At 36.1% G+C, this 66619-nt stretch overlaps 3 protein-coding genes across 4 annotated transcripts; 1 reads left to right on the forward strand and 2 right to left on the reverse strand.

The window, feature by feature from the left end:
- Nucleotides 1–5940: 5940 nt before the first annotated feature.
- Nucleotides 5941–6342, forward strand: LOC111409469 (uncharacterized mitochondrial protein AtMg00810-like). Its single transcript, XM_023039515.1, has one exon. The coding sequence runs from the start codon at nucleotides 5941–5943 to the stop codon at nucleotides 6340–6342; it is 402 nt and encodes a 133-aa protein (XP_022895283.1).
- Nucleotides 6343–8031: 1689 nt separating this feature from the next.
- LOC111409638 (protein SHOOT GRAVITROPISM 5-like) lies at nucleotides 8032–10515 on the reverse strand. 2 transcript variants are annotated; one of them, XM_023039665.1, is made up of 3 exons: nucleotides 10288–10371; nucleotides 9820–10112; nucleotides 8032–8720 (listed from the first exon to the last, which is right to left on the reverse strand). In XM_023039665.1, exons 2-3 carry the CDS (start codon nucleotides 10110–10112, stop codon nucleotides 8153–8155), a joined length of 861 nt encoding a protein of 286 aa, XP_022895433.1. In that variant the 5' UTR covers nucleotides 10288–10371; the 3' UTR covers nucleotides 8032–8152. The 2 variants fall into 2 exon arrangements, with proteins under 2 accessions (XP_022895433.1, XP_022895432.1); XM_023039664.1 differs by having other exon boundaries at nucleotides 8034–8720; nucleotides 9820–10219; nucleotides 10288–10515.
- A 46916-nt stretch (nucleotides 10516–57431) lies between these two features.
- LOC111409033 (calmodulin) lies at nucleotides 57432–60710 on the reverse strand. The gene is made up of 4 exons (XM_023038931.1): nucleotides 60503–60710; nucleotides 58768–58925; nucleotides 57848–57928; nucleotides 57432–57722 (listed from the first exon to the last, which is right to left on the reverse strand). Exons 1-4 carry the CDS (start codon nucleotides 60576–60578, stop codon nucleotides 57588–57590), a joined length of 450 nt encoding a protein of 149 aa, XP_022894699.1. The 5' UTR covers nucleotides 60579–60710; the 3' UTR covers nucleotides 57432–57587.
- Between the last annotated feature and the right edge of the window lie 5909 nt (nucleotides 60711–66619).

A 66619-nucleotide genomic window follows, 5' to 3' on the forward strand; every position in this document is an offset into this window, starting at 1 on the left:
ACCCCCTGAATTTCTTAGTGGATTATATCAAAACCTATAAAGAAAGAAAGACTTGAGACTGGTTGGTTCCTCACACAGACCAAGTATGCACTCGATCTACTCCATCGCATAGTGACGATGTGCAAGATAGCGATTATCTTGCAAACTAACTACAACAGATGATTCACAAGAGAATAAGAAAGAAAAAGCCTTAGAACATAGAGAAATTCTCTGAAATTAACTTAATTTTATTATCAATGTAGAATGGTGAAAATTAACCCACAAGTCGAGTTAAATAGCTGCAAAAATACGAAATTATCGAAAAATTACCAAAAATGGAAAAATCCTAACGATCACAGCAAAATAAAATATGAAATAAAAGAAGTAAGTTATCAAAAATTTGAATTAATCCGGATTCTCTAACATCTAGAAAAAAAACGAAATATTACCATAAATAGTAAAAAAATAACTAAATATTGAATTTCAGAAAGGAAAATAGTGGATTTTGGGCTCAAAATTGGTGCCTGCTTAGCATAGCTAGATGACCACGATGTGCGCATTGAAGAGATCTTTCCGGATTGGGTTCATAATAGCGATTCTGATAACCGTAGCCAAAATTATGGTCAAATTACCAAAAAGTGCCAAAATTGCCCCAATTAAGAAAAGATTGCATTTATTTTCCATCTTTGTGCCGATCTACCATCTCATGGTATATCAGCACCATCAACGAGCTATCTGATAGATCAGCATCACTTGACTTGGATCCTCCTGCATCAGTTGCCCCGGGTTGGAAAGAACTCGCCCTCGAGTTCACTTTAGCTTCATCAGTCTTCACAAAACATGGACTTAGGTGTTTCACATTAAAGACATCGAAAGTCTTCAAATGGCTGGGAAGACGCAACCTATAAGTGTTATCATTGATATTTTGGAGCACTTCACACTGTCCAATCTTCTGCTCCTTAAGCTTATTATACTCCCCAACTAGAAAATGATCACTGTTAATACTACCCAAACAAAATCACCAACATTAAAGAGCACCTGACGATAATAACTATCTGCCTGAGCCTTGTACTTGAAATTACTCTCCTAAATGGACAACATTACCTGTTCATGGATACCACGAAGATGTTTAGGCACCTCATCAGACTTGTGATTGAAATGCCCCACACGTGGGATATGAGCTAAGTCAAGCACTCCGGATGGTTTACGACCACAGACAACCTCAAATGGGCTCAATCCTGTGGTTCTATTCTTCGATCGGTTATTGGAAAATTTTGCTTGAAGTAATGCCAAATCCCACCGTTTCGGTTTAGTCCCTACCAAACTTCTCAAAAGATTTCCCAAACTTTGATTTACCACCTCTATTTGACCATCTCTTTAAAGGTGGTAGGCGCTACTAAAATTCAACTTCGTCCCCAGTTTTTCCCACAAGCTCCTCCAGAAAATGACTCATGAACTTGGTGTTACAGTCAGAAGTGATTGATTGGAGAACACCATGTAAACACACAATTTCCCTGAAGTAAAGATGAGCAATCCGAGTAGCATCCATCATCTTTCAGCAAGCCACAAAATGAGCCATCTTTGAAAACCTATCAACCACAACAATAATGGAATCCATCGCCCGTTGTGTATGGGGTGAGCCCAATATAAAATTCATGCTCACATCAAACCAAAGAGCCTCAGGTAAAGGTAATAACGTGTACAGTCCAGCATTAATAAGAGCTTTTTTGGACTTCTGACATATATAATACAGTTCCAAATAATACGCCACGTCACTGCTCAATTTGGGCCAATAGTAATCAGAAGAGACTAGAGCCAATGTCTTATCTCGCCAAAAATGTCCCTCGTTATGAAGTTCACTAATTATTTGCTACCTTAGTGAACAGTCTAGAATGCACAACTGTAATCCATGAAACAGATAACCATTATGCAAAACAAAATCATGTTGGTGATTATCAGTTACCTTCTGAATTATCTTCCCAAAGGAAGGATCTGCAGCATACATATCAGGAGATGCTTCAAAGCCAACAACTCTGGTGCTCATGGTGGTGAGGAGTAATGTACGACGGCTCAATGCGTCTACTACTCGATCAAACTCCCTGCTTGATGTATTTGTGTAAATGTAAACTACTGCAAGTACGCCACCAACTTTGTATGTCACCTACTCAGCTTGTACTGACCATTGATGTACTTCAAGGCCTCATGATCATTTACAAGGATGAACTCCCTCTGTACTAGGTAATGACGCCAATGCTTCAAAGTCTAAACTATGGCATAGAACTCCAGATCATAGGTCAAATAACTTTTTTTTCAATCCTGACAGCTTCTCACTGAAAAATGCTACTGGAAGCCCTTCCTGACTCAGAACACTACCAATGCTATGTCTAGACACATCACAGTTTACCTCGAACATTTTCTCAAAATCTGGAAGTGCTAAGGCTAGGGCCTCTGTCATCTTCTGCTTAACCAATTGAAAGCTAGCATCTGCCTCCTCAGTCCACTAAAAATCATGCCCTTTAAGGCACTCTGTGATAGGAGCAATTAGAGTGCTAAAATTTTTGATGAACCAACGGTAGAAGGATGCCAATCCATGGAAAACTTTAGACATCGTGCAAACTTTTTGGCTTCGGTCAATTCAAGACTGCCTCAATTTTGGATTGATCTACATGAACACCATCAGTAGACACAACAAAACCCAAAAAAGTTACAGAAGTTGTGAAGAAAAAGTACTTATTTTTATTGATGAATAAGCGCTCCATCCTCATTACATCAAAAATAGCACAAAGATGATCTAAATGTGACTCCCACGGTGGATTATAAATAAGTATGTCGTCAAAGTAGACTACCACAACCTTTACCATGAAAGGTTGTAAAATTGATGCATAAACCTCATAAAAGTGATGGGCACATTGGATAGTCCAAAGGGTGTGACCATCCACTCGTACAATCCATGCTGCGTCTTAAACACCGTCTTCCACTCATCTCTAGGTCTAATTCTGATTTGATGGTATCTGCTTTTAAGGTCAATTTTGGATAAGACCTTAGAACCGGACAACTAATCTAACATGTCATCCAGACGAGGAATTGGAAACCTGTATTTCATTGTAATCTTGTTAATTGCTCTACTGTCAACACACATCCGGTACGGCCAATCCATCTTTGGTACTAGTAGAGCAGGAAATGCACATGGACTCATACTCTCACGAATGTATCCCCTCTCCAATAATTTTACGACTTGTCACTACAATTCTTCAGCTTCCTTCGAACTGAGACGATATACTGGTTGGTTTGGTAGACTCGACCTTGAAATAAGGTCGGTCTAATGTTGAATATCCCTCATAAGTGGTAACCCCAGAGGGAAATCCTATTACATCAAGTCAGAAAACTCCATTAGCAACTATTGCACTTCTGTTGGTAAATTCGAATCCTCCTTCACTTCACTGTTCTCACGGGGTAGTAGCTAAAGCATATATCACTTCTTCATTCTCAACCTCTACTAAGAATCTGGACATAGAAAGCAGGTTGTTATTATTAATTACTAGGATAGGGGTGGTTTCTTCCTTACGAGTTGCCAAAACAATTTTCTTCCCTTTGATGTTAAAGGAATAATTATTTTTCCTTCGATCATGAATAACGTTGTGATCATGCTGCCAAGGTCATCTGAACAATACATTACACACATCCATAGATACAACATCACACCAAGCATTATCAAAATATTTTTTTTAATCGAAAAAGACACAAGACGTCGTTTCTCTATTGTTACCTCACTGCCTTTATTCAACCATGAAAATTTGTATGGCCTAGGATGATGATCTGTCTTCAGCTGCAGTTTCCGAATAGCTTCTTTAGACACTACATTCTCACAACTGCCACTATCAATGATTAACTTGCAGATTTATCGGCAACTATACGAGTTGTGTGGAAAACATTGGTCCTCAACCAATCGTCCCTTGCATCGCCCTTGGGAGTCAGCAAACTCTTGCAAACGACTAGAATCTTCTGGCCATCTCCATATAGCACATCCTCATCTTCACTTTTATCATATACAAGCTCGCCAACCTCTTCGATATCCTCTATCATATCATCTTCAATCCGAAGATTTTTATTCTTCTGACCAGCTGGCTTTTTGCAATCAATCGCCTTATGTCCCTATTTACCACATTTAAAGCACTTAATGCCTGAGTTAGGATTGTCCCACAGGGGCTGATAGGTAGTAGAAGATGCTTGAGGTCGAAATGGCTTACTACTTTCACTTCTAACCACTAGCTTTCTATTTTGCTGCCTTTCCATAGCAAGTGCACGTTGGTATGCTTCAGACACTGTCCACAATGAATGGAAGCTTAGAACATCCTGCTAGGGCTACCTTAATACTCCCACATACCGTGCAACTATCTGTTCTTCCATTTCAGATAAATTGTTTCGAGCTACCAATTGATAGAACTCCTCCGTATAATCATCAACAGATCTCGTACCATGCCTTAGTGAATGGAGCCGCTGAAATGAAGACTGAGTGTAGCCAAAAGGAAGAAAGTGCCCTTTCATCATTTTCTCTCCCAATCAGTGATCTTAGACTTGCCTTGCTGCTCTCGCGAATGCCTCAATTGTTCCCACCACTCTTCTCTTAAGTTTGATGGTGACCAATTTTACCTTGACACGATCTGGAACCTTCTTGTACTAAAAAATTATCTCCACTTCATTCAGTCAATCAATAAAATCTTTAGCTTGTAATGTACCAAAGAACTCGAGTAGATCCACTCTAAAGCCGAGGTCCACATGACGATCCTTCCGTCCACGATGCTCCCAAATTCGAGCACGATTATGATACGGGTTTTTGAAACTGGTATCGAAATCGTGACCCTCCACATCATGATTACTGAATTCCTGTTCTGCCAGATGTTGGGTTAACTCCTAACTTGTCTCTGTAAATCCCCAATCGAAACTTTTCCTCGACGACCACGTCCACCAACTATTGAAGCTGATGGAAATTCACCCCATGAAGATGCTGATGCTATGATACCAACTAACGTCGGGCAGAATAGCTATTATCCTTCAAGCTAACTATAACAGATGATTCAAAAGAGAATACGAAAGAAAATGCCTTTGAGCATAGAGAAATTCTCTAAAATTAACTTAATTTTACTATCAACGCTAAATGGCAAAAATCAACCCATAAACTGGGTTAAATAGTTGCAAAAATATGAAATTATCAAAAAATTACCAAAAATGGCAAAATCCCAACGATTACACCAAAATAAAATATGAGATAAAAGAAGTAAGTTTCCAAAAATTTGGCTCAATCCGGATTCTCTAACATCTAGAAAAAAGGAAACGAAATATTACCATAAATAATAAAAAATAACTAAAATAAGCAGGCATCACATGCTTGGTATGATAAGCTTTACAGCTTTCTAATCAGCAAACTCGAAGCGATAGCTTCTAGCTAGTTCAATGGATAAGATGGCTGCGCTCCAGCTCACTCAAGAATGGGACCTGATCCAGAGAGAGCAAAGACTGACTGTTCATCTTTCATAAGGTGGGCAGGGCTATTCCTTGCTCCAAGAGTACCTTGGGACACGCGCTACAAAAGGCTTAGGAAGCGGACTTGTCTAATGAGGGACTTCGTAAATTAGTACGCATGACCTACTAAAAATTGAATTTTAGAAAGGAAAATAGTGGATTTTGGGCTCAAAATTGATGCCCACCAAGCATAACTAGGTTACCACGACGTGCGCACTGAAGAGAGCTTTTCGGATTGGGGTCATAATAGTGATTCTGATAACTGTAGCCAAAATTATGGTCAAATTACCAAAAATGTGGCAAAATTGCCCCAATTAAGGAAAAATTGCATTTATTTTTCATCTTTGCACCAATCCACCACCTCATGATATCTCAACACCATCAACGAGCTATCTGATAGATCAATGTCACTGGACTCAGATCCTTCTACATCACACAGGCATGGATATTCAATATGAACCGGTTTCTACTCCTCTGATGGTTGGTCAATGTCTTTCTAGTATGTCTAACCCCACAGCTTATCGCTCACTAGTTGGGACTCTCCAATATTTGGTGATTACGCGAGCAGATCTTTCTCACAGTGTAAACATGGTTTGCCAATTTATACATGCACCCACAAAAGATCATTATTGTGCTGCTAAACGCATTTTGCGTTATGTGAAAGGTACTCTCACCTACGGCTTGAATATTTATGCCAATAGCTCTCTTTCTTTAATAGGCTACTTCGACGTCGACTGGGAAGGCTGTCCGAACACTCGTTCTACCCCTGACTTTGTAGTTTTCTTTGGTCTTAATTTGATCTCTTCGAGTACAAAGAAACAACCATTTCTCGCTCAAGTGTAGAATCAGAATATCGCTCATTTGCCACTACAACAGCTGAAGTGGCTTGGTTACGCAACCTGCTTGATGATCTTAAGATTTCAATTTTTTAGTCCAGTCGCCATCTTATGTGACAACAAGAATAAAATTTTTTATGTCAACAAATTAAGTTTCTGAGCCTCGTTCCAAACATATTGCCGTTGATTAGAGTAATGCTATTCATAGTCGCTCACTGCAATAGTCGTCTTACGCGGTATCCTACCTGTTGCCTTGTGATTTGATGTACTAATATGGTAATTTTTTCTTGCCTCATATATCAAATTACTAACCGTCACGTTTATGTTATATAGGACGACTGCAATAATAAATAACTGTAAATAGTATTATTCCGTTTATCATTATATTCGTGAACAAGTGGCTGCTGGTGTAATCAAGGTTCAATTTGTTCCCCCAAATCTGCAAATTGCTGATGTGTTCCCAAAGAGCTTGTCGCGCTCACATTATAATTTCCTACTATCCAAGCTCGCTATTTCTCCTTCATACTTAGTCAGCTTGTGGGGGGACATTAAGAGTATTGATGAAGTATTGCCAACAAACACATTAAATCTCTCTGTGAATGATATCAAATCCTATAAAGAAGAAAAGACTTGAGACCGCAGCATATCAGACAGCTCATTGTACATTTTTATCTCTTTCTCTATTGTTTTGATATAAATATACGTACAACCTCATGCTACCATTAAGCTGAGAAAAGTCAGAATATTATTTTTATCCTTTGCTAGGTTTCTAAAACCTTATCATGCACAAACAGAAATATGGCTGCAAATGCTTTAGATGGAAAATAATGAATTGAGTTTGTTTGAGAAGGACGACTCCGGCATCAACCATTAAAACTGTGGCACGGAAAAACATGTTAAATATCTTCTTCGTGACCATTTATATAGCTCTGCAGAACTGCACTTGTAAAAGGGACTACTACTTTTATATATAATCATGAGAAAAAAGCTGGAGATCCCAGGATAAAATCCCGGGATTCAGTCCAGCCACGTCGGCCCCCGATGTAAAAGGGGCGGGCCCCGCATGTGTGAAGATCCAGGGCCGAGGTGCCGCCACCTCGACCCTGGAACGGTACCCGGGATCTGAAGCATCACTCATAATCATGATTCTCCCTCTCTTTTTCCTATACGTGTGTGCTTGTGTGTCTAATATGTTTTGCAATAATTTTGTGGCAGTTCAACTCTTTAATTCCTGCCTGAGAAGGGGTACCACAGTTTCTGATCACCTCAGTCCTCAGCCAAAAGATTACATATTGTCCAAATAGATAATCTAACACCAACATATGTTGAGGCTGGACAGATGATACGTTTATATTTGAATAAAATAATTAGTAATTTATAGGAGGAATGGACCACGTAATCTGCAGATAATAAATGGTTAATAATTATGCATGTGTAATTGAAATTAACGATTGACTTTGACCAAAAATTATAAGTTACTAATAGTAATAATTATTATAACCAAATAAAGGCTAAAATCATTCCTACAAAGTTGACATTATTAAGGAGGAGCTAAATTCATGTTTCAAGTACTATTTAGTTATAGTATTATTTACCAGATATTTAGATGATTAATAATTCGGCCAATGCTTCTTGTAGCCGGCCTTGAATAGGTTACATGAGGAGGGTTGCACTATCGAACTAGGTTAATGGATAATATAAAAGCTTATGGACAACGCTATATATACATCAAAACTTATAGAATGTCATATGGCATTCTATCATTACATTCATTTGACAATAATAGAGAAAATTCATTTGACAATAATAGAGAAAATTCAACATTGAGTAAAACAAGTTTCTATCACTCCCCTTTCGTTTTGCAACTTATGCCTGCAAGAATGGCAAGTGATTTCCAAGACGATGTCATTTATTTGCATTGTTGCATGCTGCTTTAGGGCCTGGGCTTTCTCTAATTCTGCACGTGCTAGATGCATTATTCGCTTAGCATTAGCAAATTCCTTCTCCGCCATTTCAATCTGTCTCTTCGCCAGTTGCCTCGCCTCTTGAGCATAAGCATTTTCGGTCATGGCCATTCTTAACTGTTCATCTTCTCTACTGTCCATTTCATTTTGCTCGTTGATTTCTGATGAGCCAATGGAGAGTTGCAACTGTGTTGAATGGTCTTGACCTGCCACTTTTGTCCAATTCGAAACACTTGATTTTGCTGATAGCTGGAGGTCTAGACTTAAGCCCGGCCAAGAATTCTTATAGCCCACATTGCTTAAAAAATTGACGTCAGTGGATGGCCTCTGGGACAAGCAGGCCGTAGGCTGCAAGGTGCGGGATTCTGGTAAAAGTCGCCCAATACTGCAAGCATCTTGGTGTTCAATGAAACTCTCCACCCTAAAAGAAAAAAATTGAAGGGCATTAATTCATAAGTAACCCCAGTGATTTTGTTGATGAAGATGGGTACTATAAACAAGAAAAAAAAGAAATGTCATTATTAGTATGTTGACTATAAAATAAGAACCAAACTAATATTATCGTAAGAATTATATTAACTAACCATCCCTAATAATTCCTCCTATGCATTTTGCAGTTGGTCCAAGCTTTCAAGGAGGAGAGAGTTACCTAGGCAGGTCGGCTTTATACATAAAAACTTCATTAGCTTATTATATGAATGGAAAGTCAAATTGGGGACGATATTGAAATTTCTCGATAATCCTTAGAAGTGACGTTGAATAGATGTCAGGCGATTTAGTTTCGCCTCTAAAAACTCATTCGACTGAACTAGCCGCAACAAGGAAAGATAGGGTCGTTACATGTTATCCTAGTACACATTTATTCTATGTAAACTATACATATATAATCAAACAAATCTACTCAATAATTAAGGAAAAGAAAAAAGATCACTCAATGCACTACATAGTGTGTGAAATGGTATTCTTAAAGAATTTAAAACAATGGTCCATCAAGTTGAGATTTACTGTCCATTTTTATTGTCTAATTTGTTGTCCATCCAACAAATTAACATATCATTGAAAATTAAAGCTGTCATGAATCTTAATTTTTTAAACTTAATATCAATTTTAAATTTTCATGATTTGTCAATTTGTAATTGAATGGACAGCAAATTAGAAAGTAGATCTCAACGACCCATTGGCTGATCATTGGGAAACGTGATCTATTGTTTACCAAGTAAAGTATGGTTCTCACATCTGTCAAAACAAAACCTAGTTTATTATCACTTGCATATTTCCTGACCATTTTTTCTCGATTAACTAAATTTAGTATATATGCAAGAGAACATTTGTTAATCTCCGCAATTACCAATGGAACTAAACATTCTGCACTGAACACAAGAAAATCTTCAAAATCAACCCATGATATTTGTTTTGTTGAATAAGAGTTCGTGTATAGACTTGTCAAGACAAAACTTTTCATCGTTATATTGAAAACTATGAGAGATTAAGAGATTAAGGAAGTAAGAGAAGTTAGGCACCTGGAGAAGACTCGGCCACAATCACAAGAATGGCCTCTAGTTCCACAGGTTTTGAGATGAGCCTTAAAATCTGACTGAACGGCATACCCTTTTGAACATTTATGACAAATCCACTGTTTATGATTACAGTGTTTTCTTCTAAAGTGTTTCTTGATTCCCACGAGATCACCTAAAGCGTGGCATGGATCATGGTGCAGGCAACTGGGTTCTGGGCACACGAAAACACGCTTCTTCACCATTGGTGTGTCTCTTTTGAGCAATTTCCATGGCACTTTGTGACTTCTTCTGTGCATCTGCAAGTTTTGATTCCTTTGAAACCCTTGACTGCAGAACTCACAAACGTATCGATCCGATTCTAACAAGGTTTTGGGCGATAGATATACAACTTCTGCTTCTGGATCTAATATACAATGTATGTTTTAATGAATCAATACGAAACAAGAAACGAAAGCAAGCAAAGAAATGTACCTGGAGTTCCTGCTGGTCGACGCTTTTGTTTACTGCTGCTTCCCTCTTCTGAACAAAGATTGTTGCTTGACATTCTAGAGATTTTGCAGATCACTTGGACTTGATAATTTAATTGAGAGAGTGGGGTTGGACAGTTGAGGGGACAACAGAATATACAGATACAACGATGGTGGATGAAAAATAATGAAAAAGGCTTGCTCTTTCTTTTGGCCGTGTGATCAGCTTTCTTAGTCCTCACCTTCCTAGGGAATTTATATGTAGTCACACTTTAGTAAGCCCTGTTTGGTATAGATAATAATAATAATAATAATAATAATAATAATAATAATAATAATTGAATGATTAAAATTAATTATTAACTTAAATTAAACTTTTAACAAGATTTTAAGTTACGCCAGACAAAGGTTAAACCTCTTTAACATATTGGATAGTCGAGTTAGGGGTGTAGATGGGAGTCATACTTTTATAAGTTTAAAAGGGCTTGGCACTTTTTAAATAATAGGATTTAGGCATGGTCAATATGAGAAGGTGGACTTGTGGGTCTTGGCTCTTTAGAATCATTTTGCCAACATGAGCATTTTTTTTTAATCATTTTACTATGTTTTTACAAATCGTACTTAATTTTATTTTTATTTTTTGATGACGGGGGAATCCGCAGTCGCTATCCTTCGGGTGCACACTAGGTAAACCCTTTGGCTAACGCAAAAGACTGTAAATCACACCAATAAGGTAAACCACACTAAGCAAGCTGTATGCAACAGGTTTGACTGAGAAAGTGTTGGTAAGAGGAATGGAACTCGTGACCAAAGACATTCACGCTCACCTACTCCACTCCACCTCGGTCACCCCATGAGGAGCTTAAATCGTACTTAATTTGAATTAGATTAAAAAAAAATCTTAATGAGGACATTGATTCGAACATCAGAGAGGCTCGTTATTGATGAAATTTCTTGTCAGTTCTTTTTTAAAAAAATAATTAAGGATTTCCAAGTACATAGAAAACTAAATTGATATTGATGTTTAACCAATCCACAATGAATATGATTGATTTTCATTGTCCGTTTCCATTAACAAATTATTCAAAGAATAATGTTACGTGTATACTAAGTGTACACACGAATTTACATCCCCTCACATTCAAGAGGTCCATGCTATACGTGGGCCCCCTTCATACCATTATGAATATGTAGCATTATGCTTATTCAAAATAAAAAAAATAAAAAAGAAGAAGAATGAGGAGGAAAGAAAAGAAAAAATGGGGTTGCAATTTGAATCGCTCGATTTTTTTTTACACCTTTTAATGCAGTGAATGGGATAAGCCCAGAAAGTGTAGGGTAGGCCTGGGACAGATGTTGTTCTTGACCTAACCACAGATGCTTTTAGTTTAATACCTTGAAGGAACAGTTTGGCCCAAGAAAAACGATCTATCACCACAAAAAAACAAAACCCGTTCACAAAGATTCACGGCTTTCACTAAATTTTCATGCATAAATAAAGCCAACTGCATATGTATACGTACGCTTTCTGCTCTAATTTTTGTCACTTCCATACAGAGGGTGACAATTATAGTATAATATTTGTCTATAGAATTGTTCTCCTACTTTCATAGGATAAAAACTTTTATCATTGATGTGGTAAGAAAACCTTAGTTATAGTTCTCTGAATTTATGATCTATTTCAGAGAATCATAAATAAGGTTTTATTGCCACGTCAGCAGTGAAAAGTATCAAGACTGTACTAGTTTAATTTAACATTTTCAATTACAAAGATACACTCCCACCTCTTCAAGTACATTCTTGGTCACTAGCTACTCATTTTGTTGGGATACCTAGTAGGCTAGAACTATAAAAGATGTAGCTCCTTTAAGAATTAGTAATACAATACCAAATGGGTACAATGAGAATCACATTAATAAGGATCAAGATTTATCACTCTTAGATAGTGATATTTGTGGGGTTATCAATTCTAAAAATTCACTGAAAGTTGAGTTATGATCTGATTTTTTTTTTTTTTTTTAAAACTCAATAAACCGATAACTTTAGTAACAAAGAGCATGATTGTAAGAATTGAAAACAATGGATAAATATTTTCATGTACCATTTGTCAGCATATACATTTTATATGGGTAAAGAATCATCTAATCTCGTTAAATGAAGAGTTTCAAACTCCTCTTTCGGATAAAGCTATCTCTAAAAAAGAGGCGATCCAATCGCACATTTCAGTACGACTACCTTGTTACAACTTCACTTATGTGTCAATAATTACTCTCAATCAAATGCACTGATTGAATTTCCTTTCCTTTAATTCTCATTCTCTCGACCATGTTTGCACAAATTTCATGAAAACAGCACATCGTCAAAGAGTCACAACTTCGACTTCAGATGCCTCTTTAAATTTCCCTTAGGAATGTTCCCTTTTAATTTTCTTGAACTTTGTGTTGGATTTTTGTTGGCTTTGTCTTTTAATCGATCTTCTCGCCATTTGAACTTCCTGTGAAAGTTTTTGAAGACCAATTCCAGTAGTCATTCTAAGGGAAATCATTTTTTTATTGAATCTAAGACTTTGAATTTATTCTGATAGTGATTGTGTTTCCTCTGTTCAGAGTGCAGCAACGCACCTGTTATTATACCATTGAGAACATAGGCCGTTGCTCATGAGGTTCATATAGGTATGTTATTTTTAATTATTATTATTTTGGTTCATTGTTTACAATAATTTTGTCTCAATACTTGATCAACATTAATATATGCTTATGATTTATATTGCTTTCGAGAGAATAATACTATTCATAGTGAAAACTATCGATACTTGTCCTACGTGACAAGCATATGACAATTTATTATGTGATGCATTATCATATTAACGCATCAAATAACAAATTATCAAGTGTATGCCGCGTAGAATGACTATCGACAGTTTTAAATATGAATAGATGTTAGTTATAAAGTAGTACATGATAATAAACAACATATAATTATATAATAGATAGAGATATACTATTATGCTCTTTGAAATCATGAATGATAATCTTTGTGAATTAATGCATGCTTATGTCCATAATTTAGTTGGAAATAATTAAATTCATGTATAAGATTGATTGACATTGAAAAATGATATTGATTAAAATTAAACATCGATGTTCAACCTTGCAAGAATTGGCAATTGATGAGTAATTGCAGATTGAAATTGGATTACACGGTGAATTTGTGGTTCTGGTACTTTGCTTGATTGGATTTCATACGCTTTCAATCGCTTATACTAGTTGGTAATTGGTAACAACAAAACTCATTAGCATCATCTTAAATCAATCTATTTTTAAGTTAAAGTTAGTTTAAATTAAAATGGGATCAATAATCAATCTTCGTGGTATAATACTTTATTCATTATTATATTACTTATTTGAAGATACATCCTCTAACATTATAAATTCTCGAGACTTTGCGATTGTGACGATCTTAATGGAATTCATGACCTTATACAACATCTTAATCGCCAGTTTGAAATAAAAGATTCTGGATAATTAGCTATCTTTGAGATTTGAAGTCGCTACTCAGTCTTATAGGTATTGTGTGTCTTAAGCCAAACATGCTTTAGAGCTTATTTTTCGAGCAGGTTTAACCAGCGAAGAATACCTTTCTACCTCTTTAGATGAATGCTAAACACAGACTAATGGGACTCATCTTTCCAATCCTACCTTTTTATAATCAGCTTTTTGCTAGATTGGTATATCTCACTGTCATATGCCTGACATTGTGTACGTAGTACATATGGTTTTTCAGTTTATGGTAGTACATCTGTCTACTCAATATGCCATGGTTCTTCACATTCTCCAATATGTGAAGATCGCTCTTTTCTAACAATTACAATGCATTTTCTCTAGCTCTCGAAAAAGACATTATATGAACTGGATTAAAGGGGTCATTTCATCTCACTCATCTTTGTAATTTCATACTGTGACTCTAATTGGTCGAATGATCCTACAAAGAGATGCTCTATTGCGGAATTTTTATTATATTTTTTTCCCCTTTGGGCGATTCTCCTATTTCTTAATTGGAATGCCATTGAATTGCTCATAATGACATCTTTCAAGAACGTAAGAAACATATGAGATAGATCATCACTATGTGAGTCAACACATTCGTAAGTACATTGCAACTTGCTTCCATTTCATCAATCAACCACCCTACTTATATCTTCACTAAAGTTCTTTCGCTCGAATGTGTTTGAGATTAGGGATGGCAGCGGGGTAGGTTCAGAATGTGGTGGGGGCTTGCCCCGTTTATTATTATTATTATTATTATTATTATTATTATTATTATTATTATTATATAATTTCAAAATTTCAAATTATGCTGAGAATAAAATACAAATTCAACATGAGTTTTTAACAGATGAATTGTTTAGAAATAAAATTATTTTTAATTTTTTTTCTCTTCACGGGACGGGAGCGGGCTTTTTTTTGCCATCGCTATTCGAGATCTTATTTCCTAACTCAAGATTGTCTCTACTACTTTGTCTCGAGTTTGAGGGGATACTAAGATTCAAGAGATATTTTGCCATAATTCCTAAGCATATTATTTACCATATTTATAAACATCTAGGATGTATTCATCCAATGGAATATATAAACAAATTTATTCTTCTTCACATTTTATAATTTTGAATCGAGTTTTTTTTTTAGAGGGACGACTCCGGCATCGGCAATTAAAACTGCGGCACTGAAAAACATGCCATTAATAAATTCTTCATTAACATTTATATGGTTTTGCAGAACTGCACTGAAAAAAGGGAACTACTGCTGTTGTGTATTGCAATAATTTCATGGCAGTCCCATTCTTTAATGCCCGCCTGCCAGAGAAGGGGTCACCCTTCATTTCTTACCACCTTAGCCAACAGATATCTTCAAATACTCCAAATAGAGAATCTAACACCAACAAAAAAATGAGTGTAGACCCGATAATAAATAAAAGTACCAACTATATGTATATGTAGAATTGATCTCTTGTTCTTAGTGAACAAGATAAAAACTTTTCATTGTTGATGTGAGAAATTTTTATCCTGTCCATTAGGGGCAAAAGATCGAACAGGACTGATATGTCTCTTGTTGAGCTCTCCATTATTTCAAATTTTAATGGATGGAATTGTTGGAAGAATTTTGTGAATAGAGACGCCAAAAATAAGTATAAAGATAGGGACAAAGCCGAGGCAAGAGTTGGACTCTTTATCCTTAAGTCGAATTTGCCCCGCAACGGTGCCTACGGATTTCGGCAATCGACTCCCAAGATACAACGGCTACACTTATGTTTGTAGCACTCCAAAATACAAGTACAACGAACCAAATTTAGGTTTATGTACTCCAATGATGAAATGAAAGAAAATCAAAATAAATGAATGATTTTGATTTTGGATAGAAGAGAGGATGAGAGACGTTTTGCATATCAAACTGTGAGGAATAGGACACCCAAAGGGTCCTATTTATAGACCATGAAGGGGTATGGACGAAATGGTTGAGACCAAACCATGCACCATTTCCAAACAATGCACCTTTATGAAAAGGTGTCTATTCACTAATGGTTGAGGTCTTTTTCGTAATTTCTCATTCATCCGATATTGGTTTTCGAAACGCCAAATATACCCTTCAATACATGCAGAGAAATCAAAATTCTCTTTCGGGGGCAGGTCGATCCCCGTTTGTGCGCCCCGAAGCGGCGAAGTGGCAAACAATTTTGCCTAAACGGATTGAGTCGAGCTTTTGAGTATTTGGCCGAATTCGATACGAACTTTAATCGATTTTCAATTCTCAATTTATTTAACCAATATCCAACAATCCCCCACATGAATGGAAATTCCTCGATATGCGCAACACAAAGCGAATGCAATGAAAATGAAATGCAGACTCTAACAAACGGAGTACACACGACAAGTCGTAGCATCAAGATAGGTAGCTTGTGGCCTTGAACCTTCTTTAGTTGAATACAATCGGATTTACTAGGCTAGTTGGTGAACGCGATGTCTTGAACCATCCAGCCGTTCGTGTAAAACCAAACAACTGTACCAACACCATGACTCATCTAACCTATTCGGTTCTCATGGTTGAGTCCATTTTGGCCCTGGACAACTCTTGGTTTCATAAGTGCTCTAAGAGAATTAAGCCTCGAATTCTCGTAGAAACGGCCCCATTTCACACTTATATAGGTGATCTCATACCTTTCTATCTCAAGGTTATGAATCATTAAAAGTATATATGTATACTTATCCTGATCCACATTTTACATAGCACTTTAAATTTTAGGAATGGGAATAAGTGCTTTATTCCGAATCATTTATGACTTAGTTGTCCCATTGAACCAAGATCTTGGGATCTCCAATCTACAAGGTTGGGTTTCCGTCATAGTAATTCTATTCAATAGGCTTTAGGCCCATTCCCCTCGAAAGATGAAACAGATTATTAGCAATTCTGTAACTTTGAAAATTCAATATCTCAATAAAATACAAGGAGTTATGCTATGGGTACATTATGGACACCATAATGCCCACCCGGCGCCCCTCCAATAGGGGGTGCCATGTGTGCATTATGGACACCGTCATGATGTCCTACACCAAGAATTATTCAAAATACAAAGCTAACTGGCCTACACTTGATTTCATCACTTACATAGGTAAGGCCATTTCTGGTATTTCCTATGAATGTGGCAAAGACATGCCAGATTTTGTTGGACAAGTGGCATAATTGCTTGTGTAGCCAGTTGTGTTGGCTTATTGGACCACACAATCCAAAATAAGAGATTCTTTCAACAATTATGCTCTTCGGACGAGGATTACTGACAGAATGGGGTCGCAAGGCAGGGCAGGGCGAAGTTGGGTGTTGTATTTTTATTTTTTTTTTAAAAAGTTGTCTAATCGTGTATTGACATGTGTTCTCTTTTTCGAGGGTCATGTATGGCTCGGTTGCTAATTTTTGTGATATAACTTGACTGTTTGTTTGATTTTTTTGAAGATTTGAGAGCTTTAATTTTACTCGTTATGTTTACAATATACGAATCCACTTATACACTAAAGCTAGTTACAGTCTGAAGAATAACTTAGATTGTCATGAAAGATCAAAACTATGCTTGAAATCACTTAAGAAAGTCTCGTATATCGTTATTTGTTCGTGTGATAATAGACCACTCACTTTGAAATCTGTATGTAAACTAGTGTAGAAATACATATACTAACACTATAGTTTTAATACTGGCGAGGCTCGACAATAGCAATCTATACCGTTAAAATTAATTGCACGTGACAAGATTGCTTCTTGTTGATATTGATTTTTATTTAATTCTTATTTTAGTTTAAATCATTTTTTTACCGGTTGTAAAAGTGAGAAGGCTGAGATTAAGTTTTGAATAGTTCAAACTGGCCCTTTTATTGCTGGAAATGTACGGTAAGCAAAGTTTGGTAATAGAATCAAGACAGTTTCAAAAGGCTTATCTCTCACCTATTTACTTTTCACCCCTCATATAATTTTTCATGCACTTATTCTGGTATATATACGCATGAGATTTGTACATTTTATGAGCTAAAACTACATACAACAAATGGTATCAGAACATTTTTTAGTTGCAGCACAGATTTGTGTGAAAGGAATTAAAAGAAAAAAAGATGGCTAATATGTTATTTTGCTTTCCGTGTGAAAATCTCTCTTTCCATGCATTCCAATGAACCTAATCCAAATCCCAAACCATCTGTCTCGACATTCATCGACGTCAGCTTGAGCCAACAATTGGACATAACCCAATGTGGCCGCCTCACACCACAACGAATGGGCGCAATCTCCAAAAGAACCCTAACTTGTGACGGTCCTAGGTTTGGACCCTTTTACCCTCACCTTCTTCAGTGATACAAATAAGTCAGGGCCACCATCATTTGACTTGCAAGCCTTGGACGACCTAACCCATGCCTCAAGGGTTGAGCCCAATGCCTCGGGGTTCGTACCCATCATACACAAATCTCGAGGCAAATGGCTTACCCTCACATGGTGGGACACTCAGTTTTGAGCCACAACCATTGACTTAGCAAACCATGGGCAACCTTATTTCGAAGTGCAACATGTAAGTCATGACTCGGCCACAACCCCAATTCTTGTTGTACATTGTTCAAAAGTCAATCGAGTGTGGAATGAATAGTGGAATCAAAGGCCTAAATTTTGGCCTATGCGACTGCATAAGCCAAAATGGCTTGCGATCGCATAGCCATTTACAGAAATTAGGGGGCGTGTCGTTGGGGGTTCTATGCGACCACATAAGTAAAACCATAGAATGAATTTTTAGCCGTTAATGGTCGTCGTTATTTGAATTGGCTTTTCACTTGATTTTGGCACCATTTCATGGAGACTTATATATATATATATATATATATATATGTTTGATTGATGTTCATAATAACATAAGAAACATCAAGATTATGATTAAAATTTCATTCTACAAGAATAGAAAAATATATCTCCCTATCATATTCAAAATCCTATCTTGCATTCTTGAGTTGTCAAGGGTAACACTAGTTTTTAAGTGTTGAATCCTTTGCAAGGCTTGATTAATCTCGCAAACCATTTGCCAAAACCCTATAAGCACTAAATTTCAATCGTGGGGGGCAAATATCATTTGAGGACAACGATATCGTGTTCAAGTCTTCTTCTTCATTTTCTTTTTCTTCCTTTCATTATTGTCCTTGATTTCTTGGTTGTGTATTTTGCTTCTTCTCCACTCTCTCCTCGCGAAATCATAAATCCAACAATCTCAAATGATATTGTCAATGGAGAACAAAACAATCATGGAGATAATCAAGTTGATGAATTAAGACATCATTCACTTGGACCGTTTTGATGGCACAAACTTTACAAGATAGTAAGACAAATTAAATTTTCTACTCAAGACGTTGAAGGTATTCTACATACTAGATTCGGAATTAGGACCGCTACTGGAACCAACAAATAAAGAGACGGATGCCCTAAAAGCAGACAGACAAAAGCACAAAGAGGATAAAATCATATGCCATGGCCATATACTCAATACATCATCCGATCAATTGTATGATATTTACACCAAGACGTCCTCGGCAAAAGAAATCTAGAACGCTTTGGAAAGTAAGTACAAAGTCGTAGAAGAAGGTACTAAGAAATTCTTAATTTTTAAGTATTTTGACTTTAAATTTCTTGGGAATATTCTCCTTCTTCTCCAAATCCATGAATTGCAAGTCCTTGTCAACAAGTTGAAGGCAGTAAAAATTGAGATCCCAGAAACTTTCCAAGTGGGAGAAATTATTGCTAAACTCCCAGGGACTTGGAAAAGGTATCTGAACGAATACTGCATAGTTAAGAAGATTACTCTTTGGAACAATTACAAAAACATCTTTGCATTGAGGAAGAGTCTAAGGCAAGAGATAAGAATGATAATTCTTATGAAGGCACTTCCAAGACCAATGATGTAGAGAAAATCAAACTTTTAAGCAAATCCAACAAGAGAAAGCCTTCAAAAAACTTTAATAATTTCAAGAAGAAGTCGAAAAGTGGTTGTTTCATATGTGAAAAACCTAGATATTACGCAAAAGAATGTCGACATCGGAAAAGAATAAGCTTCGAAGGAAAGGTAAAATCCATCAAAGAAGACAATATCGTGGCCATCATAAGCGAGATCAATGCTATCAAGGGAAAGGTTCCCGGTTGGTAGTTACATGTGTCATATGATAAATCATTGTTCAAAACTTATTATGAAGTTGATGGAGATCAAGATTCAAATGGGCAACAAAGTTCGATCTAAGGTGGTTGGGAAAAGAAATGTAGAAATCATATTCGCTTTCAACAAGACCGTTACCCTAACAAATGTACTACATATTCCTGATATAAATAGAAAATTGGTCAATGGAATCTCTTAGGTAAACCGGGCATAAAAAATTGTTTATCAATCCAGTAAACTTGTATTATCACTAAGTGGAAAATTTGTTGAAAAATGCTATTCTTATGAAAGAAATGTCAAATTATGTACTGTTGATTTACGTTATGGCATGCTAGATTAGGTTACATAGGTAAAAACATTATGAAAATAATGTTAAAATGTGACTAAATTTCATACAATGAAAATGATGTATTTAAATACAAATCATAGGTAGAATCTAAGATGACTAAAAAGTAAGGATCTTGAACAAATGGATATCATTTTAGGATCAAAGTTGTTAAAACTAGTTGGGTTATAATTTAAATCAACTACATTATATTGAGAATGTGATAAATATGTTCAAATATTTGAATATAAAATAATATAATACTCCTATTAATCGAAGTTCAAAACTTATGAAGAATAATGGAAGAGCAATTGCTCAATTGGAGTACGAAGGTGTTATAGGGAGTCTAATGTATGCAATTCAATGTACAAGATCGGACATAGCATTTTCAAATAGTAAACTTAGTAGGTTTACTAGTAATTCGAGCAATGAACATTGGCAGGCTGTTGGAAGAGTTCTTGAATATTTAAAGAAAACGAAGAACTTAAGTCTACAATATACTAGATTCTTAGCTATATTAGAAGGATTTACAGATGCTAGTTGTATATCTAGGACGGGAGAAAGTAAATCTACTTTGGGTTGGGTGTTTACACTTGGAGGAGGAGCTATATCTTGAAAATCAAAGAAATGGACATGTATAACATGCTCGACTATGGAATCGAAATTTGTAGCATTACCAGAAATCAAAAAATAAGCTGAGTTGCTGAAAGATCTACTATATGAGATACCTTTGGGATCGAAGAACACGTATCAATACCTATCATGTGTGATAGTCAAGCCACGTTAGCAAAAGCATACAACGAAGTATACAACGAAAAGTCTAGACATCTGAGTCTTAAACATGACTACACAAGGAAACTAATCAATAGTGAAATAATTTTCCTAAATTATGTTAAGTCAATTGAAAATTTAGCAAATTCTTTAACTAAACCTCTAAATAGAGATTTAGTAACTTCTACTTTGAGTAGGATGGGTTGAAACTCTTAAAATAAAAAAGTCCATGAATGATGGCAACCCTACGTGTCATTACTTAACAAGTAATCTACGGGTACAAAGGGTAATAACAAATCATTCAATATGTGGATAGTCTCAGCATTACCCTATTCTGATTATATGATGCTGGTTGTTACTGAAATGAGGGTTGAGCAATAAGCTCCTAATGAAGCTCGGTACTAAGTACAAGTATCTCTAAAAAGTAACAAAGATACTGGAAGATCTTCACTTAGACAGACTTTGAGGTAGTGCCACCTCAATAAAGAGTTAAAGTTTCTCTCTTAAAAGTTTATCGAACAGGATGAACACAAGGCCATATTAGCTAAGCGAGTTTGAGAAATTTAAAATGCGTGATACTTATATATGTGTTCTTATCGATATTGTCACATGGAATAACTGGTTCAAAGCTTCAATACTACATTTGATTCCGACTTTACTTTGTTTGAATTACACTATGGTTAAATTCAAATTGAAAGATATATAATCCTTATACATGAGTATTGTATATCATGAATAAGAGATTTTATTAAATTTTGAATAAGTGAAGGATTGGTGTATATTGTTTAAAAGTCAATCAAGTGTAGAGTGAAAAGGGGAATCAAAGGCCTAAATTTTGGCCTATGCAACCGCATATGCCAAAATGGCTTGCGGCCGCATAGTCATTTATAGAAATTAGGGTGTCTGTTATTGGGAGTTCTGGTATGCAGTTCGTATAGAACGAATTTTTAGCCGTTAATGGCCATTGCTATTTGAATTTATGGTGGCTTTTCACTTGATTTTGGCACCATGTCATAGAGACTCGTTGAGGTCTGTGTGTGTGTGTGTGTGTGTGTGTGTATGTTTGATTGATGTTCATAATATATAAGAAACATCAATAGTATGATTAAAATTTCATTCTACAACAAGAGAAAAACATATCTCCTTATCAGATTCAAAACCTTACTTTGCATTCTTGAGTTTTCAAGGATAAAATTAGTGCTTAAGTGTTGAGTCATTGGCAATGCTTGAATAATCCTGCAAACCATTTGCCAAAATTCTATAAGCACTAAATTTCAATCCGTAGGAGGACAAATATCGTTTGGGGACAAGGAAATCGTGTTCAAGTCTTCTTCATTTTGTTTTTCATCTTTTCATTATTGTCCTTGATTTCTTGGTTGTGCATTTTTTTTTCTTCTCCACTCTCTCATTGTGAAGTCATAAATCCAACAATTCTAACCTAGCAACACATGGATCTAGCTGACCAGACTCATCATGCACGTAGGGCCTAATTTGGCTTTGGTTTCTTCTCGTTGTCCCAATTCTACTTCTGAACAATCTCAGCCACCTATTCTATTCTAGAAGGTTTAGTTTACAATGATTAAGGCTTAAAATTTTATGCTGATACAATTACTATATGATAAAATATTTTCGACTAAGAGAATTTTGAGGAAATCATTTGCTTATGTGCTCCAAGCCTTAGCTTATTTTGTGTGTACGGGCTATTGAACAAGGTGAAAAAAAATTAGGAATTTATTTATTTATGTTATAAACTAGAGAAAAGAGAAGAGAACATAAGAGTCAAAACTCAGGTATGCATTATTAAAAATCGATACCTTATATTTATAGGGTCCAAAATAAGAGTTACAATTAGAATTAAATATATTTTCTAAACTAGATAATACTTATCTATGTATCATGATAATACTAAATAATCATCAATAATTATCTCATTATTTTACAACACTCATTTCTTATGACTATTTGTAGAGTAATTGCCTCATTAAAAACTTTTTTTGATAAAAAAATCAGTGGGGAAAAAAATCAAACAAAGGAAAAAAGAGTACAGTTAATTGTTAATATTTTGTAGTATAAAGAAAATGCTGTTGTTCGTGCGAAACTGACAAGCGTACAAGATTGTTGACAAGTAGTAGATTTGAGTAAATTGAGAGTATCGTCCCACATGAAATAAATTTAATTCAAGTTTATTAATTATGAATGGAATTTGAATTATGTAAAACAAAAGAGAATTTGATTTTGTGATGTTATGCTAAATTATCTAAGAAAGCAATAAAATTAGGATTTTTATCAAATTATGGATAATGGTATTAGATTTCGAATCCGTCTATTGCTATCTATTTCAATTATTGATTTGTAATTTAATTTCGTTCATGTGTTCTTGACAATCGATAAAGCTATGACATATAATTTTTTTCCAAGACAAATTATATCTATTCTAACCACGACATGAATCTATTCATAGCCTGAATTCAAATTATTAGTATGCATTAAAGTTTAGATTATTTATATGATTGTACACATGATGAATGCTATTCTTAACATCTATTGCACATATGTTAACTTTGTCACGTTCTAAACTTATTGTGAATTTTTCAACATTATAGCAAGCAACTAATTATCTAATTGGTGGCCAATCAATTAAATGATGCCATGGTTATGCAAAATTAATCAAAAAAACGCAAGAACTACTAAATTACTAGGCTTGAATATGAAATAAATAAACGATGGGGTTCATATAATCCAATACATAAAAAGAATTAGGCTGGCATGTTATTTAATAAATCACAAAATAAAATATTGGAAAAACATCACCCGGAATTGAAAACAATGATTGGAAAGTAAAAAATCAATTTCTTCTTCATTAATCTTTAACTCGGACTTTGACAATCTCTCTTGTTAATCGCCTCTCTTATCATGAAAAATATGTATATTGTGTGCTTTCCCATTCTAGCCATCCTTTGTAGCTTAAATAGTAAATTAAATTTGATTTCTATAAGAGCTTAGGTCAAAAAATGACGCTAGGCCGTCTGGGCCCAGAATTGGTCCAAGTGTGCACACCATATAGCTCATTGTGCCTACACCGATCAATGATTTTGCTCTCGATAAATGCATATCAAGGTCCCATTAACAAGGAAAAATATCTTTGAGCTCTCGCCGTTTTACGTGATGTCGTCCCTAAACAGTTTTCGATAATTTGGTCATAACTTTCTCTTCCAACCTCCAATTGAGGTGATTTAAAGTACGTTGGAATGCTAACTCAAAGAAAAGAAATTACTCTCCTATTCTAATGTTTTCTATGAAAAAAATGGGTCTGAAATTGAAACTAAAAATTCGAAGCACAACTTTTTCGGCTGGAAATTGATTTGTGCAAATACTTAAACTCTATTTCACTCATTTGACCTCCAGTTGCTTCCAATTGGTCCTATATGATTTTCAATCATCATTTCATGGTTCGAATCAACTATTGAATGCTTACACTTCTCCACCAATTTGAATTCGATTCAACCTAACAATCATAATTAACACATAATAAGCTATAACTCATTCAAATCACTAACAAATACTCCAATTTACTGGTCTGAATAAGTATACAAAAACGTGATGTCGTCCCTAAACAGTTTTCGATAATTTGGTCATAACTTTCTCTTCCAACCTCCAATTGAGGTGATTTAAAGTACGTTGGAATGCTAACTCAAAGAAAAGAAATTATTCTCCTATTCTAATGTTTTCTATGAAAAAAATGGGTCTGAAATTGAAACTAAAAATTCGAAGCACAACTTTTTCGGCTGGAAATTGATTTGTGCAAATACTTAAACTCTATTTCACTCATTTGACCTCCAGTTGCTTCCAATTGGTCCTATATGATTTTCAATCATCATTTCATGGTTCGAATCAACTATTGAATGCTTACACTTTGGTCCACAAATTTCGAACTACTTTCATTTTGCCCATTTTCCGTTCATTTCTTCCAATTCCACCAATTTACATTCAATTCAACCTAACAATCATAATTAACACATAATAAGCTATAACTCATTCAAATCACTAAAAAATACTCCAAGTTACTATTCTGAATAAGTATACAAAATACACTTCTCAACTGCCTCATTAAATCCTTTCTAGGAAAACCTATTAGGACAAAATCTAGACTGAGGAAAAAGAGTACAGCTATTCCCCGATGAAAATCACTAAAGATTTTTTTTTAGTTGGCCCATTCTAATCTTGTGAACCAAGTTTCTGATTGTAGATATCGCAATGTTTTGTGAATAAATTAGCCACATTATCATTTGAGCGAATTTGTCAAATATCGATGTCATCATTCTTCTAAAACTCATGTGTATGAAATAATTTTGGAAAAATATTCTTCGTCCTGTTAGCTTTTGATGTAGTCTCATTTGAGTTGTGCAATACAAGTTGCATTATCTTCATATAAAATTGTTGGACTATCTTTTCTTGAAATTAATCCACATGATGCTTAGATATAATGGGTCATATTCCTCAACCACACATTCTTGGCCTGCTTCAAAGATTGCAATAATTTTAAAATGATTTAAGGATGTTGTTGGTAAAGATTGCTTAACAAATCTCTATGATATAGTTGTTCCTCCACATGTAAATATCTGTTTGTGATTTAGCTTTATATGGTCAAGAGAGATAACATGCATCTGTATATCCCACTAAAGCAAATCCTGACTTTTGAGAATAAAATAATCTCAAATCAATAGTACACTTTAGGTAACGAAAAATATGTTTAACATCATTTCAATGTCTTTGAGTTGGTATAGAGCTATATTTTACAAGGAGATTTACAAAAAGAAAAGTTGTGTCAAGTCGACTGCAATTTGCAAGATAAGTTAATACTCCGATTGCATTTAAATATGGTATTTCAGAATCAAGAACCTTTTCTCCATCTTCAAGTAGATGACATTAATCTATTTTCACACCTAATGATTGAACAACTATAGGTAATGCCAATGGATGTGCATTATCCATATAAAAATATTTTAAAACTTTTTTCTATATATGTAGATTGATGAATAAATAATCTTTTTGAGAAATGTTCAATCTGCAATTCAAGACAAAATTTGATTTTTCTTAAATCCTTCATCTCAAATTCATTTTTCAAATAATTAGCAATTTTTTTTGAACTCTTTAGGAATTCCAATTAAGTTTATAGCATTCATTCAACAAATATTCGCTAAGGTAATTATACCACATACGTCCGTTTTATTTCGTCAATCAGTATTCCAATCGATATATTTCGATGCATATATTTTGATTTCTCTCTATATGATGTAATATATCGTGTGTAAAAATATTGTCGACAATTTTTCTTTTCCTTTTCAATTTATTTATTTTCCTCTAATGACATAATTTATTGAGATATCTCAAGTTTTAATATATCTGGTACCTGAACCTCTTCTGAGATTCTATAATTTGTTATGTCTAAATACTCATCAAGAGTATATGTCTCCTTAATTGGGATCATCTTTGTTAATTGCTCCATCTTCGTTTGAAATTTTTGTATTATAATCAAAAATCATTACGCCAAGCATGTCATACATATATTAAATATAATTCTATCAAATTGTCCTTATAGGACATCAATTCGTGTTGGAGTATTTAAAACTTGTGCATGAGATATTTTTTTACTCTTTAATCAGCAAGTGCATCTAAATAAATTATATTTCGAACTTCTAGTTTAAGTGATCTTTTGTGAAGATTTAGATAAAGATGCATTTTTACATTATTTATAATTTCTTAATTCCTTCCCCTTAAGAGAATTGTCCAATCAAAATTGATAATCAATAAATTGTGTTGTTAAATATCACCCATTTGATAAAAAGGTTCAAACTACGCATTTATTCTCAGCATTCTTTATTTTCTATTTCAATGAATTGTGATGATTCAATTTTATATATACTACACTATCAAAATAATTAGATGAAAAAATTAGGCTCTGACCATAAGCCAATTATAATATGAAGAACTGTGATATTGGCATGATGACCAATAGAATTCCCTAAACAAAAATAAGAAGTGCTTTATTCTCAATTAAATTAATTGGAGGCGTTAAACAAATAATAGTGTTAAATCATTTATCGACATTCCAACTATCACTTATTAAAATGTTGATATTTATACCCACTAACATTAACAAAACATGGTCTTGATTATATAATCTAAAAATCATGCTCATAATTTAAAATTTGAGCATTAATTTCGTAAACCTGAGGTTGCAAACACCATACAATCATCTTGTATATTTATTAAATCTATTAAATATAAATAATATTTAGATGATCAACATGGAAGATGATGGGACCCTATTTATCACCTTAATTACTTTTCAGAAGTATTGAAACTTCAGTCCCTATTTTAGCTAGTGATGGTTAATGACAAATTTTGGAGAACAAATATCATATAGGATTGAATTGAAGAATCTTTTGATTCTTAATTTCGCATCATTATTAATCTACTGATGATCCATCTATTCATGCCAAACAATAAAGTCAAACTGAACATCTGATTCAATATAAGACATAGTTCAATGATTTAATTTCGAAGAATGTGACTAAAGCTGATATAATCATATATCATTCGAGTAGTCACACTAATCAATGTCCTTATGACATTAGTTAAATGTTGTCCTTCAGGGATAAACATGAATTCATAATGATATATTTTTCAAAAATATGCTACTTCGAGAGCACATTATCTTAAATTATTGTTTCTTCAAGAGCACGTATTTTATTATCGCTTCTTTAAGAGCAATCAATATTATTCTGAAATATTGAAATCATTGTATCATGCTCTTCAGGAGCAATAACATATTATTAATAATTTGTATAAGAATTTATTCTTTAGAAATTAAAACATAATTTACGTTAGATCGTATTTAATAATGCTCTTCGATAGCATGTAAAATATAACTAAAATATTTGTCAATAATAGTGTGCTACTTCAGGAACAATAATATTCTTTTAGAATATTAACAACATTGTGCTACTTCAAGAACACCAATAAATTATTGTTTTAAAATATTAGCTCTTCATGAGTATGTTTTCTAGGCAAATATTAATATTTGCAAGAGTTTTCCTTGTTCGGGAGTATTTTATATTTTACTATTATTTCTTCATAGAAATAAATCAATATCTTTATTTGAAATATTAAAAATTATTATGCATGTTTTTCATGAGCAATATGTCAATATTCTTTTGGAATATTAAAAATTATAATTCATGTTCTTCGGGAGAAAATAATATTATTCTGAAATATTAAAAAAATAAAGTTCATGCTCTTCAAAAGCAAGTAATATTCTTCAAGAATATTAATTATAATGTTGTACTACTTCGGAACAACAATAATCTATTATCGTAGATAGGTCTATGATTAATATTTTTTTAGAATATTACTTACAATATTGTGCTTTTTCCGGAGTAACAACACGATAAATTACTAGTTTAAAATTATCAAACATGGATTAAGAATAATTTCAAATATGCACATGAATTCCTCAATTGTCAAATGTAAAGGCAGATTTAATCTATTACGATAGCAGACAAATGATAATTAGAAAAAGCACTTAATTTAATGCATATATATCAATTCACACAAATCGATACAATATTAATGCACACAAATTGATAAGTGTACAATGTGATTGTGCAAGCAAAATTTATGTGGCTTTTTCTCGTGATAGTATAAACGTGATTATAAGGATGTATAATGTTTCATCACGGCAGAAGCTGGGTATGTTTGATTGTAGAAGCAAAAAAAAAAGCATAGAAGAAGTAGAAGAAGAAACAGTCTCGTTTTGACGCATATGTATGTAGAAAAATTCACATCACCATTTTGGTAAACGTGATAAATATTTATACTTATAAAAATTTACTACATTCACCAAACTTTGAAAAATTAAACTATCATACTAATAACGTATTATAAACTAGAGAAAAAAGAAGAGAATATAATATAATAGTCAAAACTCAAGTATGTATTATTAAGAATCAATCCCTTATATTTTATAGGGTCCAAAATAAGTATTACAATTGGAATAAAATAGTCTTCTAAACTAAATAATACTTATCTATATATCACGATAACACTAAATAATTATCTAATTATTTTACAATAGTTTCCTTTTTTTGTGTATTCGATATGCTGTAATGTTGGGTTTACCTAGTTTAGTCTAAAATATATATTCTTAGTCAACTTTTTAAGCGTAATATATGGTAACTTACCAAGAATAGTCTAGAATTTTTTTGTATATATATACTATCACTTGTGATGAACAAAATATCAGAAAATTACTTTCACAATTGTGTTCTTTCACATGGTATTAGAGCCACCTTCAATTTCTTTTTTTCTTTTCTTCTCTTTTATTTATTTATTTTTTTATTTTTTTTTTTTTGTACTCTAGGAGTTGAAGTTTATTGATTTCTTGAGCTCACAATAGCCATTTTTTTGCTCATATCATTCCTTTTTGAAATTTTTTTTTGGTGTCTTATCCATTATGGCTGGGGGCGATGACTCTCCAAAATGAACAATTCTACTACAATATGTGCAAGAAACATTTGCGTTAATTACTCTAGAATAGCTTGATGGTACCAATTATGTTAAATGGGCTTTGAATGTTCAAAATAAGATCTGTGGAAGGAAACGTTGTCATTATATTTCTAGGACCAAAGCTGATGTGATCCAAAGGGGATCAAAAATTATTAAGAAGCTTAAGGACTCAGCGTGTGTTGATAAGGAGCCAAGACCAAGAATCGAGCTAAGTTTGAGACCTCTAAGAGCCAATAAAGTCTTCAAATTACTTGATCAAGCTATGGAGTACAAAATGTTGAAGTTAACAAGCCAAATAACAACTTATATCTTGGTCTTGAAGGTGGAATCATGTTTGGTGCGTTGGATTTAATGTTTTGGAAGATATATGGAAAAATGAGCAACGTGGATTAAAACGGGCATAACATTCAGCTCAAGTTTCGAATTTCGCCCATAAGTACAATCCGAAATCGTCACGAAATTCTACACAAGGAAAAAGAGATTTCAAATTTAATACTATACAACCGCATGGTATAAAATGCATGCAACCACATAGGCCATTCTTGAGACCAAATTGAAGGATTTCAAACGAACTATGCGACTGCATTGGATTACACTATGTGATCGCATGGTGTGTTTCGAGACGCGAAGTTTCCTTTTTTTTGTGAGTTACCTATTTATGTTAGAATTCCAATTTTATGCAATCTTTGTAATTTTTAGAAGATATGTTCTATTTTTTAACATTATTCTAGGGTTAGTATAAATAGGTTTCTTATTTTCTCATTGTAAAAAAAAACAAAAACAAAAACAAAAACAAAAAGACTTTGGTTATTGAGAAATTTATTTACAAGGCGAATTTGTTTCCAAACTTCTTGTTCATTGAACAATTGGACTTATCAAGAAAAGTGATTTTACTTATGGTGTTCACAATTCCCGGGTGAGATATGTTTTTAGTGTAATTAAGAAGTCATTAGTTTAATATACCTCTAGTTGCTTAATTCATTGTTTACAGGGTTAATCTAGAACCTTCGATTCTTTGGCATTCTTGGGATCAGTGTTAATCTAGTTGTGGGTTCCGTAGTATTGTTTCTACGCGGGTTCATATCAGTTGGTATGAGAGCTTGGGCTTCAAAATCAAGGTTATATCTCTTTTGTTTTTTGTTGAGTCTTTGTTTTTCATTTTTACATGTTTTCGTCTTGTATTCTTTGTTCTTCATATTTTCCAATTGTTGTTGAGTCTTTGAGCCATTAAAATCTCGTCAAATTTTCAAAAGTTGTTTTTGGGCTATTTTAGCATCCAAATCAACTTCTGTCTGTTTTTCTAAATTCGTAGTCAAGTTTTCTATCAAAATGAGTCACAAAAAAAGAGAGTAAGAAAAGTAAAAAAAAAAAAAAAGAAGAATATAAAAAAAGAGTAAAAAAAAGAGAGTCAAGTTCAAGTAGGAAGTAATATTCAAATCAACATGTCAGAGGAGGTGATACAGCGGTTTGAAAGGTTGTTAGTGGATATGAGAGATAGGCTGGATAAGCTTGATAGAAACTTGCTAAATTTCATAGAGGGCAATGTGTAGAAGTGTCTAACGTGAGGAGGCAAGATAGACTAGAGCCAAGGATTGATGTTCGTGATATGTATGGAGATGGTGGTGACAATGATGAATATGCATTATTTGGGACTGAATTATGGAGGATGAGAAACAGAGATGATAGGCTTGGAAGAAAGGATATGAATCTTGTTGGAGGTAGTGTTGATAGGAGAATGGGAAATGTAGAGATGACAAATCCATAATTTAAGGAAAGGAGTTACCTCGAGGCATACCTAGCGTGGAAAGAAAAGATAGAATTGCTATTTGAGTGCCATAATTACTCCGAGTAGAAAAAGTTAAAGTTTGCTGTAAGTACATGTGTAGATTATGCTATAATTTTGTAGGATTAGTTGACAACATCTAGGCAGAGGAATTATGAGAGGCCTATTCAAACTTAGGATGAGTTGAGGGCTATCATGAGGAAGCAATATACACTTAATTACTATTATAGGTATAGGAGAGATAGGCCTAAAAAGGGGTTTAGATAGAAGCCTAGAAAATATGATAGAATTGATCATTCGATAGAAGATAAAACATCTATTGCGCAGTATGTGCGTAGCACATCAAGTGAGTTGGCTGGTTGGGATTTCAAATTAGAATTATCAAAGCTTCATAACAAGGTTAATTCTCAAATTGATCATATGAAGGAACAGAAGAACGAGAGAGAAAATTGTGAGGTGACTAAATGTGAGAAAAAGGAAAAGAGTCACAAAAGAGTGAAATGGAAGTCGAGAGTGAAAATGAGAAGGGAGAAGTGTAGCTACAAGTGAAAAAAGAAAGAGAGTCTTCGAATATAAAGAAGAATCGAAAGTTAACTTATTTGAAAATGAGAGTGGAATTGAGGGGCTTTAATGAGAACTAATAATTCCCTCCCTGGTTTGGCTATTCTATTTTACAGAATTTTGAAGACGTGGTCCATGAAGATGAGCCTATTGGAATTTCATACAATTAGGGCATTGAGCAACAATTTGAGGATGAAACTAACCAACGGTGCCATAGTTTGGAAATATCTTATTCACCGGAGGTTGACATCGTAATCCCTGAGGAGACAAAGGAGTTTCAAAGGCATTGGAGGGAGTTCAGATGCAAGGGGTTGACAGACAAAGATGATTTGAGGGGCAACATAAATCCATCTAAAGTGTCATTATTACACGAGCCTAGGCAAGAGAGGACATGGAGGATGCACGGTTATTCATCAAATGAAGTTGTTATTGGAAGATTTCAAACTTGTAAGAATAAGTAGTCGATGTGAACACGCTTTGATCCGGGTGATGATGATTGGGTTTACTTACGAAAGAGACACGAATCCAAAAGAGGTCCGAATTGCATCCGAGAGGAGATAGATCATTTCATGTCATTGCGTTGATTGGAAACAAATGCTATAACTTGGGTTCGGATTCTAGGTTGAATCCTTTCGAAGAGAGAGGGAATGATGTGATCCAAGAGGAGTCAAAATTATTAAGAAGCTTAAGGACTTGGCACATGTTGATAAGGAGCTAAGATCAAGAATCGAGTAAAGTTCGAGACCTCAAAGAGCTAATAAAGTCGTTGAATTACTTGATCGAGCTATGGAGTACAAAATGTGGAAGTTAACAAGCCAAATAACAATTTATATCTTGGTCTTGAAGGTGGAATCAAGTTTGGTGCGTTGGATTCAATGTTTTGGAAGATATATGGAAAAACGAGTAGCTTGATTAAAACGGGCATAACTTTCAGCTCAGATGTCTGATTTTTGCCTATGAGTATAATCCACATAGCCTGGTGGACACTTCAGTTCACTGGGGAGCCTTCGACTACCCTCAAAGATAAGGACTGCAGACTTAACGAAATTGTGAGCGGACTATAGGATCGCAGATAGCGTAGGTCTCATAGTTCCGAAACCTAATGAGCGAATCTGTTACCTGAGGCTTAGGTACGTGGCTGTGAGCGAGGCCATTTTCAAGGTAGGGTTTAGGTTTCCTACTTACCATTTTTCCATTTGTTATGAGGTCCTATGGTTAGCGCCCACCTAATTAAACTCGAGCTCTTGAAGCTAAATCATTGGGTCATAGATGTTATGAAGAGAAGCATCCTATGGGGTGAAGATGCTCTTTTCTATTTTCAAATCCTTCATATCCCCAAGCTGATCGTGGGGTTGATAAGATGAAATACGGTACTATTTAAGGTTGTGGAGGTCACTACTCCATTTGTGCTTGATCTGTTAAGCTTGATAATAGACTAGAAAAGATCATGGTGCCGAGCCTCTGGAAGGTAGCACACAATGGAGATTGAACCCTGCACCTCTGACAGGTGCATTACCTCGGTATGAACTATCGATGGTAGCCTTCGACGCTATTTATATTATCTACCAACTTGTGCACAAGAGTTGATACTGTAGTTACTTTGGGCTCGTCAAATTATGACTTACGCCATTCATTCCTATTGCAGATGACATCGTAAAGAAAATTTCATAAAGCATCCAACGATCGATGGCCAAGGCCAGGGCCTTGAAGACTTCCTCAACTGCTTATAACAAAAAGACCAAGGACCTGGTGAACACTAGCAAAAAAACCCTCTTGTCGAGAAAAAGGATAAAAACAAGGAACCCTTGGCCAAGAAGAGGAAAAGGACGGCTGGGTCATCCAAAAAAAGGCCCACTATGGCGAAGCCCCTGTCTTTGTAGTCTAACATCCTACCGGGGTCAAAATAAAAGACAAAACACCCCTAACAATGGTCTAGGTAGCCACTATTTTTGTGCCCAAAAGGTTATTCTGATGTTAGATCCGTCGAGGAGAAAGATGATAGACTCTAATAAGGTAGACGACTTTTTGGAAGTCAATCCGAATGAGATGATGAGAAAAGTGCTAGAAGCCTTACCCCCTAAAACGGTCTTGGTGGCCATGGTCTATAACAAGTACTGGACCGATGTGTGGAGAGACCACACATCTTCTTGCATGATTGAAAATTTAGTAGCGGCTAATGTTACCTACATTACCGACCTTTAAACATAAGTATTAAGCTCGAGGGCCTCGTAAAGGATCTTCGGGCCAAAAAATGTAGATCTAGTCCAAAGGTTGGAAATGACCTAGCATTACAGGGATGTGAAATATACAGAAAGGTTCAAAGTAGATGAGACTGAGCTGAAGAGGGTCAAGGTTGAAAGTAAGCTCGATAAAGCTAAGACCATGGTAGAGCAATTACAAAAAAGAAGTGTACGAAACAGAATGCCAAGTGGTCACCTTTTTGAGACGATTAGACTATGCAAATGAGAATCATTGCTTGGTAGTAGAGGCCTTGGACTCCTCGAATAAGGAGAATGCGGAGCTAAGACAGCTAATATAGGGTCAAGTAGAGAAGGTTGGGTCTTTGAGAGTCGCAACAAAGGCGATTGGAAAGATGAAGGTCCAAAACTTTATAGACAACTTTGATAAGACTGAACTCTATGACACCTCTGCCAACTATTGGGTTTCATGGAATGCCAAACTGATGTCGGAGCACCTAAGGGGGTCCACCTAACCTTGGATATTTTAGCATTGGAAGAGGAGTTTAGGGGACCTACCGAAGGTCACCCTAATATTCAAGTTGCTAACGAAGCTCCTAGGGCTCCGGAGGCTCCAGAGAAAGCTGATGCCTGGGACTGGGCCATTGTGCCAGTAAATCCTTAGGCTCTCAATGTAATGGCTTCAATCCCCAGTATATATTTTATTAATGAAATTTCACTTTTTTCATAAAAAATTTTCAAATGTAACTCCTTCTTTTGTAACAAATCGAACTAGCTTTATTGTTAACAATCGAGTTTAGACTTCAACAAAATCATTGGGCAGTTATTTTGTGAACTTTGTCTATATATCATATTGTGACATCGTCCTCAACCATTCCCATCTACGAGATGGTCTAGAAGCTAAAGAGCCTAAAGTCCAATAACACGCCCCACCAATACGAGCCGATGTCCCGATGTGTATATTGCAAAATTAGTAAAAATACTTGCATAAATGGAAGTAAACATTCCTTAAACATGAAAATTTACATGAACACATACACGCAATTGATAGTAATTCCTCAAATGTTCAATATTTTGTGGATGAGATAATAGCCTCCAGCCTAAGTTCTCAATTCTAAAAGTACTGAGATAGGTTTCCTCATTTATATGGTATGGGCCCTCCTCATTTGGGCAACGTCTCGTTGCCTAGATGTTTTTACGATGGTAAGACCCTCCAAAGCACCGAGTCACCTAAGCGTAATGCTCTATTTTTTACCATGGTGTTATAGTAAAGGGTCGTCTTTTGATGATACATAGCAAGCTTCACTTGGAAGGCATCTCATCTTTCTTCAAAGAATTAGAGCTTGCACCTCCACAATTTGTCATTGATTATTTCAATAAAATGAATGCGACAAGATGATGGCACTCTCATCTCTACAAGACTCATGGCCTCCACCCTGTAAATCATGGAAAAAGGGGTTTCTCTTATTACAGTTCGGCAAGTGGTGCGTATAGCCCAGAGAACTTGAGGGAGCTCATCTACTCAGGCTCCTTTTGAAGCATCAAACTTCCTTTTAGGGTATGCTTGATGGTTTTGTTCACAATTTCGACTTGACCATTGGCTTGGAAGTAATAAAATGTTGAGAAATACTTCTTTATCCAATGTTTGTAGCATAGGTCTTGAAATTTCCAGTTATCGAACTATTTTCATTGTTGAATACAATAGAATGGAGAATGTCGAACTGGCATATGATGTTCTTTTAAAGGAATATAGTAGTATTGGCCTCGATGATTTTAGCCAATGGTTCCGATTCAACCTACTTATGAATTATTCAATTACGACAATAGCAAAACTAGCGCTTCCTTTCTCTTTTGGCTAGGGGATTATAAAATCAATTCTACATTTAGCAAACTGTCAGGGGTTTGACACTACTGTGAGGCTCTAGGATGGTTGCCTCTGCACATTAGAAAATTGCTGGCACTTATCATATTATCTTAGAAACTTGTGCGTGTTCTTTTTTAAGGTTGACAAGTAGTATCACTGCCTAAACACCTTGTGGGTCAATACCAACCCTTCAAAGTGGTTGTCACATACTACTCATAGATCTCTGTTAGTATATAGACGACCTAATCCCCTCTAGTGCAATGGAGGATAGTTGATGAAAAGACTCTCTTGTACAAAATATCTACTTGCAGTAAGAAATAAGCAGCCCTTCTCCGACACTTTTGAGCTTTGATTTGACTATCTGGCATGATTTGATCTTTTAGGAAATCTATGATGGGTTGTATCCATGTTGGAATGCCATCAATTCACATTACCTCTTCCTTCCTCACTATTGATGGTTTGGGAAGGTGCTCGATGGAGACTATTTTGAGGAGTTTGAAATCTTTATTATTGGCTAATTTGAATAAAGCATCGATGTGAATGTTCTCAGGTACGAAATATATACCAATTCCAACTTCTTAAATCCGAGGATAAAGTTCATAACTAGCTTTAGGTACACAGCCATGTCGCTATCTCTAGTAGTGAAATTTCCATTGATCTAACTCACTACTAGCTGAGAATTACTGCTAGTAAGCCACTCCTTAACATGCATTTACTTAGCCCATCGCAAGCCAGCCAAGAGTGTTTCATAGTCAACAACTTTGTTTGAGGCTCTAAATTATAACCTTACTGCACAGCTGAGCCTATGTCCTTCTGAACTTTACAAGACAACTCCTACTCCAGAGCCAATTTTCCCTGACAAACCATCAACATAGAGATTCCACATAAGAGGCTCTAATGGCTCCATAAATATCTCCACCTCGGGGGCTCTAGCAATTTTTGCCACAAAGTCAACGAGGGCTTAACTTTTAATGGCATTTCGAGGTTTGAACGATAGGTTGAACTTGCTGAGCTCAACTGCCCACTTTAATAATCACCTCGAGGCATTTGATTTTTAAAGTACTTGCTTTAGGGAAAATTTTGTCAGCACATGAATAAAGTGAGCCTGGAAGTATGACCCCAATTTTCTCGATGATGTAATGAGAGATAGCACGATCTTTTCCATATCTGGGTAGTGAGCCTCTACTGGTAGAACGGATTTGCTAATATAATATACAAGTAGCTAGTGCAAACTTTTCTCTCTTACAAATACCGAGATAAGAGCCTCATCTGAAATAGTTAAGTACAACCATAAAGACTCTTATGGCTTTAGTTTGGACAAAAGAGGGGTTTGTCCCAAGTGTTTTTTCAATGCTTGAAATGGCTCTCCATATTTTTATAGTCCATTAAAAAATTTTACCTGTTTAAAAGCCTTGAAGAAGTATAGACTTTTGTCCGTAGCTTTAGAGATAAAGCGTCCGAGGGTATCTATTCTCCCATTAAAGCTCTAAACTTCCTTGGGTTTCCGAGGTGACCTCATATCAATCAAGGCCATAATGTTTTCAGGGTTCATCTTGATTCTTCTCTGATTAACAATGTACCCCAGGAATTTACCGAAGGCCATTCCTGAGGCACATTTAGTGGATTCGACCTCATCCTAAATTTTGTCAAAATTTGAAAGGCATTTTCCAGGTAGGTGTGATATATCCGTCAAAGGCCCTTTACCAACATACCGTACACTTAGACTTCCATGGTTTTGTCAATAAGTTCAACAAACATCATGTTCACCAATCTTTGATAGGTAGCTCCATCATTTTTCAACTTAAATGGCATTACATTGTAGTAATATAAGCCCTTATCCATGATAAATAAGGTGTCTTCTTCGTCGGCCTGGAATATGGGGATCTGATTATAGCCTAAATAGGCATCCATTAAACTTAGTAGCTCGTGCCCTGCTGTAAAATCCACAGGCTGGTCTATTCTCGGAAGTGAAATGCTATATTCGGGCTAGCTTGGTTCAAATTATAGAAATCGTTACACGCCCTCCACTTGCCATTTGGCTTTTAACCAAAAGGGGATTAGAAATCCATTTCAGATAGATAGCCTTTTCGTTACAAGTCAACTTCTCGACTTCCTCCTTCAACGCCTCATACCTTATCGTGTTGAGGGCTCATTTCTTCTGCCTATGTGATGTGTATGAGGAATTTACATTCAAATAATGGCAAACAACCGCCAGATCAATCCCCACTATGTCCTCATGTTTACATGCAAAGACGTCTATATTCTTCTACAGGAAACTTTTCAGCTCCTCTTTTGCCGCATGAGGCAAGTCCATTTTTATTCGCAGGACATTAGTAGAATTTGGAGAATTTGCCTGGACACTCCTCAACTCTTCCATTGGAGCCTTTTGTGACTTGAGCCCGATGATACGAGGGTCTAACTCAACTTGTAAGACCCCTTCTTCAGGGCCTCCAATATTTCAATGTTTTCCCGTTGTTCAGGGATAGGCCATTCTTCAGGGATGTCGGACATCTTGATATCAATAATTATGACGTTTACACTTCAGGATTTTGCCTTTCGCAGGGAGTTGAGGTAACACTTCCTAGATTATATTTGATCGCCTCAGATCGTGGCAATACTCTTTTCAATGGAAAACTTCATGCATAAGTGGTGAATTAAGATAACAGCCCACAACTCCTTCAAACAGGGCTGCCTAACACTCCATGGTAAGCGGCCGACAATCTACCACTAGAAATTCCATGAAGTTGTGAGCCACAACTGTGGGCTCACCCATTTCAACTGTCAAAGTAATTCTTCCCCAAGGGATGATGCTATTACTAGTGATCTACCAGCATCTTGTCATAAGTTTGTAGCCAAACAATATATTTACAAAGCTTTCATTATCGACGAGCATGCGCTTCAACCCATTGCAGGCGACAATAGCTCTCACCACCAATGCATCACAATAGGGCCAATACAGACCTACTATGTCGTCTTGGGTAAATGTAATTGGCTCTATTTGGCCTACCTGTTGAGAATGATTAACAATGTAACTGGCTATTGGGTGTTCCTTGGCCTCTCTTTGATAATTCCTTTGTGCATTTTAGGAGTTGCCTTATTTTCGATGGCAGAAAATTGACTCTTCCTTCGCTTATGCCCTGCCCGAGGCCTCTCTTCGTCCATACCTCTATTCCNTGCCTTATTTTCGATGGCAGAAAATTGACTCTTCCTTCGCTTATGCCCTGCCCGAGGCCTCTCTTCGTCCATACCTCTATTCCGTCGAGGTAAATGCTCCCTCATTCACCTAATATTTATTTGAGGAAAGACGAGACGTTGGAGTTTTTTGAGTTCGATCCTCCCTTGCACTGCGAGGATTGTTTTTTCTGCAGATCACGGGGCGTCTCAACATTCACTTACATCAGGTCATAGGATCTGTAAAATGTATAATATGATCATCCCACTTTCATATGCATGTGCTTATATCCTCTTTCTCTTCCTCTGGTATCGGGAGTCAGCCTTCTTGGTGTTTCTGCCTCGGTGTTAGCTCTAGGCCCCCAAATTTTCATAAGTGAGCGATGGCACTTCATTTAATGTAGTCAATGCCAAAGCTTGTCCCAAAGTAGGAGCTACGGTGCGCCCCGCTTAGGGTCATTACTGGCTAACCCAATGCGACGTGAGTCCTTTTCTCAATTGCCGCTGAGATAGTGAAAATCCCTGTGTCACCTTGTTTCGATAATCAATCATTTCCTCATTGACGATTTTAGTCCTCATCATCTCCACCAACTCATCGTACATTGCAGGATTCTTATTTTGCACATCCCTTCAGAATAGTGTATTCATAGTGAGGCCTCCAATCAAGGTTGAGAGATCTTCATTATCAGTGACCTGCTCGTAGTAAGTAATTTCGTTCGTGAAGCTGGCTAGGTAACTCTTGATGGTTTTCTATATAGCTTGTCTCATGTCCTGCAAACATTGAATGGGAGCCTCGTTTTGATAGATATTGGTTCAAAAATGCTTTCTTGAGATCAGATCAGCTCCTAATACTTAGTAGTACCGACTGTACCAAACCTCGGTCACTCCGCTCAAGGTTAGATGGAAAACTCTGCATTTTGAAGCCAACAATGCTACCCTCAAGCTCATCTATGTCTTATACTTGTTGAGGTATATTTTCATATCACCTTTCCCTTCGTACTTCAGAATTTTTGGGGGCACGAAGTTGGAGGGCACCAAGAAATTGCAGAGTTCTGAGAAATAGAGGTTGTCATCGTAATCATTAAGTTTATATGATCAATATGGCCCTTAAGAATTGTCCCCATCTACTTCATGTCATGGTCGTGGTTGGGATATCTTTCCTCGATTTTCCTAATCCACTAAGTTTCGTTCCTCCTACCTATTTCTAGGTGGGAAGGCTCTGGCCTCAGGTTCTACCCTTGCACTTGCTGAGCCATTTTTAGAGTGGGCTGGCTCCTACTCCTCGGATTTCACCTTATTCTATCGAACACACTGATAGACCTCTGCGGTTCATAATCCGGGAAAAATTCTCTCCTAAGGGGCCCCACGGCGTATGATGATATATTTACCTACTTCTCTTTCGGCAGGGATCTCTTTTCGACGGCTAGAATGTCGCTGACTTTATTTTTCTTGAGGCTGGTCATAAGCTGTCTCAGGCCTCTCCATGGACATTTGAAGGCTCTTCTGACTTTGGATCTACATGAGGAGCTCATGCATGGCAGTGTTTTGTGCTGCAATATTTCTCATATTGATAGCCATTTGGGCTATCTCAACGATTAGTCTTTCGACTACCCCTCCACCTTGATGACGATGATGGTGAGGTCTTTGGTGAATGACATTAGTACGAAGGAGCTCTTCTTCAGAGGGTTCTCTCACTTTCTTAAGATTAACATCGTCGTTACCTGAATTCATTGAATCAATGAATTTGCTTTTCAACTTTCAACAATAAAAAATATTAACTAGATTCTGGCCAACTTTTACTTGCTCTTTATTCAAGAACACAACCTTTCTTCAAGGGGAAAGCTTTTTGGGCCTTTTCGATAAGCTTTTTCAGTACAAGTAATCGGAGTGATGATGTGGTGATTGCACTTTTCCACGGACGGTGCCAATCTATTGACCTCGTGAAATGGACCTTCCATGTGGCCAACGAAGAGCAACTCTACGTATATTCCTCCCTACACACTTGGCACAAATGGTCAGTAGTATGTGGCCATTTCCTACAAAGGTGGTTGTGACCACGTACACTCCGACAATCAAGTTAGTCGATGATAATTTGCACAACTGGTTCCGATAGAAAAAATCGTCGGATCTATTGATTTCAAAAGGAGATGAGAGAAAAAAGACTTGGATGGTGAAGTTACCTTCTTTTTTTGTTTCTTTTTTATAAAAATGTAGGTCTTAGGTATTTATAGAGAGAATGGCAAAGGATAACCTTCGAATAAAGAACACGTGGCCTCATTCGCTGATTTGAATTTCTTCTAGTAGGCATTCATCTATCACTCATAGATGGGCAGGCATTTAATGTTTCTGAGTTGGAGTTGACACATTAATGTCTGTTGCAGAAATGTCACATCCATCATTCATAAGATTTATCTTCGACGGATCCTTACCCTAAAGATTCGTATCTTGTGTCGAGGCTTCTAGGCATACCACTTCGGATGATGTTATCCACCTTAGAACCTGACCACTTTAGATGATGCTATCCCACCTCAGATCCTCATACTCATGCTAACATTGGGCACATCAGTCTGTCGAAGTGTACATGTGTTTGGTGTACGTTAGATGCAGCGACGCATCGGAGTATGCACATGTTTGGTGTAAGTTAGGCTCTTCGACGCATCGGAGTGTGGCCTATGTTTGGTGACATGCCAGTTCATCAAGGGGAAGCTTAACAACTGGCATCGAATCTATGGAGTCTTCTTTGAATATTAGGGAGTTTGCTATGTTTTTACTTACTGAAGATGAGGCTAGAATGGTTGAGCCTTTCAAATTTATACTTATCGACAAAATTTCCTGTTGTAAACGAAACATGGTGAAGCTATGTAGCTTTCATGGTTATTTTAGCATGGGATGATTGATTATCAGCATATCTCGATTCATATGACCCGTGAATATAATTATAGTAGATTATTTTTGAAACCATTATGTTAAATTGAGGAGGTGTGACGTCTACCCTATCGGAAAAAGAGAGGCCCCCCTTATCTTCCTGCCAGTAAAGATTCCTGTCACCGTGAAAACAAAGAGATAAAATGAAGGTTGAGTTGACCCGTCCAGAAGTCGTTCGGTAAACTCCCTCCTCGTATTCGTTCGTTCAAGCAAGTCTTCTGCTTTTATCTCTTCTCGTATGAGATCCCTTGTCATCGGAAGCTCTTTTTTTCCTCTCGCCCCATGCGTGTTGAAATATACGTGTAATTTTCGTCTGGATAATGAAACCCCTATCACTCATGTTTGGATATCATTCTCTTTGTTGTTGTTCATTTGTGTGCCAAAAGCTTTCTATTTTCATTGGCTAAAACTATTGGTATCTCCTTAAGAATCATTGAGGCCAGCTCTAATTTTTGTAAACCTTGTGAAGCTAGGTTCCGTGGTAAGGTGAATTAAAAGCATAAGTTACCTAATAGGGTTTGGATTGATCGAGGTGAGCACCATAGTTCTTGGCACGTAATGATTTATGGAAAGAATTGCCGAAAGCCACACCTGAGGCACATTTAGTATATTTAACCTTATCCTAAATTTTCTCAAAGTTTGAAAGGAATTTTCCAGGTGGGTGAGACTATCTATCGTAGGCTCTTTACCAACATACCGTCCACGTAGACTTCCATGGTTTTGTCGATAAGGTCGGCAAACATCATGTTTACCAATCTTTGATAGGTAGCTCTTTCATTTTTCAACCTAAAGGGCATTACCTTGTAGTAATATAAGCCCGTATCCATGGTAAATAAGGTGTCTTCTTCGTCGGCCTAGAACATGGGGATTTAACTATAGCCTAAATAGGCATCCATGAAACTTAGTAGCTCGTGCCCTCTCGTGAAATCCACCAACTTATCTATTCTTGAAAGTGAAAAGCTATCCTTCGGGCTAGCTCGATTCAAATTATAGAAATCGATACACTCCTTCCAATTATCATTTGGTTTTTAACCAAAAGGGGATTAGAAATCCATTTCGGATAGATGGCCTCTCTGTTACAAGTCAACTTCTCGACTTCCACCTTCAGCACCTACGCCTTTTCGTTTTGAATAGTGTTCTAAAAGGCATAATGTGTGGCGATGCGTTGATGCCAAGCTAATGCATAAAAAAACGTTAAAAAGCATTTTCGTATTTTAATGTTATTTTAAATTTTTAATCAATAAAAAAATTATTTAATAATTATAAGTTTTAACTTAAAAGAATTGTAAAAAAAAAAGGAAAGAAAAAACCTAATAATGCGTGCCTAGGCGTGCATTGGTGCCTTAGCCTTGCCTCGCGTCTATTGACCGCGTCCATTGACCGCCAAATAAAGTGCCAAGCACTTTGCTTGGTGCCTTAGACTCACCTCGCGCCAATGCGAGCATTGACGTGCTATTTAGAAAACTAGTTTTGAGAGCTCGTTTCTTTTGCCTATGCAGTGTATGTGAGGGATTTACATTCAAATGATGGCAAACAACCCTCAAATCAATCCCCACCATGTCCTCATGTTTCATGCAAAGACATCTAAATTCTTCTGTACGAAACTTTTCAGCTCCTCTTTTGCCACATGAGGCAAGTCCCTTCCTATTCACAGAACGTGAGTAAAATTTGGAGGATTTGCCCAGGAACTCTCCTAGTCTTCCATTGGAGTTGTTTGCAACTCGAACCCGATGATGCAAGGGTCTAACTTACCTTGTAGGACCCCTTCTTTAGGGGCCTCCAATATTTCAATGTCTTCTCCTTATTCGGGGTAGGCCCTTTTTCAAGGACGTCGGACATCTCGATATCAATAATTAAGAGGTTTATACTCTGGGATTTTGCCTTTCACAGGGAGTTGAGGTAACACTCCTTAGATTCCATCTGATTGCCTCAGACCGTGGCAATACCCTTCTCGATGGGAAACTTCATGTATAAGTGGTGAATTGAGGTAACAGCCCACAATTCTTTCAAAGCAGTGTTAACTAACACTCCATGGTAAACGGGTCAATGATCTACCACTAGAAATTCCATGAAGTAGTGAGCCACAACCATGGGCTCTCCCATTTCAACTGTCACAGGTAAAACCATATAGAGGCTCACTCATGGTGATATGATCCAAGATGCGGGAGTCACGAAGGGAAGGCCGAGCCGAGACCCGTTGATTATTGAAGAAAGCCCGATGATGCAATCGAGAGTGAAATGAGTTATAGGGGCGATGGGGTTGCTCGTTAAAGCCACTATTGATGAAAACATGTTTGGGACACAAAATGGAGCAAGTGTCATGTTGGGGTCAAAGGCCGAAGAGACTTGGATCAATATGATACGAGCAATAGAAGTTGGAAGCAGCAATGTGAACTATGAGAACGCAGAGTTATAATTCCCATGCGGTCACATGTATACCAGCAGGGAATTCTAGGAGGCAATTCAAATGAACAATGGGACCGCATAGATTAACACTATGTGACCACATAGAACAAAGTCGAGGACCGAATTGCAATTTTTTGCGAGTTTCCTAATTTGATTAGAATTGTAATCTTTTCATAATTCTTCTTGATTTTTGCACGGGATTTTATTCCTTATACAATATTTTAGGTTTTAGTATAAATAGGAGTAGTATTTTCCATGGTGGAGGACTTTTAACATTTTTATTGAAAGAATTATCGCTTTCTTCTTTGTTCTTTCAAATTGAACAATAAATTGAACTTATCAAGGAAAAATTCTTGTGACTTTCAAAATCGGATTGTGGGTTCTTCAATTGTGTAATCAAGGGGTTCATCGTATCTTGCTATCATTGGGTTCTTTGTTTCACGCTGTTGGGTCGAAAATCCAAAATCGGGTTATCAATTGGCGTTCTTGGGTTCCGCATCAATTTCGTTGTAGGTTTCGTAGTCTCTGTTGCTCGGGGTTCGCATCAGTTGGTATCAAAGCTTTGGCTCCAATTTAATCAGGTTATAGCTTTAATTTTTCTTTTGAGTCATTAGTTTTTTTTTCGATTCTTCTAGTTACCTTTTTCTGTTCTTGAGTCATCCTTCATTGCTAATTCCTATATTTTTGTTTTCGTCGGTAGTATCAAGTTTTTATGTAAAAAAAAATTTTAAAATAAAAAGAAGTACTGTTCATCGGGTACTGTTCATCTCGAGAAGGAAAAGAAGAAGTTACTGTTCACATCCAAAAAAAAAGTTTTTTTTTCCTTTTTTGAGTTGATCGATTACTACCAACAATTTACAATTTGATTCACAACTTTCATTCTTGTCAAATCAGTCCCAATTTTTGTCACAATTCCCTTATTGATCCCTTGATAAGTCTGTCCAAATTTCATCCCAATTAATCGCAAATCCCTTGAATTCGCGTTCTTTGAATTACATTCGATCTTGAATCCACAAGTTTGAATCCGATGAGTTCATTGTTGTTCTTGGAAGCACTTGGTGAAAGCATTGAGTGGTAAAAGGCAGAGTGGTGAGTTTCTTAGAGGGTAAAAGCCAATTGTGTGATTTCGAGTGAACTTGTTAAGGTAGAAAAATGAGAGATGTCTAAAAGAGAAAGATCAAATCCCAGCCGTAACGGTAATCAAACCGTCACGCAGGACGATATGATGCAGCGGTTTGAACAGTTATTGATGGATATGGGAGATAGGCTAGACATGTTGGATACGTCAGTTGTAAATCTTAGAGCGAACAATGGGTGGATGTACCTCCTGCTAGGAGACCGGGTAGGTGGGAGCCTAGGAGGGAATGGGAAGCGTTTAATCATGATAGTAACCTACATGAAGATGATTGTGAAGAAATGGAGATGGGACGGATGAGAAATAGAGGTGGTAGGCTTGAACGACGGGGTAAAAATAATTTCGGTGATGAAGTAGACGACAATTTGATGACGATACCACAATTTAGGGGTAGGAGTGATCTCGAGGCCTATTTGGAATGGGAGAAAAAAGTGGAGTTAATTTTTTATTGTCACAACTACTCGGAGGATAAGAAGGTGAAGATTGCGATGTTAGAATTCACTGACTACGCCATCACTTGGTAGAATCAAATGGTTACTTCACAGAGTAGAAATTGGGAAAGGCCTATTAATACTTGGGACGAACCAAAGGTGGTGATGAGAAAGCGGTTTGTGCCTAGACATTAAAATAGAGAGTTATATCAAAGATTGCAAGGTTTATACCAGGGATCGAGGAGTATATAGGATTACCACAAAGAAATGGAAATCTTAATGATTCGGGCGAATGTGGAAGAGGACCGAAAAGCCACTATGGCATGGTTCTTGAGTGGAATGAATCGGGATATTGCTAATGTGGTAGAGCTACAACATTACGTAGAGTTGGAAGATATGTTGTATTTAGCCATGAAGGTGGAAAAACAATTGAAGAGGAAGGGGACTACGAGACAGCTGGTGAATACTTCGTCTTCTAACCTGAATTGGAGGTCGAAGTGGGCCAATAATAAGGAAAGCGAGGTGGTAGCTAAGGGAAGAAATGAATTGCAGAAAGGGAATGATGAAGGTGCTAGCAAAACTATACCCAAAATGGATCCACAACAATCAAGGAGCAGGGACATAAAATGCTTTCGATGTTTGGGGACAGGACACATTGTTTCTCAGTGTCCTAACAAGCGCGTAATGGTATTGTGGGATAACGGAGAGGTAGTGAGTGAGAGTGAAGGAGAATATGACGACATGCCAGCATTGGAGGAAGTTAGTGATGAGGAGAATGTGGAATTTGCCGTTGGGGAGTTGTTGGTCACAAAGCAAGCTCTTAACACTCAAACCAAGGCAGTTGACTCGGAGCAGCAACGGGAAAACATATTCCACACCCGGTGCCACATCCATGATACGGTATGTAGTCTAATTATTGATGGTGGAAGTTACACAAATGTAGCTAGTACAACATTAGTTGAGAAGTTAGGCTTAGCTTTATTAAAACACCCTAGGCCTTATAAATTGCAATGGTTAAATGAAAGTAGGGAGGTTAGGGTAAACAAATGGGTGTTAATCAATTTTTCAATTGGAAGTTATAGTGACAAGGTTGTATGTGATGTGGTGCCTATGCATGCGGGTCATATCTTGTTGGGGAGACTATGGCAATATGATAGGAAAGTTACACATGATGGGTACAGGAACCGATATAGCTTTGTTAAGGATGGGAGATCTATTACCCTTGCACCATTAACGCTAGCACAAGTGTATGATGACCAAATTAAATTGAAAAGTGAGGAAGAAAGGAGGGCAAGAGAGCTGGGAAAGAAGAGAGAAAATAGTAAGCCAATGGGCAAGAGAGAAGATGGTAAGGTGGTCGAGAGTGGAGAAAAGGGAGAGAGGCTACATGAGAGGAGAGAAAAAGAGTCAGTTGAGAGAAGGGAAGAAGAGTCAGTTGAGAGGAGAAAGTCGAAAGTGAACTTCTTTATGAAGGAGAGCGAATTGAAAAAGACTATGGTTGATAAAAGACAAGTGTTGTTGTTGGTATACAAAGAATCACTCCTCAATTTTGAGGAATCTAACACACCCCTCCCTAGTTTGGTTAAGTCTTTGTTGCGAGAATTTGAAGACGTGTTTCAGGAGGACGTGCTAAGTAGGCTGCCACTAATTTGAGACATTGAGCACCAAATTGTCTTCATACCTGGAGTTGTCATTTCGAATCAACCAACTTATCGAAGCAATCCCGAGGAGACGAAGGAACTTCAGAGATAAATGGAGGAATTGATGAGCAAAGGTTATGTGAGGAAAAGCATGAGCCCTTTTGCTGTTCTTATCCTGTTGCTACCAAAGAAGGATGGAACATGGATGATGTGTGTGGACTACAGAGCCATCAACAACATAACGGTATAAAGTATCGCCATCCCATACCTAGGTTAAATGATATGCTCAATGAACTGCATGGTGCTTACACTTTTAGTAAAATTGATCTTAAGAGCGAGTATCATCAAATTCGCATGCGGGAGGGTGATGAATGGAAAACGGCATTTAAAACTAAATATGGTTTATATGAGTGGTTAGTCATACCGTTTGGACTCACTAATGCACCGAGCAATTTTATGGGTTTAATGAATCATGTTTTGCGTGCTTTTATAGGTAAATTTGTTGTAGTCTATTTTGATGACATCCTAATCTATAGCAAAAACCTAGAAGAGCATTTGGAACATTTAAAATGTGTGCTTGTTGTGTTAAGAAAGGAACGACAATATGCTAATTTTAAAAAGTGTATGTTTTGCATGGATAAAGTTGTTCTCTTAGAGTTTGTGGTTAGTGCTAATGGAATAGAAGTAGATGTAGAAAAGATAAAGGCTATTAAAGAATGGCCAACACCTAAAAGCATAACTGAAGTTAGAAACTTTTATGGTTTAGCTAGTTTTTATAGGCGGTTTGTAAAGAATTTTAGCACAATCACTACACCACTTATTGAGATTGTTAAAAAGAGCATAGGTTTCCATTGGGATGAGGCACAAGAACTTGCATTTAATACTATTAAGGATAAATTGTGTAAAACACCTGTTTTAGCATTACCTAACTTTGACAAGACATTTGAGGTCGAGTGTGATGCTTTTGGAATAGGTATTGGAACAGTGTTAATGTAGGAACGGAGGCCTATTGCTTACTTTAGTGAGAAGCTGAGCGGAGCTGCACTAAACTATCCGACATATGACAAAGAGTTCTATTCACTCGTTATTTGTGTCCTAAGGAATTCGTGATACATATCGATCATAAGTTTTTAAAACACTTGCAAGGACAGGGTAAATTAAACAAGAAGCATACAAGATGGATGGAATTCATCGAGACTTTCCCTTACGTTATCAGGTATAAACAAGGTAATGAGAATGTGGTAGCGGATGCATTGTCTCAAAGGTACGTGCTTATTAATTCTTTAAGTGCAAAATTACTTGGCTTTGAGCATATTAAGAGCATGTATGTGAATGACCTTGATTTCTCTGACATCTATGACTCATGTAATAAAGAAGCGGTTGACAAATTTTATAAACATGAGTGATATCTGTTTAGAGAGAATAAATTGTGTATTCCTAATTGTTCTATGCGTGAGTTGTTGGTAAGGGAAATACACAGTGGAGGTCTAATGGGTCACTTTGGGTTCAAAAGATGTTAAAGGCATGAGGAGGACATTTTTATTGGCCTAAAATGAAAAGTGATGTAGAACGAATTTGTGGAAAATGCATAACCTGGAAGAAAGCTAAGTCTAAAGTTTTACCACATGGTTTGTATACGCCTTTACCTGTACTTAGTGAACCTTGGGTGGATATATCAATAGATTTTGTATTAGGTTTACCTAGAACAAAAAGAGGTCGGGATTCAATATTTGTTGTAGTAGATAGGTTTAATAAAATAGCACACTTTATACCATGTCACAAAATCGATGATGCCTCTAATATTGCTGATTTGTTAGTTAGGGAAATAGTACGTTTGCATGGGGTCCCTAGGAGCATAGTATCTGATCGAGATGTTCAGTTTTTAAGTCATTTTTAGTGTGTATTGTGGAATAAGTTAGGTACTAAACTATTATTCTCTACAACTTGCCATCCACAGACTGATGGACAAACTGAGGTAGTAAATAGGACCATGACTCAATTGTTTCTTACCGTGATAAATAAGAACTTGAAAAGTTGAGAGGAGTGTTTACCTTTCATTGAATTCGCTTACAATAGAGCTGTACACTCTACTACTTTGTTTTCGCCTTTCGAAACCGTTTATGGATTTAATCCACTAACTCCTTTGGGTTTGTTATCTTTACCTGTGAATGAACGACGTAGCCTGGATGGTAAGAGGAAAGCTGAGTTGGTAAAATCACTTCACGAAAAGGTCCGGATGCAAATTGAAGAAAAAAGTAAGCTAGTTGCATCAAGGCCAAACAAAGGAAGAAAGTGCGTGACATTTGAACCAGGTGATTGGGTTTGGGTACATTTCAAAAAGGAGCATTTTCCCAAGCAGAGGAAGTCAAAATTGCAGCCACGAGGAGATGGTCCATTCCATGTCATCGAAAAGATAAATGATAATGCATACAAAGTGGATCTTCCAGGTGAGTATAATGTTTCGACTACATTCAACAATGCTGATCTATCTCTCTTTGATACAGGTGCAGATTCGAGGATGAATCCTTTTGAAGAGGGAAGGACTGATATGATCCAAGATGCGGGAGTCACGAAGGGAAGGCCGAGCCGAGACCCATTGATTATTGAAGAAGGCCTGATGATGCGACCGAGAGCGAAACGAGTTACAGAGGCGATGGGGTTGCTCGTTAAAGCCACTATTGATGAAACCATGTTTGGGACGCAAAATGAAGCAAGTGTTATGTTGGGGTCGAATGTCGAAGAGACTTGGATCAATATGATACAAGCAATGGAAGTTGGAAGCAGCAATGTGAACTATACCACCGCATAGTTATAATTCCCATGCGGTCGCATGTCTACTGGCAAGGAATTTCAGGAGGCAATTCAAATGAATTATGCGACCGCATAGATTAACACTATATGACCGCACAGAACAAAGTCGAGGACCGAATTGCAATTTTTCGCGAGTTTCCTAATTTGATTAGAATTGTAATCTTTTCATAATTCTTCTTGATTTTTGCACGGGATTTTATTTCTTTCACAATATTTTACGTTTTAGTATAAATAGGAGTAGTATTTTCCATTGTGGAGGACTTTTAACATTTTTATTGAAAGAATTATCGCTTTCTTCTCTGTTCTTCCAAATTGAACAATAAATTGAACTTATCAAGGAGAAATTCTTGTAATATTCAAAATCGGATTGTGGGTTCTTCAATTGCGTAATCAAGGGGTTCATCGTATCTTGCTATCATTGGGTTCTTTGTTTCACGTTGTTGGGTCGAAAATTCAAAATCGAGTTATCAATTGGCGTTCTTAGGTTCCACATCAATCTCGTTGTAGGTTTCATAGTCTCTGTTGCTACGGGGTTCGCATCACAATGGGTCAGCTCGTGATCTACCAGCATCTTATCATAAGTGGAGCCAAACAGTATATTTACAAAGCATTCATTGTCGACGAGCATGCGCTTCAACCCATTGCAAGCGACAATAGCTCTCACCACCAATGCATCACAATAGGGCTAATGCAGACCTATTGTGTCGTCCTGGGTAAATGTAATTGGCTCCATTTGGCCTACCTGTTGAGAATGATTAACAATGTAACTGACCATTAGATGATCGTTGGCCTCTCTTTCATAATTCCTTTGTGCATTTCGGGAATTGCCTCCTACATGGGGCCTTCAATAATTATGACGATTCTCCCGACTGGCTAATTTTTGATGACAAAAAGTTGACTCTTTCTCCACTTATGCCCTTCCCGGGGCCTCTCTTCGTCCTCACCTCTATTTCGTCGAGGTGAATGCTCCCTCATTCGCCTCATATTTCTTCTAGGAAAGACGGGATGTTGGAGTTTCTTGAGTTCGATCCTCCCTTGCGCTGCGAGGATTGTTTCTTTCTGCAGATCACGGAGCGTCTCAACATTCACTTGTATCAGGTCGTAGGATTGATAAAATGTAGAATATGGTCGTCCCACTTCCATATGCCTGTGCCTACATCATCTTCCCCCTCTATCTGCTTTTGAAAGTTAGCCTTCTTGATGTTTCTATCTCGGCTTTAGCGTTGGGCCTCACATTTTTATAAGTGAGCGATGGCACTTCATTTAATGTAGTCGATGCCAAAGCTTGTCCCAAGGTAGGAGCCACCTTGTGTCCCACTTGGGTCTATTGCTGGCTAACCCAATGCAACGTGAGTCCTCTTCTCAATTGCCATTGGGGAGCGAAAATCCCTTTGCCGCCTTGTTTGGATAATCAATCATTGCCTCATTGACGATTTCAGTCCTCATCATCTCCACCAACTCATCATATGTTGCAGGATTCTTATATTGCACATCCTTTCAGAACAGTGTATTCATATTGAGACCTCCATTTAAGGCTAAAAGATCCTCATTGTCAGTGACCTGTTCGTAGTAAGTAATTTCGTCTGTGAAGCGGGCTAGGTAACTCTTGATGGTTTTCTATACAGCTTGTCTCATGTCCTGCAAACATTGAATAGGAGCCTCATCTTCCCTTCTTGATAGATATTGGTTCAAAATGCCTTCTTGAGATCAGGTTAGCTCCTGATACTTAGTGGTACCTGCTGTACCAAACCTTGGTCACTCTACTCAAGGTTAAATGGAAAACTATGCACTTCGAAGCCAGTGATGCTATCCTCAAGCTCATCTATGTCTTATTCTTGTTGAGGTATATTTTCATATCGCCTTTCCCTTCATACTTTGGAATTTTAGGGGGCACGAAGTTGGAGGACATCAAGAAATTACAGAGTTCTGAGAGAAATGGAGGTTGTCGTCGTAATCATTAAGTTCATATGATAGATATGGCCCTTCAAAGTTGTCCCAATCTACTTCATGTCGAGGTCGCGATTGGGATATCCCTCATTGATTTTCCCAATCCACTAAGTTTCATCCCTCCTACCTATTCCTAGACAGGAAGGCTCTGCTCTCTAGTTCTACCCTTGCACTTGCTGAGCCGTTTTTAAAGTGGGCTAGCTCCTATTCCTTGGATTTCACCTTATTCTGTCGAACACGCTAATAGACCTCTGTGGTTCATAATTCAGGAAAAATTCTCTCCTAGTTAAGGATTAATAGCAAGGGTCCCCGCAGTGTATGATGATATATCTACCCACTTCTCTTTTGACAGGGATCTCTCTTCGATGGCTAGAATGTCGTTGACTTTATGTTTCCTGAGGCTGGTCATAAGCTGTTTGAAGCCTCTCCATGGACATTTGAAGGCTCCTCTGACTTTGGATCTACATGAGGAGCTCATACATGGCAGCGTTTTGTGCTGCAATATTTCTCATATTGATAGCCATTTGGGCTATTTCAACTGTTAGTCTTGTGGCTGCCTCTCCACCTCGGTGATGACAATGATGAGGTCTTTGGTGAGTGACATTAGTATGGAAGACCTCTTCTTCAGAGGGTTCTCTCACTCTCTTAAGATTAATAACATCATTACCCGAACTTATTGAATCAATGAATCTGCTTTATAACTTTCAACAATCCAAAAGATTAAATAGATTCTGGCCAACTTTTATTTGCTCTTTATTCAAGAACACAACCTTTCTTCAACGGGAAAGCTTTTTGGGCCTTTTCAATTAGCTTTTTAGTGCAAGTGATCAGAGTGATGATGTGGTGATCGCACTTTTCCACAGACCATGCTAATCAATTGACCTCGTAAAATGGACCTTCCATGTGGCCAACAAAGAGTAACTCCACGTATATTCCTCCCTACACATTTGGCACAAATGATCAGTAGTATGTGGCTATTTCCAGCAAAGGTGGTTGCAACCACGTACACTTCGACAATCAAGTTAGTCGATAATAATTTGCACAACTAGTTCCGATAGCAAAAATCGTTGGATCTATTTATTTCAAAAGGAGATGAGAGAAAAAAGACTTGGATGGTGAAGTTACCTTCTTTTTTTTGTTTATTTTTTATAAAGATGTAGGTCTTAGGTATTTATAGAGAGAATGGCGAAGGATAACCATTGGATTGAGAACACGTGGCCTCATTCGCCGATCCAAGGTGTCTTTTGGTAGGCGTTCATCTATCACTCATAGGTGGAAGGGCATTTAATGTTTCTGAGTTGGAGTTGACACATTGGTGCCTATTGTAGAAATGTCACATCCATCATTCATAAGGTTTTGTCTTCGACAGATCCTTGCCCTAAAGATTCATATCTTGTGCTGAGGTTTCTAGACATACCACTTCGGATGATGTTACCCACCTTGGATCCTGACCACTTTAGACGATTGTATCCCACCTCGGATCCTCATGCTCATGCTGACATTATGCGAATCGACCTATCGGAGTGTACATGTGTTTGGTGTACGTTAGACGCATCGATGCATCGGAGTGCGCATGTGTTTAGTGTAAGTTCGGCTCTTAGGTGCATTGGAGTGTGGCCTGTGTTTGGTGATGTGGCAGTTCATCACGGGGGGCATAATAACTGACATTGAATCTGTGGAGTCTTCTTTGAATATTAGGGAATTCGCTATGTTTTTACTTGCTAAAGATGAGGCTAGAATCACTGAGCCTTTCAAATTTACACTTATCAACAAATTTTCCCGTTGTAAATGAAACATGGTGCAGCTATGTAGCTTTCATGGTTATTCTTAGCATGGGATGATTGATTATCAGCATATCTCGATTCATATGACCCGTGAATATAATTATAGTAGATTATTTTTGAAACCATTGTGTTAAATTGAGGATTGCCCCATGCGTGTTGAAATATACGTGTAATTTTCGTCTGGATAATGAAACCCCTGTCACTCATGTTTGGATATCATTCTCTTTGTTGCTGTTCATTTGTGTGCTAAAAGCTTTCTATTTTCATTGGCTAAAACTATTGGTATCTCCTCGAGAATCAATGAGGCCAGCTCTAATTTTTGTAAACCTAGTGAAGCTAGGTTCCGTGTTGAGGTGAATTAAAAGCATAAGTTACCTAACAGGGTTTGGATTGATCGAGGTGACCACCATAGTTCTTGGCACGTAGTGATTTATGGACAGATGCCTGCATTTTGAACTTAGTGGAGAAATAATCGGTCATATTGCTAACCACTTGTGGGGTGTTGGGCCCAAGAAAAACAATATATTCCTACAAATAAACAAAACAGAATCATAATGATTAATGGTTGTCACTAAAGTTGCATGCATAAATAAACCAACTGCATTTAGATATGAACACTTTACGTCTAATTTTTGTCACTCTATTACGTAGGTATTCAACTTCAAAAATAATGTTAATCTAATTCAACATTTCAAACCTATCAACTGTACCGAGAGGCTAAGGACATTTTAGTTTGGAATTTTAAAACGGGTCATGTACGGTGTATATAAGATTATAAATGCATAGGTTTGCCACAGCTTGAAGTAGGCCAATTTTTTCTCCCATCCGGCAAATTTGAGGCTGGCCATGTAGACTACTGATGACAAAATAAAATAAAAATAAATATGTAAAAAGATGTGGCACTTCTTGATCAACTTTTGATAGTAAGCCTCCGTTAGGTTTCAACAAAAATTAGATTCATAATAGATTTTAATAAAAAATAAATAAATAAATAAATAAAATGATGGAATGTGTGGTTAAAAACTTGTGAAATCTGTAAAATACATGATTAAAACTAATTATCGACTTTGACTTCAATTTTAATTCACATTTTAAGTTGAACCGAACAGAAGCTAAGATTGTTTGTGCAACCTGAAGAAAGAGAAAAATACGATGAATCTAGTCAATTGCCGATCGAGATGGGAGATGCAACCATTGAAACTTCTCACATTCAGTGAGCTCGGAATAATTCTGAGCTAATATTCAGTATATTTTTGTAATGAATTGATTTCCAATCCTTTCTAATGGAACTTCTTTGAGTGAAGGATGGACAGTCACCACTCCAATCAATTCAATCAACATTGTGGATTTCATTCACTCGATTACTTTTTTTTATCTCCCCTTGGTTATGCTATACAAATATACAGTTCCCTCATATGAGGGGGCCCTGCAAATAAAATATTCGCATGTGAGGGGACAGTGTAACTTGATGTACACTAAGCATTGTTCATCTCCTCTTTGGTTCGTTTGAGCAAGTGGCAAGGTACTCATTTGCCTGAGGCCAAGCCTCCGAGCCTAAGCCGTCATCATGTCATGCTTATTTGATGAGTATTATGTTTAGGCAACTTTGGAGCTCACCCACTTAAGACGATATGATTGTTGTGAGAAGGCAACTTTCAACTGACTCACAACTTGGGTTTGTAGGCCTCCGAGTTCACTCTTGACCCATTCACTCAAATCACAGACTTATGTAAGGTTGGGCATGGTTCAGTTCGGTTCGTTTCGATTTTAACGAGAACCGAGTTGAGCCCGAAATTTTCGGGTATTTAGTAAGTGGAACCGTGGGGTCCAAATTTAATTATGGAACCGTTCGGGTTCGATTTGATTCGGTTCTGTTCGATTCGGTTACATTCGATTTCCAAATTTGTACTATAATTAATTTTTTAATATTTACAAAGTTATATTAATTCAATTAATGATATATTCAATTTTAACTCTTATAAAATAACGTAATTCAATCTTATGTATCTTTTGCGTCTCTGTTTCTGAATTCTTCATATATTTGATTGTTAAAATCATTGGAAAAGAAATATAGCGTGATCATAATAATTAAAAGAGGCACTATAGAGTTTCAATTCGATTTCTTTAAAATGGTAAAAAAAAGCACTACAGTATACTAATAGATTTGGATAAAATTTAGGTCAATCTGATTAAGTTGAGCTTGGATTGAAAATTTGAATTTGAGCTCAGTTAACTAATTAGCAAATTTATTTAAAAAAATAAAATAATTTGGCTTATTTAAAATAAATAAATTAAAAAATTAGGGAGACTTAATTCTTATTCGATTTTTCGATTCTTGATCTAAATTTGAGAATCGAACCGAAAAGTCGCTTCTCAATTTAGATACCCATCCAGATATTTAACTTAGGAAGAACCACGTGATTCGATTCGGTTCTAGAGTTTTGCCCAACCCTAGATTTATGGAAAATATTTTTACTAATTTATAATTTCCTTTTATTAGTCAATTAATGTCAAATATAAATTTTAATTACATATTTAATGTTGCAACTATTATTATCAGCACATTTCATAATCCCAACACTGCTAAATAGTTACGAATAATCATTCCTGAAGACCATCCTTGAACATGAAATCATTTGAGAAATTAAGTGTTTCAAATTTGGAATGTTATTTTGGGCACGAGGGATCATGTACTTGAATTTAGGGATTACACAAAATCAGCAAAGAGAGAAGATACTTCAATGCATTTAGTTTTAGAGAGCAGTGATTTGTAATTGATCGTTCTTGCTTATTTGGGAGTCATGTTTCGTGAGCTAAAATGTAAAATTGAGATAAAAGGTACAACTAGCGTAATTTCCACTTAATAAAAGATAGGACTGTCATGTCCATTAGTCAATGGGCCACGGCTTCCAAGTGAACTTGCGTTGGGTCTAGTTATTTATGAAGTAATTTTTTTCTGAAAAACAAATTTTCAAACTCAAACTCAAACCCAAACTCGAGCTCGAGCCAGTGCCTGTTCAGTTTTAAGCGGACCCACCAGCAGGTAACGTGTGCACGTGTGGGTTTGTTCCATTTTAAGCCGACCATATGAGATTCAAGCTGCAGGAGAAAAGCAAGAAGAAACTAGCTCAGTCAGAGCCAAGCATACAAATAAGCCAAGAGAAGTAGGATTTCGGATTTAGCCAAGTAACCATTTAACAGAACACAATCCAAAATTTAGGAGTAAACCATTAAGTCTTTAACAACTCCAATAATCTGCTGTTAGAATCACTTTGCAAGCATCATCCTCACAAACTCCTCATAATTCACTTGGCCATCGCCATCCACATCTGCTTCTCGTATCATCTCATCCACTTCTTCATCTGTCAACTTCTCCCCAAGGTTTGTCATCACATGGCGAAGCTGCAAATTTTTAACACTAGGAAAATGAGAATGAAGAATATGAATCGAATCCTAAATTCTGTAATCTAACAGCTCAAGTAAGAAAATTGGTATGGTGAGTTTGAAATGGGAAGAAAGGGAGAGACCTCTGCAGCAGAAATAAAGCCATTCTGATCCTTGTCAAAGACCTTGAAAGCTTCTTTCAGCTCTTCCTCCGAGTCAGTATCCTTCCACAAACAAAGAACTAAGTTTACGCTTCTTGACATATTAGTTCTGGTTTATCAAAATGAAACTGGAATTAAGCTTGTTAACTATTTTGATACTCTAAATGGAACCACCAGTAGTAACATGTTAATGGGACTTGTACAGACTCAGAAGGATAAATTAAGCTTTCTCTATCAGTAACAATATCTTCAACAAATGATATATGCACATAAATTTTTTCATGTGAGCATGCACCAAACTGAAACTTTAATAACCATCCATAGATTTTCAAGAAGCTAGAATCAAAATGTATCATGCATACTCTATATCTTCACCAATTTCCCACAGAGAGAGAAAAAATTGAAGAAAGTTCCCCCAGCGATATATAGAAGTGTTTCATCCTTAATTGGATTAAATCAGCAACCTTATTCTATGCATATGCATCTTAAGAAGTTGTTAATTGATAAAAAAAACTGAAATTACTAGTATAACATCAATTAGAATATCAAATATACAGAGAGAGACTATCAGCAGTAGTAAGAACCAAAACTATAGGTAACTTTCGGTATAAACTAAATTCACTTAAAGACGTCAAGAAACTAGGCAATAGTATTTGTGGTAGAATATAGGATACCAAGAGGTATCTCCACATCCGACTAATATTACCATACTAAATTCTTATTTCACTGTTCTGATTCAAAATTAAGGATTTCCGGATAGATGATAATTATGACTTAGAAGCAGTAATACTAAGAAACAAACGCAAGCCACCCCCATCCCCACAGTTTGAAAGAAGAAAGAAAAAATAAGTCTTTAGACAGATATCACAGATTCTAACCAGCCAAAGGTGAAATGAATTTACCTTCATTTTCCGAGCCATCAAATTCAAGAACTCGGGAAAATCAATTGTACCATTTTGATCAGCATCAACTTCATTGATCATATCTTGCAGTTCAGCTTCAGTGGGATTCTGCCCCAGTGATCTCATAACTGTTCCCAACTCTTTAGTGGTTATACAACCTATGAAATTAATTTTGCCAGTGAACGTTATCAAGGCATTTTTACAAAGAAATGCAACAGAATAATTTTAGCATGCAATGCAATTATACAAGCTATTTACATGTATAAGCAAATGAATTCAAATATGACACTATTCCCCGAAATTGCTGATAATTAATCCATATAAAGCCCCCGTTTGGCCCCCATTCTCTTTCNTTATCATGACTTTCCGAGTTTAACCGTGCTTCATGAATCCCATGTGAACACCATCTTGACATTGCATGCATATACCACACATTCTATGTATTCCAATAAAAAGTGTCAAAGATGTGTATAATCCATGTTTTGACTCTTCCTTTGCCATATTATACCCATGCCTAACACTAAATGTGCATCTGAAACGGACACTAGTCACTTTCAAACACCAATCCAGAGATAACATTTAACAAGATACATCTTTCAGTTTATATATATATATAATATACATCTTCTATGTTGTAGTTTTCCAAATGTGTGTGTGTGTTTGTGTGTGTGTGTGTGTGTGTGTGTATTCTTTAGTGCATTAATTTATTGAATTTATTCTAACCATTTTCGAATGTCCAATTTATGTGAAAGCTTAAACGTCCTAATACTAGCTTACTACTCCATTACCGAGTGCCTTGTAAATAGTGTCCTATGTCCAGACAGTCGACAGTATTCTCCAAAATTTGACAATAAAATGTCTGGCACCTAGAATGATAACCCCATGTTTCCCACCTGTATTCTGGTAGTGAACTTTTCTTAAAACCTAAAACAAGAGACTGATAACCTCATTCAGGAAAATCCTACCATGGAGTGGGACTCCGGGAACTCAAACCATTCAAATAACAAGCACTTTTCACTCACTCCTGATTGTAATTGGCGCCCAATTGTCCACACGCAATGCAAGAGCAAAGGGGAGGTTCAGTTGGCTAAAATGGAACCTTGGTAAAATCTCCTTTTCAACATAACACTAATAAGAATCAACCAAACAGAAATGCAATTATGTAAAAAGAGCATTTGATAGGCCAGCACACAATCCAACCCAACCTGACTACCTGCAATATAACTAGAACCTGGAAAATAGAATAGCACTCAGGACACCAGAGCAATTACGCCGAACAACATTATGAACTGATAGACAATTGAATAGGCTACTCACGGAAAACCTCAAGTGATGGGTTGGAGAATAGAAATACAAAAGTAAAAAGTAGTCCTAGAAAAATTGAAATAACAATTCAACAAGCACTTGTATGAGGAAATAATTTTCCTTCTAATTTTATTTAATTGCCTTCATCAAATACAATAACCAAAAAGCAACCTAAATCTGTGTGATCCTAGATTTCAGCACAAAAATAAAATACATCATTTCCGGTACTTTAGAAAATCGAAATTATTTGCAAATAGTTTTGAAATAAAAATCGCACCAGTGTGACACTTTTCTTCTTACAAATAAGGAAAAAAAAAAACATAGATCTAGTCCCAAAACCGAGAAATGATAAGAAACGTTCCAAAAAAAAGTACAGAACTGGCAATAAAATGATTAATTAAAATTCGAAAAAAATCAAAAATATATATACCATCGCCATCCTTATCAAAAAGGCTGAAGGCTTCCTTGAACTCAGCGATCTGCTCCTCCGTCAAATGTTCTGCCATTTTTTTCTTTTAAACGCAGAGAATTTTCAAGACCCTTTGTTGAAGAGTTTAACAGAGGGTTTTGATTTTTCTTGGTGTCGTTTATACTTTATACTTCTCGAACTGATGCGACTTTGATTGGAAGTAGAGTCGCGTTGTCGAAATGTGATTTAGTTTCAACTGAAGGAATTGGAGCGAAAGAATTGTATACAAATATCAAATTCCTTTCGGAAAATTCCATATTTCCTCCTTCCATTTTCTGTCTGAATAATTATATTCACACCACAATTTTTATTTACTACACCACATTTAAATTATATTTAATGTACATATTTTTTATTTATTATAGCACTTATATTCCTAACTATTTTTCATGTCATTTTTATCCTCAAACTTTTTATTATTTAACACATTTTGTATTTGAAAACAATTTTATATAAAAATTCGTTGAAATGACATAAAAAAAAACTTATTTTCTCATCATATTTTTAAAAAATAAATAATAAAAAGTGCGAGTATGAAAACAAAATAATTTGATATAAATCATCATTAAGGATGAGACGTACTAATTAATGAAATGTTGAAAATAAAATTTCAACAAAAAAAAAATTAAAAAAATAATTGCTACAGGGAACAAAAATTGAAAAGTTTAACTACAATTAAAATGTGGTGTGACAAATAAAAATTGCGGTATCAATATAACCACCATTTCTATTTTTAAGGTTGGGGTTTTGAGGGCTAACATGGAAAAGGCAGGTTTCACTATATAGAGAAAAAGAGAAACACTATCGAGTGCAACTTTTACGAACCGTGATTTGACTTTCAAGTTTCACGCCTCAAGGTAGTAAATAAGTGTAATTTATTCACTATCAAGGCCTATAATTATAAATATTTCCTAGTTCGTTTCATTAATTAAAGTCTAGTATCTTGTATGTTTCGTTTTTTTAGGTAAAACTCGATGATTGAAAGCGAAGGTGGAAGAAAGAAACTAAAATGTGCGATAAAGGCGAAATTCAAAGCTTGGAAACCAAAATGTAACTTTTTAATGTTGATTTGGATCACAAAGTGATGATTGAAGATTATACGGGTTCAATTGGATGAAAATGAAAGCTACAAGATGAAAATTGCACGAGATAATGACTTAAAGGAATGAAGAAATAAAATCGAGGACCAAAACGCACAAATTCTATAGTTACATGTGGTGCGCGCACACAGATAACGATGCATGTAGGGCCACCCTTTTTTCCAACCCTAAGATCAGCCGCATGAAGAGACGCGGACGCTAGGCTTGTTCTCCGTATGTGGTTAATTTCACGTGCGAGCCAATTTTCCTTTTGCGTTTCTAACTCTATTGGAAACCTAATTGGACGTTATTTTGAATTTGATTTCGAGCCTTGTAAATATAGAACAAACTCATACATTAATAAAGAGGACATCTCATACATTATATTTCATCAACTACCACGAGAAAAGAGAGGATAAATCATCAATCTTTTGAAAGGATAAAGAAGCAATTACAAGAATTCAATTCATTGATAATCCAACCTTATTTTGGGACAAAGAAGGGAAGGCACAACTAAAATTTATCAAGAAGTCATTGAAGATATTAAATTTTCAATATGCATCCTCTTTTCTTCATTCAATTAAAAATTCAGGTGATGTTCTTGTAATTTTGTAATGCTAAGCTAGGTTTTCATTTACTAAGAAATAAATGAACCTTTGTTATGAAGTTTTTAATATAATTTTAATATTTTAACACCCAATTTGTGTTTATATTTGGATGATTGTTATTGTTTATAATGTTTTTCAATTACTTGATCATAAAAGTTGATTTATTTGTGAGTTTTATTGTTATTGAGAGAGACAATATGATAGACTGCACCTATAATAACCATTGTGAAGTCTGATAGGAGAGAGATGTATCTCTATGATCTGTACAGTTTTAATAGCTATTCTAATGTTCTTAATGCATCTTTCATGCTCGCATCTTGAAATTTTGGAACGTCACATGAGAGTATGGATCTAATTCTACTAAAGAGAGATTATTGAATAACTTAGGAATATTATTCAACAAAAATGCATACATATTATCTTTCTATTGAATTGCATTAAAACATATTAAGAAGGGAGTTCAAAATCTTAGTAATCAAATTACCCAATTTTACAAAAGCTTTCACATTTTGCTCATTAGAATAGCTAGCTTAATTAATTAATTAATTAATTAGTATAAACTCTTTAAACAAAATTTGCTATTTGATTATAGTTAGAATTTATTGATCCTAGATTAAGTACATAGCATCGTGAAAATGATACCTTATTCATCACTTTATTACTTATTCACGATACCATGCACTAGCGAAATTTTAGTAGCCTTCCCCTCATTATTAGGTCAACAAACTCAAATAATAGGCACATATGCATCTATGAGTAGGACTTTAAGAAAATACGTATATATGATCATTTCATTAATGTACTCTTTGGTAAAATAAACCTATGAGCATTTCCACTGCATGACATTCTCTCCCATTTCTTATACCTTCATAGCATAAGAAAGTGAGTTTTGCATCAACATGCATAATTGCAAGAATAACATTGGCACCTTCTCCTTATGGACGAGCGTACAAACAGTACTTCCTTGCACAATCTACCCATAGTAACTCTTACATATCTCCAACACCAATTTTCACTATATGCTCCCATAAACATTAGTTCCTCAAATGGACTACCTCTAGCCATAGCGCCTCAGCACATGTCAAAGCAAATACACAATCTAAATTATTGTGCCCCACAATGTGTGCTCCATGAAAACCCTCTAAAGGCACATAGGCACACTCGCACAACACATGCCCTTCGCATCCATCTCCGCCACAACTTTATTTATTGTGCTCCGCATGCTTGTCGACATGATTTGTGGTCCAAAAAGTTTTTCTCCACAAGAATGCACACCATTGATCATCCACAACCAACAACGCATATTCGAGCAATCCTGTTATATACAAACTTTCATGAACTTCAGGTTTGGCTCCCAAGGTTACATGCCTCAAGGCAACCTTCCACTCATTCTTAGACCAACAAACTTGAACAGCTAGTACACATGCACGTTATGAGTAGAACATTAGAGAAATGCCTGTATATGATCATATTATTACTCTTTGGTAAAACAAGTCATACGTCTAGCTATTGGTGAATTTGTCGTGCCAAATGGGGAGAAAGCATTCTCATTGTGTGACACCAATTCATGGAGACTCTAAAATAAGATTAAATCTTAAACAAATCAAAACTTGAAGTCCTCAAAGAATGTGGCTTCAGTCAGTAATTACATGATCGTTCACGAAAGTAAATGTTGAGAAAAAAAATCTTAGGCTTGATTTGGCGTTGTGGTACTTAAAAAATTTGATGTGAAAAGAATCAGCTAAGTATTTGACAAATTTTTGTTTCAAAATTGTAGTGTTTGACAAAAAAATTAATATATTTTTGTTTTTGAATACAATAACGAAATGTTCATTAATTATAATGATATCGTTCTGTACAATTTTTTTACTTTTAATATTATGAAATATAGATCTAAGATATTCGCTATGTCCATCCCTATCAGGTCCAAGACTGACTTCGGATATTTGGATCAAAATGGAATCCCCGAAAACCAGGGCTGGATACTGTTAAGATGAAAAGAAAATAATATCTATTTTATTAGAAAAATGTGTGATTGAAAATGAGTTTGAAAAAAAAATTAAGACTAAGATTTTAATGGAGGCACAATATAAAATGATATCATTATATTCAATGTCAATTTTATTAACTATTTACGAGCATAGTGAAATTACTTATATTTAACAAACACTAAAATAGTAATATTTTGAAACAAGATTTTACCAAACGCATAATTAATTCTTAACAAGGAAATTACACCTAGGTCTATTTTTTCCTCATTGGGTATATCACTCCTATAAGTTTTTGGTATGGAACTTTCATGATCATTAGACTTATACAATTAGAACGGTCCCATTTATCTAAATTCCTTTTATCTTCAGAGGAACTTGAGTCAATGAGAGCACAAGGTCGTTCTAACCGAAGTGCAAGATCAAGATCATTCAACCGAGAACAATCATAACATTCTCTTTGCAATTCTTAAAATTCGTGTCATTTAGCAATGAGATGGAATTAATTGACAGATATTGCAAAAGCAGAAGTAAAAACTGAATTCAAAATAAAATAAAATAATAAGCTCAAATCAATGCCTAAGTTTAACATAACAACAATAATGTACATATATGCATGACACAATTAACCAAAATAAATGGTGGTGGGACCCATTGCAAGATACCTAGCACAACATTAATATTAATTCTTTAGATAGAAATATCAACTTTGTAAGTAATAGTTTCCATTTAGTAATCAAATATTGACAATATATTCTATCATTACTTATAGATGATAGATAAGTCATGAATGTTCATTTTTTCAAGGAAAAATTGCAACAAAGGCCCCAAACCTTTGAAACATTAGCAGGCTTTCTCCAAACCTTTCATTTATTGCAGTCGTCACCCCTAACATTTCCAAACGTTGCATCTGAGGCCCTTTTGGATTGTTTCCGTCAAAAATTATGTTAGTTGACCATCAAACTAAACTTTGACCACCTTTTAATCAATTCTAAAAGGGCAAAATGGTAATTTTTTTTTTACCACATTAAACAATTAAAAAACTAAAATAAAAAACGATAAACCACAAAAAAAAAAAAGAAATGGGTCTTCTTCTTCTCCCGCACCCACCCCACCCCTTAGTCTAACATACTGGAATATATGGGCATGGAGAGGGTGCTAGCTGTGCAATGAAGAAGACTAAAAATCCAAGCAATGAGTCTTAACTTGCTCCGTGAAATTAGCTTCCACAATAATCCCCAATTTATCACATCAATTGGTTGCAATTCTTCAATCTCAACACCACCCAAATCGTTGATTTTCAACTCATTTTCCAATGAACTTGCGTCGAAAGCTGGGCCTGAAACATAAGCGCCGGTGATAATTCTTGGTTTTCTTGAAATTTGTACATTTGGCAAAGAAAACGAAGTGGGCAATACAAAAAATGCCTGATTTTTGAGATTATGGTTTAATTTTAGTCTTATCTATGGTGTTCTATGGGTGTGAAAGTGTTTTGGGAGTTTAAGTTCGCAAGGAAGAGTAAAAGGCATAGTAGTAGTTATTGCCATTTCTTCTGGTAGTTATAGCGTGCACTCAATATGGTTTCAGATTGAGGGGTGGGGTGGGGTGGGGTGGTGGGAGAGAAGAAGAAGACCCATTTTTTTTGGTTTATGGTTTTTTTATTTTAGTTTTTTAATTATTTAATGTGGTAAATAGAAAATTACCATTTTGCCCTTTTAGAATTGATTAAAACGTGATCAAAGTTTAGTTTGATGGTCAACTAACGGAATTTTTTACGGAGATCATCCAAAAGGGCCTCAAATACAACGTTTGGAAAGGTTAGGGGTGACGGCTGCAACAAATGAAAGGTTTAGGGAAAGTCTGCTAATGTTTCAAAAGTTTGGGATTTCTGCTGCAATTTTTCCTTTTTTCAAGGATCTTTCTTTATGTACATCAATATTTATATAATGGATTACACGATGTCACATGATACTTTACCATTTTCTAATTTAAAATACGATCAATTTTGTTCTTAGGCATTCGGGTTCGGTTCGGTTCAATTCTTAGGTTCCATACAATAATTATTTTTTTAAATATTTACAACAACACTATATTCATTTATCTAATGATATGTTCACTCTTAGCTCTTACAAAGTAAAGCAATCCAATCTTATGTTGTATCTTTTGAGCCATTTTTGTTGATTTTTTCATAGATTTAATTGTTAAAATCATGGAAGAGAAAGATAGCGAGCTCACAATAATGAAGAGAAGCATAACCGAGTTTTCAATTTGATTCTTTCAGAACTATAGAAAAGGCACTACGGTAGATGATAGATTTAGATAAAACTTAGGTCAATTTTATTAAATTGGGTTTGGGTTTGGGTTTGGGTTTGGGTTGAAAATTAAAAATAAGAAAATCATATT

Source organism: Olea europaea, chromosome 14, assembly GCF_002742605.1.
Source record: "Olea europaea var. sylvestris chromosome 14, O_europaea_v1, whole genome shotgun sequence".
In the NCBI taxonomy this organism is placed as follows: Eukaryota; Viridiplantae; Streptophyta; class Magnoliopsida; order Lamiales; family Oleaceae; genus Olea; species Olea europaea.

What these genes read in the sequence shown, in the direction of transcription:
- LOC111409469 (XM_023039515.1), top strand. Translation starts at nt 5,941, where the DNA reads ATGGATATTCAATATGAACCGGTTTCTACTCCTCTGATGGTTGGTCAA.
- LOC111409638 (XM_023039664.1), bottom strand. Translation starts at nt 10,360, where the DNA reads ATGTCAAGCAACAATCTTTGTTCAGAAGAGGGAAGCAGCAGTAAACAA. An exon ending in TCGACCAGCAGGAACTCCAG is followed by an intron (nt 10,220 to 10,287) that starts GTACATTTCTTT and finishes ATTGTATATTAG; the next exon opens with ATCCAGAAGCAGAAGTTGTA. An exon ending in TGTGGCCGAGTCTTCTCCAG is followed by an intron (nt 8,721 to 9,819) that starts GTGCCTAACTTC and finishes TTTTTCTTTTAG; the next exon opens with GGTGGAGAGTTTCATTGAAC.
- LOC111409033 (XM_023038931.1), bottom strand. Translation starts at nt 60,578, where the DNA reads ATGGCAGAACATTTGACGGAGGAGCAGATCGCTGAGTTCAAGGAAGCC. An exon ending in TTTTGATAAGGATGGCGATG is followed by an intron (nt 58,926 to 60,502) that starts GTATATATATTT and finishes TTAATTTCATAG; the next exon opens with GTTGTATAACCACTAAAGAG. An exon ending in TGATGGCTCGGAAAATGAAG is followed by an intron (nt 57,929 to 58,767) that starts GTAAATTCATTT and finishes TGTTTGTGGAAG; the next exon opens with GATACTGACTCGGAGGAAGA.